The 72,089-nt window shown below is 46.7% G+C and overlaps 1 protein-coding gene across 4 annotated transcripts; it reads right to left on the reverse strand.

Annotated features, from left to right (window-relative positions):
- Positions 1 to 36,279: 36,279 nt before the first annotated feature.
- On the reverse strand, positions 36,280 to 42,667 carry LOC125551799 (P-loop containing nucleoside triphosphate hydrolases superfamily protein). 4 transcript variants are annotated; one of them, XM_048715156.2, is made up of 12 exons: positions 42,167 to 42,667; positions 42,018 to 42,082; positions 41,710 to 41,838; positions 41,523 to 41,606; positions 41,262 to 41,414; positions 41,075 to 41,181; positions 40,805 to 40,995; positions 37,944 to 38,108; positions 37,638 to 37,847; positions 37,504 to 37,541; positions 37,288 to 37,415; positions 36,280 to 37,113 (listed from the first exon to the last, which is right to left on the reverse strand). In XM_048715156.2, exons 3-12 carry the CDS (start codon positions 41,771 to 41,773, stop codon positions 36,493 to 36,495), a joined length of 1,761 nt encoding a protein of 586 aa, XP_048571113.1. In that variant the 5' UTR covers positions 41,774 to 41,838; positions 42,018 to 42,082; positions 42,167 to 42,667; the 3' UTR covers positions 36,280 to 36,492. The 4 variants fall into 4 exon arrangements, with proteins under 4 accessions (XP_048571113.1, XP_048571111.1, XP_087374349.1 ...); XM_048715154.2 differs by having other exon boundaries at positions 42,018 to 42,085; XM_087518223.1 differs by lacking the exon at positions 42,018 to 42,082.
- Positions 42,668 to 72,089: the final 29,422 nt, after the last annotated feature.

The following is a 72,089-nucleotide window of genomic DNA, read 5'->3' on the forward strand; positions in this document are numbered from 1 at the left end:
TCACAAAACTATCTGTTACCGATAATTTCAGTGCTCGCAGAGAATACCTTACTGAAAACTGCTTATCATTTCCTTCTGCTCCTCGTTGGGTTCGACACTCTTACTTATCGAAAAGCTACGATAGATCCCCTCCACTTGCGGGTCATCACCCCTTGCTTCCCACTCCCCCTGTACGCTCAGGTGCCAGACTTGGGAGAAGGTGGCAGCGCTCCACGCCGTGTGATGCACGGCCGCGTGGACCAGGCTGGGGCCGCGCGGTCGGCCGTCCTGCGAACCCACGCCGAAGCCTCCTCGCGTGTGTTCTTTATGTGGGCAGTGATGCCACCACACATGTGGATCTGGTTCCCGCACTTCTTCGCCGAAGAGATGCCGCCGAGGGGGCCGCTCGAGTAGTGGCTGCAGCATGCTGGGTGTTGCAGTCTAGCCACGAGGGCAGAGGTTGAGGTCGTCTCCCCCGGCAAGATCTTCATGACTCATGGATGGGGCGAGGCTGCCCGCGTCTGCCGGACGGAGGGGGCCCTCGCCATCCATTTCGAGTATGACGGTGCCTCCAGGCTGTTCTTCAAGGTCTTCGACGAGGAAGGCCGTCGCCTAGAGTGCTGCCCCGGAGGAGACCGCCAGCATGGTGAGGCGACGGGCATAGGGCCTGCCGTTGGTCCTGCCAATAGCTCCTCTAGCAGCAGCGGCGACTCCTGGGAGTCCAGTGACTCTCCTGAGCCTAGCGAGTCTCCGGAGTTGAGCGACGACAGCTACGTGCCTCCGAGCTCTCGTCGCGCTCGGAGTGCCGTGGCGACCTCCGCCCGGCGCCGACGATGATCTGGATGGGGTTAGCGTCGGCCTCACGTGTCCCACTATTGATGATGGTGTCGGCGGCGGCGGCGCCCATAGTCGGGGCTTCTTGGGGCTGTTCTTCTTTTGTTCCCTGCAAGGAATCGAGACGAACCCCGTGGGGGTATGTAAAAAACCTGTAATGGTTTGGCTTCAGCGTTTATTGTTCTTAACATGAGATTGCGTCTGCGTGTCTAACTCAGGCATTACTCCCCCTTTTCGTTCTTGCGTTAGCTTTAGAGCTCTACGTCGTCAGGTCCTAGTCCTAGGCAGGCTTCAGCCATCGCTGGTATGCCAGGTCGGGATGCCATGGTCAAGGCCAGTAGGTGAGCTACCCGAGGTCCGGTAAGAGCTCCCGAGGCGCGATGCTTAGGAGGTCCCCTTTGACGTGCAAGCTGCTCCCTGGAGGCCAAAAAGGAAAGCAGCACTGTCGGAGCGAATTTATGAGAGTGAAGGGCTTCAGACAGATAGATTCACATTATTATGCATAGGTGACTTATCTTTTGGCAAGCCTATGGCAATTCCATGCACAACGCCCGATTCATGCTTCAGCGGTGATGCTACTAGGTAGGGCCACGCCGGTCTCCCCTTTTCCCGCTCATCTGAATGCTCTGGGTCCTCGGGTCCCGACCCTCGAGCGAGGCTCGGCCTCCGCTGGTATGCCAGGTCACGATGCCGTGGTTAAGGCCAGGGGTGAGGGCTAGAGAGTTAGTATGAGCTCCTGAGGCACGATGCTTAGGAGTCCCCCCTTTAACGTGCAAGTGAATCGCGTGGAAAAGGGGCGTCCGGCGAGGCCGTCTGTAGTTGAGCTCCGGAGATTCCTGTGGGTTAGTTCAAGAGGAGAGCGTAACCCATAATCGCGTTCGCTGTCCTGCCTCTGTCCTTTCCTCAAGAAGATGAAGGCACTGAGGATCTGGTGAGGTGACGTGCGCGGAGCGAGCCGTGAGCCAGAGCTCGATCGCACAGGTTTATCAGCATTGTAGGGATGGACCCGAGCACAAGCGTCGTGCCAGCATGTGTAGCCCCCGTTGCAAGATGAGTGAGAGGCCGGTCAGCAACACAGGGAGCCACAAAGGGCGTCAGGCAGGTAGGTGATAACATAAATCATGTTATGGGAGAAGGTAAAGCTAGTCCAGATAGATGCAAGAATGATACATGCCGCATGGATGGATCCTACGCGGCCTGGGGATGTTTGCAGCCCGAGGGGCGCCTCCAACAAGGTAAACTAAAGATGCAAAAGGATACGTGCCACAGGGACAGGCCCATGCGACTTGGGGATAATGCAGCCCGAGGGACGCCCCCAACTAAATAAACTGGAAAATATCACCCGGTGCCGCCCTGAAGAGGTGTTGAAGTAGCTGAAGATGCACCCTGAGGAGGTTGCTCCTCACGAGCCGTCTTGGTCTTGAGCCTCATAAGGCTCTGGAGGCTTGGGAGGTTCGTGACGAACCACTGCCACCTCCGCCAGGACCGCGTGGTACCTGGCCTCCTGAGCAGCCACGATGCTTCGTAAGCGATGCTGGAAGGCGGCAGCTGCCTTCGGCAAGCCAAAAGGCATGCGAACGTAGCTATGAGGTGGGCCCTCACACAGACCAGCACGCGAAGGCCAGAAGCGCTCCTAAGCTGTGGCTCTGTTGAGCCCGGGGATGTTGATGCACACGCGCAGCTCGTTGTCCTCGCTAGAACAAGGGGCCATGCCAGGTGGTCTTGGTCTTATCGCACCAATATGGAAACCTTTGCATGATTCCTCAGGACTCCGCGCCTGCGCTTGCCCCCTTGGCACCAAAGGGGAAACTGGTACACTGCGCCCGCTGGCGCCCGCATGGCCTTGGTCGTCATGGCTCACGTCATGCAAACCTCGTGAGGTGCACCTTGCCTTGATATCTCCGCTCCTCGGGAGCTGGCCTGGCGAGGCTGTCAGAGCACTAGATTTTGATTGCAATTAGTTACATAATCATCCATGCGTCATGTTTAAATTCCATTTAAACTTGAAATGGGGACTGATAAACCCTAGCAGGAAATGAAATTCAACTAGGGTCAAAATTAAATATTTTCAATGAACCCAAAATGCCCTTCACAAAATGTTCATCATTTCTGGATTGGGCTAAAACCCCTGGAAAAAATGGTGAGCATTTTTCTAGGACAATCTGGCTTATTGAATTAATTCATAAGTATTTGAATTTGGACATTTAAATAATATAAATATTTTTACATATCCAAATAATTCTGAAAGTATTTGATGGTTGTTGTAAATAATTTCACAAGTGCGCATAATTACTTTTAGAATTTTATCAAATGGTTTAGTTTTCAAACTAAATCAAAATAGAGGAAAATAAATAGAAAACAGAAATAAGGGAGAGAGAGAGAGAGCGTACCTGGCGCTCACCTGGCAGCCCAGCTGGCCTGGCACTGTTGGCCCAGCCCACCAGGGGCAAGGTTGTCTTCAACCTTGTGCCCACTGGCAGCCAGCGCACGCACCCGACCGCGCCACCTCCTGCTTCGCCGTGTCGCGCTCCCTGTCAACCCAATCCCGCGCCTGGAGACGCCTCGAAGCCCCTCTCTCCTCTCCCTCACTCGCTGCACTGTCTCCCTCCCCACTGTCCCTTCCTCAGCAGCCGCCCGAGAGCCACCGAGCTCGCCGCTGCCACCCGCGTGACCATCGTACCTCCCTCGCCCTCTCACTATGCCAAGAAGCTCCGCCGCTTCATCCTCGACATCCCCACCGACCCACACATTGCCGGACGTCCCGAACGCCCTCACCGTTGTCTTCTTCAACCTCGGGTTGACCGAGATCGTCGTCGCCCGTACGTCACCGTCAGGCCGCCTCCGAGCTTGCTGTCTCCTTGATTTGAACCGCCGTGAGCCCCTGCCTCTTTTCCCCTCTCTCCCGTGCTCTTTTCCTCGCCATAGCCACCGCTTCGCCGATGACCGAATCGTGCCGCCGCCTGAGCCCCTCGTTGCCGTGGCCACAGTCATCATAGTCCCCAACCGAGCACACCCACGTGCTCACCGCACCGCTTAGAGGCCGTAGGTGCTACGCCTGCATCGCCACGCCCACTGCAGCTTCGATCCCAAGCTCGCCCGAGCTCTGGCTACCGCAGCCGAGCTCGCCGGCGACGTTTCTGGCTAACCCAGCTCGTGCCGCTGCTACCCTCCCATGCGCGGAGTCGCGCTGACCTTGAAGAGCCCAAGCAAGCTTTCTCCCGTCGCCGGAAACGGCCGGACGGCCAGCACCACAGTGCTCCGGTCATCGCTGGAGTTGATCCGATGACGTGGGTGGATTATATTAGTCTAATTACCCGATTAGTTTAACCGCAGTCACTGACTGTGGACCCCACATCACTAATTAACCATGGGTTAGCCCCTGTGATAAAGACATGTGGGGCCCACGGGTCAGGTTTGACCTGGACCGGCCCTGTTGACTTGCTGACGTCGCACCAATGTCATGCTGACGCATTAAGCTATTTATGAAATTTAAATAAATCTAAATGATTTATTCATTTTCAGAAATTTGCCTAAACTTCTAAAAATCATAGAAACACAATCGTACTCAGATTGAAATAATTTATATATGAAAAATTATCAGAAAAATTCAATCTATCCATCTGTACCATTTTCATGCATGACAAACGAGCTTATACCTACTGTATAAGTGAAAACATGATAATGGCATTTTAAGTGCTTAATGTGGAGCTTGCATATGAACCTTTGGTTCATATGGACTTCATTTAAATCATTGCTTGCTGCATTGGCTCAAATCACATCATATTGCCATGTCACATTCATGCATCATATTGTTGCATTGCATTGATTGTGTTCCTTCTCTGTTTGCCGATATTTATCCCCTCTCAGTGGATGTAGTTCCGATGACGAGTTCGATGACACCGATAGAGAGCTATACTATCTTCAGAAGTGCTAGGCAAGCAAACCCCCCTTGTTCATTCTGATACAATCCCACTCTCTCGCTCTTTCTCTCTTTTACTGCATTAGGACAACAACATTTCAACTGTTACATGCTGCGGTAGTTGAACCCCTTTCCTCTGCATGACCTGTCATTGCCACAGTAAATAGATGAAACCAACTAGCATGAGTAGGAGTTGTTTGAGCCCTGATGTGCCTACTCATTCATGCTTGTTGTCATGCATGCTACTGCTTATAGTTGAGTCAGGTCTGATTCATCAGGGATGAATTGGAATGTGGTGAACATGTCTTATTGTTGGGAGCTAAGTGTGTGAACACAATTTGGTAAAGGTAGCGGTGAGAGGCCATCACTACTCAAGGATGCTGCTAACGCGACACTACGATCAGAGACCCTTCGAGAAACTATGTGTGATGCCATAATCGCAAACGGTGCTATATGAAAACCGTCAAAAATGTGTAAAACATTTGCGATGACGGATGCATCAAACACGGTTCAGGTTTTAGTTGTGTGTGTGATGAAGGGCATACAGTTCAGTTCAATGATATGTTTACGATGAGGAGGAACAAAAGAAACGGGCACAAGATGGAGGCGTGTGTGATACATTGCATACGGTTCACTCGGATGAACTGTTTGTGATTAGGCAACACAAAAGAAACGGCCAGCCAGATCAAAGGTGTGTGCGATATACTGCATGCAGTTCACTTGGATGAATTGTTTGCGTTGACACAAGAGAACAGAAACGGCTCAACTTAACAAGATGTGTGTGATACGCGGCAAACAGTTTTGTAATCATAAATGTGTCTGAAGACTGATAAGAACACAGACAGTTGCTGCTAATAAGACGTGTGTGTTGTTCGATGGGATTGCATACAGAACAACAACATATATGTATGCACACACTTATAAGGACATGCTTGCATAACCAAATTAAACATCCACTTACATAGGTAGCTACTACAACCATGGCATTTGCACACACCAAAGTAAATTATTACATGCATAATTAAATAGGTGGCTACTACACACATGACATTTCCACACACACCAATAAAGTAAACTATATATTACATGCATGATTAACTAGAATAAACGATCATCTGATCATCATCTACTTGTTGTGACGCTTGCTCTTCTTGTGGCTCGATCCGGGCTCGTCGATTTGGGTAACGAGGCACTTCCTCATGTCAAATATCCGCCTGTGCATCTCGTAGCATGTGTACACGATCTTGGCCGCGAACCTGAGGTGAGGTTCATCCAGTTGCCACATCCAGGCCTTGTGCCAGGATACGGGAGTTGTTCTCTGGGCATCCTGCTTCATCTTTTCATAGTAGGGGTTGATGATGGTTGAGGCGAGTTCGACCACGGAGTCCTGTTTCGTGCTGCCCCAGACCCTGTAGTGGTCACGGTTTTCGACAAGGTTCTTGCAGGCCAAGCCCGTAACACTAAGCGCTTTTACATCGTCTTTGGTATCCACTGTGGCGAACTTGTAGTCAGTGCTGTTGACAAACGTGTTGAAACAGTCGCAAGGCCCTCTGGCCATGCAGTAGTGGTAGATGAGGACATGATGGCGCACGCACAACTGGGCAACGACAACCTTCTGATCTATGCCGGGACGACCGGCGGTGTACTAGAGGTCTATGCCGACCACCTTGTACTTGTCTATAGCAAGCAACTGCTCAACGCTGTTGATGTAGTCTTCCACCACGGCCAGGTCGATGGTGTACACCACCGAGAGATCTATCTCCCTCACGTGGGTCTCCACTCTATGCTCGCCGAACTCCATTGGAGCGCCGTCGGACATCCCCTCTCTATGTGTCGTTGTGGGTGTGCTTGTTGTGTTGTGGGGCGTGATCGAAAGGTTGAAGAGACTAAGGTTATAATGGCCGCGGGAATTAAAGGGGAAGCCAGACGGCCAGGAATATCGGCAGGCCCTGATGGCAGTTCTAATTTGCAGCGCGTAACTCCGTCATGCCGCACGTAACTACATTGTGTGGCAACGCGCGTGGCGTAACCGCATGCATATGGGGCCCCGACGTGATCGTGGGCACACCCAACCGTTGGCAGAGCGCGCGCGGAGGGACGCGAGCAGAGCGCTCCATGGTCGCCTCAAGGAAAAGCTGTCCACAAGACGAGCGCGCCGATGGACGCGAGCACAGCGCGCCAACGGACGCGACCGAGCGCGTCGCGGCACCTAACAGCGAGCAGAGCTTGCCGGGGGACGTGAGCAGAGGACGGCACAGTGATACGTGGCAAATAAGATGAACTGTGCGAGCGATGTCGGAGACATCAAGCATGAATGAGATTCGAGTTGCGTGTACGATACGTGGAAGATAGTTGATCCATCAAAGTTGTTTGTGATGGAATAAGCCGTGTGTGTTGCGGTCAAACGCTTGCTGGTGTATAACCTTAAATTTAACCAAAAAATTGTTAATACATGTTACAAAAATTATATAGCTGGAAACTATTTTCAAATATGACTCCAACGATATAATCGTTGGTGAGCCCGTTCCCACGCAACCTCGTAGGTTCCACGCAAGCTTCCCGCATGACTCCGTGAAATCCCCCAAAATCCCAATGCTTACCGGCCTGCTATAAAAACCCTCACGGCCAGCGAGTCCTATGTCGCATTTTCCCCTCCCTCCCTGTAGCTTATCTCGTCTGCTTCTTCCACAATCGCCAATGGCACCGGTCCGTCGTTGTCGCTCAGCCACTCCGCCATCATCAGAGGACAGCTCCAGCTAGGAGGCTACACCGCGGCGGCAGCGCAGTCCCCGGCTTAGTCTAGTGTGCGTGGTGTCCCTGTTGGATGTGCACGGAACACCCACCACATGCTCCGCCGCCGCTGCCCGTCGGCAGCTGTTGCCGGCCGCCGTTGCCGCCAGACCACCATCGAAAGCCAAGGCCATCTCCCGCTCCACCACTGTGGCCCAAATACGGGAGGTGGCCGTCATGGCCGCCACCCCACTGCCGGCCACCGTGGCCATCACCCGCTCCGCCACTGCCCCATCGTCGGCCGTCGTGGCCGCCATCCCACCTTCGACCGCCGGGATCATCGCCCGCTCTGCCACTGCCGCCCGACGGAGGGGGCGGAGGTGGAGGCCCGCACGTGCGTCAGCGACCTTGCGCGCGACATCGAGGTCCTGCGGGAAGAGGAGGAGCGCCTCGTCAAGCACGCAAAGAACCTTACCGCAGCCGTGGCCGCAGCACATGTTGATGTAGAGGCGAGGAGTCAGGAGATCCACGAATAGTCCGGGCGCTTCGAGAGGGATCGTCTGGTGCGGCAATGGGTGTTCGACATGGCGAGCGTCGTTGAACGTGCAGCAGCAGCAGGCATCGTATTTCATTTGTCCAGCTCGTCAGTAGGCTCCTCCTCCTCCTCCTATGCCTCTTACTAAGTGCGCTCGATAGACGAGAGGCTGCCAGAAGTAGCACAAAGCCCCTCCGTGGTAGTATGTAGTAGTATTTAGGGGCTATTTTGTTCAGTTCATCTGACTATAGATGTGTGGTCGAACTGTACAACGTACTTAAAATTAGCTAGTATAAATAGTTGAACTAGCTATTTCAGTACGTGGTTGGCAACAATTGGGGAATGATTTCTAGCTTAATTACTGAATTTTAGTTGCAAAAATTACATAGTGCTAATGATTTGTAGCTGCATATTTTGACAAATCACAGTGTTACAAGGATTGATAAATGGCAACGTTACTTGATCAACAAATGTAAATCTTTCCAGTTTGACAAATGGCAACATACCCAATATGACAGATGCAAATCTTACCAAATTGTTTGTACGTGGTTGCACACGGGTCATCCAGAACAACCGTTTGCGTTGAAGGGATGCACAAATCCTGCGTTGCTCCCACTTTGCATACGTGTGTTCTATCTAAATCGTTTGTGATCAAGAGCTGCAGAAATCCTGCTCGGCACATTTTCTCTTGGCTTCCTGGGGAAGCTATCAGTTTGCATACGGGTGTTCTAACTAAAACATTTGCGATGAGTGTTTTATATTTAAAAAGCGAATAAACTACGGCTTGGGCGCCATTAATGGAGAGGACGCGAGCAAGGTAGGTGGCCATGGAAATCAAAGGGCTCGCTTCTGATTCGTCTCAAACGTATCTATGATTTTTTATTGATCCATGCTATATTATCTACTGTTTCGGACATTACTGGGCTTTATTATACACTTTTATATTATTTTTAGCACTAACCTATTAACCGGAGGCCCAGCCCAGAAATGCTGTTTTTTTGCCTATTTTAGGGTTTCGAAGAAAAGGAATATCAAACGGAGTCCAAACGGAATGAAACCTTTGGGAACGTGATTTTTGGAAGGAACAAGATCCAGCAGACTTGGACCCTACGTCAAGCAACCAACAGGGAGGCCACGAGGTAGGGGGCGCGCCTACCCCCCAAGCGCACCCTCCACCCTCGTGGGCCCCCTGTTGCTCCACCGACGTACTTCTTCCTCCTATATATACCTACGTACCCCCAAACGATCAGAGACGGAGCCAAAACCCTAATTCCACTGCCATAACTTTATGTATCCATGAGATCCCATCTTGGGGCCTATTCCGGAGCTCCGCCGGAGGGGGCATCGATCACGGAGGGCTTCTACATCAACACCATAGCCTCTCCAATTAATAGTTTACAGTACCTTGAAGTGGTCTTTTGTTTTCTTTCGCTAACGGAGCTCACGAGATTTTCTACTTTAAGTTTTGTGTTGTGAAGTTTTCAAGTTTTGGGTAAAGATTTGATGGATTTTGGAACAAGGAGTGGAAAGAGCCTAAGCTTGGGGATGCCCATGGAGCCCCCAAGATAATCTAAGGATACATAAAATCCAAAGCTTGGGGATGCCCCGGAAGGCATCCCCTCTTTCGTCTACTTCTATCGGTAACTTTACTTAGAGCTATATTTTTATTCACCACATGATATGTGTTTTGCTTGGAGCATCTTGTATGATTTGAGTCTTTGCTTTTTAGTTTACCACAATCATCTTTGCTGTACACACCTTTTGAGAGAAACACACATGATTCCGAAATTATTACAATACTCTATGTGCTTCACTTATATCTTTTGAGTTATATAGTTTTGCTCTAGTACTTCACTTATATCTTTTAGAGCACGGTGGTGGATTTGTTTTATAGAAACTATTGATCTCTCATGCTTCACTTAGATTATTTTGAGAGTATTAAATAGCATGGTAATTGTCTTAAATAATCCTAATATGCTAGGTATACAAGATTAATAATAAAATTCTCTTATGAGTGTGTTGAATACTAAGAGAAGTTTGATGCTTGATGATTGTTTTGAGATACGGAGGTAGTGATATTAAAGTTGTGCTAGTTGAGTAGTTCTGAAATTGAGAAATACTTGTGTTGAAGTTTGTAAGTCCCATAGCATGCACGTATGGTAAACGTTATGTAACAAATTTGAAACATGAGGTGTTCTTTGATTGTCCTCCTTATGAGTGGCGGTCGGGGACGAGCGATGGTCTTTTCCTACCAATCTATCCCCCTAGGAGCATGCGCGTAGTGCTTGGTTTTTGATGACTTGTAGATTTTTGCAATAAGTATGTGAGTTCTTTATGACTAATGTTAAGTCCATGGATTATATGCACTCTCACCCTTCCATCATTGCAAGCCTCTTCGGTACCGTGCATTGCCCTTTCTCACATTGAGAGTTGGTGCAAACTTCGCTGGTGCATCCAAACCCCGTGATATGATACGCTCTTTCACACATAAACCTCCTTATATCTTTCTCAAAACAGCCGCCATACCTACCTATTATGGCATTTCCATAGCCATTCCGAGATATATTGCCATGCAACTTTCCACCATCCCGTTTATCATGACACGTTCATCATTGTCATATTGCTTTGCATGATCATGTAGTTGACATCTTATTTGTGGCAAAGCCACCGTTCATAATGTTTCATACATGTCACACTTGATTCATTGCATATCCCGGCACACCGCCGGAGGCATTCATATAGAGTCATACCTTGTTCTAGTATCGAGTTGTAATCATTGAGTTGTAAATAAATAGAAGTGTGATGATCATCATTTAATAGAGCATTGTCCCAATAAAAAAAGAGAAAGGCCAAAGAAAAAAATGAAGGCCCAAAAAAAGGGACAATGCTACTATCCTTTTTCCACACTTGTGCTTCAAAGTAGCACCATGATCTTCATGATAGAGAGTCTCTTGTTTTGTCACTTTCATATACTAGTGGGAATTTTTCATTATAGAACTTGGCTTGTATATTCCAACAATGGGCCTCCTCAAGTGCCCTAGGTCTTTGTGAGCAAGCAAGTTGGATGCACACCCACTAGTTTCTTTTGTTGAGATTTCATACATTTATAGCTCTAGTGCATCCGTTGCATGGCAATCCCTACTCCTTGCATTAACATCAATCGATGAGCATCTCCATAGCTCATTGATTAGCCTCGTTGATGTGAGATTTTCTCCTTTTTGTCTTCCCCACATAACCCCCATCATTATACTCTACCACCCATAGTGCTACATCCATGGCTCACGCTCATATATTGTGTGAAGGTTTATAAAGTTTGAGATTACTAAAGTATGAAACAATTGCTTGGCTTGTCATCGGGGTTGTGCATGATGAGAGCATTCTTGTGTGACGAAAATGGAGCATGACTAAACTATATGATTTTGTAGGGATGAACTTTCTTTCGCCATGTCATTTTGAGAGGACATAATTGCTTAGTTAGTATGCTTGAAGTATTATTATTTCTATGTCAATATTAAACTATTGTCTTGAATCTTTCGGATCTGAATATTCATGCCACAATTAAGAAGAATTACATTGAAATTATGCCTAGTAGCATTCCACATCAAAAATTCTGTTTTTATCATTTACCTACTCGAGGACGAGCATGAATTAAGCTTGGGGATGCTTGATACGTCTCCAACGTATCTATAATTTTTGATTGCTCCATGCTATATTATCCACTGTTTTGGATATTATTGGGCTTTATTATACACTTTTATATTATTTTTAGGACTAACCTATTAACCGGAGGCCCAACCCAGAATTACAGTTTTTTTTGCCAATTTTAGGGTTTCGAAGAAAAGGATATCAAACGGAGTCCAAACAGAATGAAACCTTCGGGAACGTGATTTTTGGAACGAACAAGATCCAGGAGACTTGGACCCTACGTCAAGCAACCAACAGGGAGGCCACGAGGTAGGGGCGCGCCTACCCCCCTCCCCAGGCGCGCCCTCCACCCTCGAGGGCCGCCTGTTGCTCCACCGACGTACTTCTTCCTCCTATATATACCTACGTTCCCCCAAACGATAAGAGATGGAGCCAAAACCCTAATTCCACCGCCGTAACTTTCTGTATCCACGAGATCCCATCTTGGGGCCTGTTCCGGAGCTCCGCCGGAGGGGGCATCGATCACGGAGGGCTTCTACATCAACACCATAGCCTCTCCGATGAAGTGTGAGTAGTTTACCTCAGACCTACGGTTTCATAGTTATTAGCTAGATGGCTTATTCTCTCTTTTTGGATCTCAATACAAAGTTCTCCCCCTCTCTTATGGAGATCTATTTGATGTAATCTTCTTTTGCGGAGTGTTTGTTGAGACCGATGAATTGTGGGTTTATGATCAAGTTTATCTATGAACAATATTTGAATCTTCTCAGAATTCTTTTATGTATGATTGGTTATCTTTGCAAGTCTCTTCGAATTATTAGTTTGGTTTGGCCTACTAGATTGATCTTTCTTGCAATGGGAGAAGTGCTTAGCTTTGGGTTCAATCTTGCGGTGTCCTTTCCCAGTGACAGAAGGGGCAGCAAGGCACGTATTGTATTGTTGCCATCGAGGATACCAAGATGGTTTTTTTATCATATTGCATGAATTTATCCCTCTACATCATGTCATCTTGCTTAAGGCGTTACTCTATTCTTATGAACTTAATACTCTAGATGCATGCTGGATAGCGGTCGATGTGCGGAGTAATAGTAGTAGATGCAGGCAGGAGTCGGTCTACTTGTCTCGGACGTGATGCCTATATACATGGTCATACCTAGATATTCTCATAACTATGCTCAATTCTGTCAATTGCTCAACAGTAATTTGTTCACCCACCGTAAAATACCTATGCTCTTGAGAGAAGCCACTAGTGAAACCTAAGGCCCCCGGGTCTATCTTCATCATATTTAATCTTCCAATACTTAGTTATTTTCATTTCCTTTTATTTTACTTTGCATCTTTATCATAAAAATACCAAAAGTATTATCTTATCATATCTATCAGATCTCACTCTCGTAAGTGACCGTGTAGGGATTAACTACCCCTTATCGCGTTGGTTGCGAGGATTTATTTGTTTTGTGCAGGTGCGAGGGACTTGCGCGTAGCCTCCTACTGGATTGATACCTTGGTTCTCAAAAACTGAGGGAAATACTTATGCTACTTTGCTGCATCACCCTTTCCTATTCAAGGGAAAACCAACACAGTGCTCAAGAGGTAGCAGCTTCCTAGTGAGCCTATGCAGCGTACAGCTCACACGCTTCCCGGTGAGCCTGCGCACTCAAGGACGGCTTGCACGCCTCTTGGTCAGCCTGCGCACCGGACGGCGCTCGCACGCCTCCTGTTCAGTCAAGGTCAAGCAGCTATCTGCACGGTACCTCCTACAGCCATTAAAACCAAGACACGAGGCGTCACATGAATGGTTAACAGAATTTTGGATTTATTAGAATTTAAAAGCCAAGCATATCAATGTTTTGCGGGCAATCAACGGTGCCCCGGTGTTTGAAATTCATGCCCATTTCTTGCATGGGACCTAAGCATGCACCCAAGGACACATATTTGATTTTTCAACCAATTTATATGCACTGGAGCATGTGCATGTAGTTCAAATTTGAATTATGCACATAAAATGCATTGAAAACTCAGTTAATGCATAAAAATGTCCAAATGAACCTCGAAAAATCACAAAAATTCACACAACACTCGTGTTGTTCTATGTTGACACGAGAAAAAAATTCAAAGCAATGAGAGGCAATGGATATCGTTTCGTCCCCAAAGGTGGGAGTTCCCTACCGAAAACCATCATGCTTGTTGTGAGAAGCTCCGGTTTGTGAGAAGCATATACCCAAACCTGCCCCATATGGGACAAAATTTGTACCACGGCATTTTGATGCCACTCCATGATAGCATGCCAAGTTTCATGAATTTCAGACGATTTTTGGATTTACTAGAATTTAAAAACCATGCATCTCAATGTTTTGCCGGCAATCAACGGTGCCCCGGTGTTTGAAATTCTTGCCCATTTCTTGCATGGAACCTAAGCATGCACCCAAGGACACAGATTTGATTTTTCAACCAATTTATATGCACTAGAGCATGTTCATGTAGTTCAAATTTGAATTATGCACATAAAATGCATTGAAAACTCAGTTAATGCATAAAAATGTCCAAACGAACCCCGAAAAATCACAAAAATTCACACAACACTCCTGTTGTTCTATGTTGACACGGGAAAAAAATTGAAAGCAATGAGAGGCAATGGATATCGTTTCATCCCCAAATGTGGGACGTTCCCTACTAAAAACCATCATGCTTGTTGTGAGAAGCTCCGGTTTGTGAGAAGCATATACCCAAACCTGCCCCATATGGGACAAAATTTGTACCACGACATTTTGATGCCACTCCATGATAGCATGCCAAGTTTCATGAATTTCAGACGAGTTTTGGATTTACTAGAATTTAAAAACCATGCATCTCAATGTTTTGCCGGCAATCAACGGTGCCCCGGTGTTTGAAATTCTTGCCCATTTCTTGCATGGAACCTAAGCATGCACCCAAGGACACAGATTTGATTTTTCAACCAATTTATAAGCACTAGAGTATGTGCATGTAGTTCAAATTTGAATTATGCACATAAAATGCATTGAAAACTTAGTTAATGCATAAAAATGTCCAAACGAACCCAAAAAATCACAAAAATTCCCACAACACTCATGTTGTTCTATGTTGACACGGGAAAAAATTTGAAAGCAATAAGAGGCAGTGGATATCGTTTCGTCCCCAAAGGTGGGACGTTCCCTCCCGAAAACCATGATGCTTGTTGTGAGAACTCCGGTTTGTGAGAAGCATATACCCAAACCTGCCCCATATGGGACAAAATGTGTACCACGGCATGTTGATGCCGCTCCAAGATAGCATTCCAAGTTTCATGAATTTCAGACAAGTTTTGGATTTGCTAGAATTTGAAAACCAGGCATCTCAATGTTTAGCCGGCAATCAACGATGCCCCGGTGTTGGAAATTCATTCCCGTTTCTTGCATGCGACCTAAGCATGCACCCAAGGACACAGATTTGATTTTTCAACCAATTTATATGCACTTGAGCATGCGCATGTAGTTCAAATTTGAATTATGCACATCAAATGCATTGAAAACTCTATTAATGCATAAAAATGTCCAAACGAACCCCGAAAAATGACAAAAATTCACACAACACTCCTGTTGTTCTATGTTGACATGAGAAAAAAATTAAAGCAATAGGAGGCAATGGATATCGTTTCGTCCCCAAAGGTGGGTCGTTCCCTACCGAAAACCATCATGCTTGTTGTGAGAAGCTCCGGTTTGTGAGAAGCATATACCCAAACCTGCCGCATATGGGATAAAATTTGTACCACGGCATGTTGATGTCGCTCCATGATAGCATGCCAAGTTTCATGAATTTCAGACGAGTTTTTGATTTACTATAATTTAAAAAACAAGGCATGTCAATGTTTTACCGGCTATCAACGGTGCCCCGGTGTTTGAAATTCATTCTCATTTCTTGCATGGGACCTAAGCATGCACCCAAGGACACATATTTGATTTTCCAACCAATTTATATGCACTAGAGCATGTGCATGTAGTTCAAATTTGAATTATGCACATAAAATGCATTGAAAACTCTGTTAATGCATACAAATGTCCAAACGAACCCTGAATATTCCCAATTCTTTTATGATCACTGCAGATAAAAGGTCTAACAATTCAAACACCGTCCATGGCCACTGTGACCCCATTATGTAATGAAAATCAAGACCAAAAATCAAGTAGATCCCGCACAGTTTATTATAACCAACCGTGTGAGATGCAGCACAAAATATCTTCGGACCGTGTCTGCATAAGGGACCATGTCTGATGACACTTTGCGCGCCAGTTTCTTGGCTGAAGCGATTCCAAATTTTTGGCTTCCGCGGAAATATCTACCTCCCCACCCCCTCCCACTTACCAAAAGCCACATTTCCCCCCTTTCCGCCTTCTTTTCCAAGTTGAAACCTTCACTCCTTGCTTGCAGCACCGCCGCCTCCTCGCCGGCGACCCTCCTTCATGTTGCTCGGCCTCGCCTATCCGGGCAGGTAATCCACACCCGACCCCCATCCTCCTCCTCCTTCCACATCCCACATGGCCCGACTGCTGGCGTGAGCGCGACAACTTCCACCCAAATGACCGACCCCTCCACCAAATAAGAACCGGCCTAAGCCATGGTGCACGCAGTATAGCCAGGACCTCAAGGAGCATTTGGCAGCGGAGAAGAAAATCACGGCCGCACGCGCGGATGAGGTTGCGACGGCTGCCATTTGTGCCGCCCCCCAGATCTTGAAGAAGCACCTTGCCATTTTCTAGCTACGCCGGTTATGCATGCCTACTTCATCATGATGACCTCAAGCTGAAGTCAGAAGACATCAGCGTTATGGATCGACCTCTTCGAGGAGAGCAACCAAGACCGAGAAGACTCGTTAGAATTTCGTAAACGAATCCCTTCCCCCTTACTCTCCCTCTTAAATCTCGGGACGAGATTTCTTGTACTGGAGGAGAATTGTGACACCCGGATAGTGAGGCTATAGTAATCCCACATTAATGATGCCGCGTCACCACGGTTACGGTTGATAATCTCGTGTTAGTCCAAAACCGATTCAAATCCTAATTTGAATTTAAGTCAAACGATAAAGGATTTCAAATTTTAAAACTAAAATGTTCGGGTTGGGCCAATTATTGCATAAATAATTATGGTGGAGAAACCACATTTTTATAAAGTATTTAATTGCCTGAAGTAAATAAAATAGTAACAAAAACAAATAATTAAATGCCTTTTTCGGTTAATAAAATATTAAGCTAATTTACTTATTAGCCCAAAACTATTGGGGCAGTGGCATATATATATTAAAATTAAATTAGGAACTAGTTTTGTATTTCATTTAAACTATAAAAGGGTGAAACTATGAGAAAATAGAAACAAGAAAATAAATAAAAATAAAACTAACAATAAGAAAGGACAAACCCCCTCCCCTTGGTCCGTTTGGCCCATTTGGCCAACAGCCAGCTGGCCAATTTCCCCTGGTCTATATGGCATGCCCCACCACCTAACCCTAATCCCCTCCCTTACAACCCCCTCGGTCCAGTCTCCTTCCCACTCCCCCCACTCGCGCCCCCACTCCTCCTCTCCCCCGATCCAATCGGGATCGGGCTTGAACGTCGCCGCCGTCGGAGCTCCACGTCGCCGCCTGGAGCCACATCGCCGGAGCCCCGCACCACCCCGACCCCGTCGCCTCGTCCCCGCCGTCGCTCGCCGCCGTCCCTGTCTTCCTCCCCGAGTCCCGCTGCCCTTTCCCCACGACCGCCGATGAGGCCCCAGCCTCTCATCCTCTCCCCCTACCCGCCTCTGTTCCTCGCGCCGTCATGCACACGCGTGCCTGCATGGCCACAGAGGCGCCCGCTCGCCTGTCCCGCATCACCACTACGGCACATGCCCGCTCCGTTCGCTCGTCCTACGCGCGCGCTCGCGTCGTGCTCCTCTTCACCCGACCACTCGTCACCCTTGCTCCCCCCGCGCGCCCGTCGCCTACTCCGGCGCCCACCGCGCCCTCTCCCTTCCTCGGTGACCACCGCGTCCCCTCGTCGACGCCTGCACCCGCAACAGCTCACCGCGCCCAGCGTCGCTGCACGCCGCGCACAGCATCGCGCCCGCGAGCCCCTTAGCCCCGCTCGTTGGCTCATGGCCTCGGGCGCTACTGCCCGCGCTCCTCTCGCGCCCCTGCCGCCACGTCCGCAGGGCCTACAGCCGCCACCCACTGTTGATGTCCATTGCTGCTCCGGCAGCTCCCCCCAGCCCTGCTCAGGTCGCTGCCCGCGCGGCCCCTGGCCGCCGGCGATCGTGCCCGCAAGCCCATGCTCCGCTCCGCAACACCCCCATTGACCCGCGCCCGTAGCGCCCACCCGCTAAGGCCACAGGTGCCTATGACAGCTGGGCCCCGCCCCCATGTGCCAATGACTGGTGGGCCTAGCCCCAAAACATTTTGACAAAAAAGAATTAATAAAAAATATAAGTAAATAATAATTAAAATTAATTAACTTAATTAATCCTGATTAGATTAGCCTAATTAATTAACTAACCTAACTAATTTGTTAATTAAACTCATTAATTTTGTTAATTAGTTAACATGGTATGACATGCTGGACCCACATGTTAGTTTGACCAGTCAACGGTCACAGTTGACTGCTGATGTCATGCTGACATCAGCAAACACTATTCTAGATAATGTTGATTTAAAATAATTAAATAAATCCTAAAAATGATTTAAATCTTTAGAAAATCATAGAAAATAATTCATAACTCGTATGGAAAAACTTTGTACATGGAAGTTGCTTAGAACGACGAGACGAATCCGAATACGCAGTCGGTTCGTCCGCCACACGCCCCTAGCATAGTGAACATGCAACAATCCCCCTCCATTTCATCTGTCCGAAAATGCCAAACACCGGGAACACTTTTCCGGATGTTTCCCCCCTTCGCCGGTAGCACCTAGTACTGTGTTAGGTCACCCCTAGCACCGTGTATTGCCTTGTTATGTTTTGTGATGATGTGTTTGCTCTGCATTTATTGTTTCTTCCCCCTCTTATTTTCTGGTAGACTACGAGACTGACATTGCTGCTGCCCTGATCGACTACGTTGTTGACGACCCCTTCTTGCCAAAGCAACCAGGCAATCCCCCCCTTGATCACCAGATATTGCCTATTCTTCTCTCTACTGCTTGCACTAGAGTAGTGTAGCATGTTACTGCTTTCCGTTAATCCTATTCTGATGCATAGCCTTGCTACTATTGTTGATACCTTACCTACAATCCTAAATGCTTAGTATAGTATGCTAGTTTATCATAAGTGGCCCTACATTCTTGTCCGTCTGCCATGCTATACTATCGGGCCATGATCACTCGGGAGGTGATCACGGGTATATACATACATACATACTATACAGGTGGTGACTAAAGTCAGGTCGGCTCGTAAAGTATCCGCATGTGATTCCATGTGGGGGCTGAAGGGGCAGGTGGTTCCATCCAGGTAGTGGTGGGCCTGGGTTCCCGACGGCCCTCGACTGTTACTTTGTGGCGGAGCGACATGGCAGGTGGAGACCACCTAGGTGAGAGGTGGGCCTGGCCCTGGTCGGCGTCCATGGTTACTTCAAAATAACATGCTTAACGAGATCTGGGTATTTGATCTGAGTCTGGCCACTAGCCTATACACACTAACCAACTACGCGGGAACAGTTATGGGCACTCGACGTTGTGGTATCAGCCGAAGCCTTCTTGACGTCAGCGACTGAGCAGCGCGCGTCGGGTTGGACCGCGTAACGCAACTTCCTTTGTAATGGAGGTTGCTAGGTCTGCTCACCGACTGCGTACGCAACGTGCAGGTGTGCAATGGGCGATGGGACCAGACCCCTGTGCGCATAGGATTTAGACCGGCGTCCTGACCTCTCTGTTGTGCCTAGGTAGCGCTGCGACGTGTTGATCTTCCGAGGCCGGGCATGACCCAGGAAAGTGTGTCCGACCAAAGGGGATCGAGCATGTTGGGAAATGTGGTGCATCCCTGCAGGGAAGTTTGTCTATTCGAGTAGTCGTGTCCCTCGGTAAAAGGACGACTCGGAGTTGTACCTTAACCTTGTGACAACTAGAACTGGATACTTAATAAAACACACCCTTCCAAGTCCCAGATACAACCCGGTGATCGCTCTCTCATAGGGCAACGAGGAGAGGATCGCTGGGTAGGATTATGCTATGCGATGATACTTGGTGAACTTACCATCTACTCACTTCTACATGCTGCAAGATGGAGGCTGCCAGAAGCGTAGTCTTTGACAGGACTAGCTATCCCCCTCCTATTCTGGCATTCTGCAGTTCAATCCACATATACTACCCTTTCATTTGATACCAATGCATACGTAGTGTAGCTCCTTGCTTGCGAGTACTTTGGATGAGTACTCACGGTTGCTTTCCTACTTCTTTTTCCCCTTTTCTCGGTTACTGCAATCATATGATGGAGTCCAGGAGCCAGAGGATCCCGAGGATGATTATACGTGGAGTTCGACTTCGAGGAGTAGTTAGGAGGTCCTAGGCAGGAGGCCTTGCCTTTTCGATCGTTGCTACTTTTGTGCTAGCCTTCTTAAGGCAACTTGTTTAACTTATGTCTGTACTCAGATATTGTTGCTTTCACTAACTCTTGTGTAATCGAGCTATGTATTCGAGCCCTCGAGGCCCCTGGCTTGTAATATAAAGCTTGCATTATTTTAATTTGTGTCTAGAGTTGTGTTGTGATATATTCCTGTGAGTCCTTGATCTTGATCGTACACATTTGCGTGTATGATTAGTGTACGGTCAAATCGGGGGCGTCACATCTGTTGGTACTATGGGACACGTCGGTATTTCAATTTCCATCGTGAAGATGATGTCAGAGAATGTCATGGAGGCTAAGGACAGAGGCCTTATAATGGCGGATCAAGTCTTCGTGGCAATGAGGACTTTGCTTGGTGATTCATAACTCGTAGTAGCGACATCGGCAAGTGGGGGAGGCAACACATGCACAGTACATAGTCTTAGCTTTCAGGATGAAAACCCAAGGCCTGACCTTAATTGGTTGTGACTGGCAATGACCTTGTTTAAGGCATGTTTTGAGAGCGTGGATCTTCTCGAGGGTCAAAACCTAAGATCTTGGATCGAGCGATGATGGTGCACTGTTTCCTTCTTGGAGGCGGAGCTTTTGGAGAGTTTTGGACTTCGGGTGTTGTCTAGGGGGTGGTTCGTATTGCAGCTATAAGAAATTGATCACTATAGCAAGATCTTATTCTTTTTATTTTTTTTTGGCTATGTGCATCCGCATTGTCTCTACGACATTGCATTATTGCTTAAGCCGGGTGTAATTGATATCTTCGCGATATTAACATATCCCTTTATTGAAAAAGCAATTACGGACTAACAACATGCATCATAGCAAATATGGATGTATGCAGCCATTTAACACCTGCACAGGCTAACTAGCCAAGCCCGATAAGATATAGCCCACGATGGCCAGCCAGGAGAGAATGTATACACGATCCAGTCGTCAAGCCAACTCCATCGCGCTACCCCAAACGGACATCCGTTTTGTCCGGATTTTGTCCGTTTGGGTGGGGCAATGGGGTCGTGTCCGGGCGCGCGCGGCCGCATCCGTTTGCCCAATTTTGTCTGCCTCCATTTTAAAAAGAGAGCAACGTTTCAAATGACAAGCCCTAGTTCATCAGGCCAGCGGCCCTAGTTCACGCCGGCGCTTTGTTGACGATGTCCTCCTTCTCGTCGACCGCTGCCTTGCGCCGCGCGGCCTCCATCGCATCGCACTCGGTGGCGAACTTGGCCGCGGCGGCATTGCCCTTGATGACCGCCCTCCGGTTCCTCCTCTTTGCCGATTCCGCGTCCAACTTGGCGATCTCCTCCGGCATGCACTCCGACCGCGGCTTCCTTGGTGCCTTGGCCGTCTTCTTCTTCACCTTTCCGGGCAGGTCGACGGCCAGGCCACCGGAATTCGGCTGGGCGTCGGCCATGGATGGGGGAGGGAGGAAACGGAGGGAGGGACGTGGGAGGGTTTGGGGAAAATGGCGCCAAATGGGGCGGGCGGGGGTTTTTGCTTTGTGCCACCGACAGGCGGACCAGGGAAGGATCGCATAAAGTCCGTTTGGCGGGGGTTACATAGTGGCAAAAACTACTAGTTACAAACTTTGGTAGGGCTTGTATACTACCAAAGAATCGCATAAAGGAAAAGCTAAATCATTGATTTGGAAGTCTAGTTTATATATTTTGTATGTTTGTAGCGCTTCAGGAATGAAGATGAAATAATAAAGTGCCACCCAACTTCAAAAACGAAAATGTAATTGGGCAGATGGAACTAGCCCCAATGTCATTTTAGTTGATATGCAAACTCCAAATACAATATTGTGGCATCAGCAGAGATTCCATTGCCTGCTCAAACCAAAAGGGAATCATATTGTAATATGTCCATGGTTATTATTATACTCGCCCCTCTATGTTTAAATCCTGACTCCGCCCCTACCACCACCAACCCACCTACTTCCACCGCCACCTCCATCATTGGCATACGCTCGCTACACCCGCAGCCGCTTCTACTCCTATGGAGTACATCCCCTGCCACCTGTCCAGGGGGCCGAAGCGCTCATCCTGTATCTTCGCCATCAAACAAAAATGAAAAGCAGATGCTTACCACCTAATCCGCTTTGCGAAACCTTAGCAGCCCGATGTTAGAGCGTGGCTATGTTTGTGTTCGTGGCATCGTCCTCCAACTCTATCCATGGGACCCCAGTCCTACAGGCTACAAGCACCATCTGCAACTTCCACTTCTACTGTCTTTCCATTACCGGCATCAAGTACCATGCTTGGCAATTGGACATCGTCAAGAAGCTCCTTGGTAACACATGCATCGTCGACCGGATCGAATGACAAATTGAGCGTCTCCAAAACGTATTGGCTTTCTTCATCTGCTGTTGACTTTGAAGTCAGACACCATCTCATGGTTGAAAGGATTGGTATGGTCAACTAGAGGGGGGTGAATAGGCGACTAAGAAATTTTTATCCTCTTTTGCAAATTTAGGCTCACCACTAAAGTAGGTTGTCTAGATATGCAATTAGGTGGACAACCTATATGACAAGAAATACAATAACAAGTGCAAGCAAGGGAAAACAAAAGATAGAAGCTTGCACAAAGGAAAGGAACAAAGTAGCCCACAAGTGGAGTCGAAGAAGACAAGGATGTGTTGCCGAAGTTCCCTCCTTTGGGGGAGGTACATCTCCGTTGGAGGGGTGTGGAGGCACAAGGCTCCCCGAGTGTCCCCTAGGACTCACCCTATTCTCCTCATGCCCTCGCACACAAGGTCCCACGAATCCACTAGTGGTGCCCTTGAAGGCAACAATCAGAACCTTTACAAGCAAGGTTGGGGCTCTCTCCACAACTTAATTGGAGGCTCCCAACACCACCACGAAGCTTCACCATAATGAATTGTGGCTCCAAGGTGACCTCTTTCATCTAGGATGCCCAAATACCCAAGAGTAACAAGATCCACAAGTGAAAGTATGGGGGGATCAAATTTCCTTTGGTGGAAGTGTAGATCTAGGTCTCCTCCCTCAATCCCTAACAAACATACAAGTTTGGTTGGCTAGAGAAGGGGATCGGGCAAAAATGAGCTTAGAGCAACAATGGAGGAGAGAGTAAGAGGTAAGAGGTAGGTGGGAGGTGGAAGAACGACCTCCTTATATAGTGATCTCCCAATCCAACCGTTATGTGCAGAAAAACATATGGGCGGTACAACGGCTCAGGTAGCGGTACAACCGCCCGCGGCTAAAGTGTACGGCTGCAGCACCAGGCGCTACAACCGTCCGTCCTACCGGTTATACCTTTCATACAATTATATACTGAGACAACCATTTGTGTACCATTCTTGTACTGCTTAGGACCTGAGATGAATCACCCTACTTGCAGTAGTTCGAGCGGTGCTTGGGCCGGTACAGCCGCCCATAATACATCGTTTGGTGGCCGCTAAGTACGGAGCAGTACAACCACTCAGGACCCCAATTGTACTGCTTATATTCCAATAAACCGGAACAACTGGGCTGCCACTGGTGGAGCACCTCTACCTACCCGAAGGCATGACCCTTCGGGCGGTAGTTGAGTCGGTGCATGGGTTGGTACTACTGCTCCCGGAGGAGGCAGTACAACCACAGGTGCCCACGGTACAACCGCCGAGGCAGTTACTACTTTGTCCACTCCACGAGGGAACGGTAGAACCGTATGTTGGAAATATGCCCTAGAGGCAATAATAAAAGGATTATTATTATATTTCCTTGTTCATGATAATTGTCTTTATTCATGCTATAATTGTGTTATCCGGAAATCGTAATACATGTGTGAATAATAGACACCAACATGTCCCTAGTAAGCCTCTAGTTGACTAGCTCGTTGATCAACAGATAGTCATGGTTTCCTGACTATGGACACTGGATGTCATTGATAACGAGATCACATCATTAGGAGAATGATGTGATGGACAAGACCCAAATCCTAAACATAGCACAAGATCGTATAGTTCGTTTGCTAGAGTTTTTCCAATGTCAAGTATCTTTTCCTTAGACCATGAGATCGTGTAACTCCCGGATACCGTAGGAGTGCTCTGGGTATACCAAACGTCACAACGTAACTGGGTGACTATAAAGGTATACTACGGGTATCTCCGAAAGTGTCTGTTGGGTTGACGCGGATCAAGACTGGGATTTGTCACTCCATATGACGGAGAGGTATCTCTGGGCCCACTCGGTAATGCATCATCATAATGAGATCAAAGTGACCAAGTGTCTGGTCACGGGATCATGCATTACGGTACGAGTAAAGTGACTTGCCGGTAACGAGATTGAACGAGGTATTGGGATACCGACGATCGAATCTCGGGCAAGTAACGTACCGATTGACAAAGGGAATTGTATACGGGGTTGCTTGAATCCTTGACATCATGGTTCATCTGATGAGATCAACGAGGAGCATGTGGGAGCCAACATGGGTATCCAGATCCCGCTGTTGGTTATTGACCGGAGAGCCGTCTCGGTCATGTCTACATGTCTCCCGAACCCGTAGGGTCTACACACTTAAGGTTCGGTGACGCTAGGGTTGTAGAGATATGAATATGCAGTAACCCTAAAGTTGTTCGGAGTCCCGGATGAGATCCTGGAAGTCACGAGGAGTTCTGGAATGGTCCGGAGGTGAAGAATTATATATAGGAAGTGCAGTTTCGGCCATCGGGAGAGTTTCGGGGTCACCGGTATTGTACCGGGACCACCGGAAGGGTCCCGGGGGTCCACCGGGTGGGGCCACCCATCCCGGAGGGCCCCATGGGCCAAAGTGGGGAGGGGAACCATCCCATAGTGGGCTGGTGCGCCCCCCTAGGCCCACCCCATGCGCCTAGGGTTGGAACCCTAGGGGTGGGGGGGCGCCCCACCTTGCCTTGGGGGCTACTCCACCCTTGGCCGCCGCCCCCCTAGGAGATCCCATCTCCTAGGGCCGGCGCCTCCCCCTAGGAGAGCCTATATAAAGGGGGGAGGGAGGGGGCAGCCATACCTTGAGTCTTGGCGCCCCCCTCTCCCCTGCTACACCTCTCTCTCTCGCAGTATACGGCGAAGCCCTGCTACTGTGACGCCCTGCATCCACCACCACGCCGTTGTGCTGCTGGATCTTCATCAACCTCTCCTTCCCCCTTGCTGGATCAAGAAGGAGGAGACATCACGCTGACCGTACATGTGTTGAACACGGAGGTGCCGTCCGTTCGGCGCTAGGATCTCCGGTGATTTGGATCACGTTGAGTACGTCTTCCTCATCCCCGTTCTTTGAACACTTCCGCGCGTGATCTACAAAGGTATGTAGATGCAATCCAATCACTCGTTGCTAGATGAACTCATAGATGGATCTTGGTGAAACCGTAGGAAAAATTTTGTTTTCTGCAACGTTCCCCAACAGTGGCATCATGAGCTAGGTCTATGCGTAGTTCTCTTACACGAGTAGAACACAATTTGTTGTGGGCGTTGATGTTGTCAACTTTCTTGCCGCTACTAGTCTTATCTTGCTTCAACTGTATTGTGGAATGAAGCGACCCGGACCAACCTTACACGTACGCTTACGTGAGACCGGTTCCACCGACTGACATGCACTAGTTGCCTAAGGTGGCTGGCGGGTGTCTGTCTCTCCCACTTTAGTTGGAGCGGATTCGATGAAAAGGGTCCTTATGAAGGGTAAATAGAAGTTGACAAATCACGTTGTGGCTTTCACGTAGGTAAGAAAATGTTCTTGCTAGAACCCTATTGCAGCCACGTAAAACTTGCAACAACAATTAGAGGACGTCTAACTTGTTTTTGCAGCATGTGTTCTGTGATGTGATATGGCCAAAGTTGTGATGAATGATGAATGATATATATGTGATGTATGAGATGTTCATGCTATTGTAATAGGAATCACGACTTGCATGTCGATGAGTATGACAACCGGCAGGAGCCATAGGAGTTGTCTTTATTTTTTGTATGACCTGTGTGTCATTGAGAAACGCCATGTAAATTACTTTACTTTATTGCTAAACGCGTTAGCCGTAGTAGTAGAAGTAATAGTTGGCGAGCAACTTCATGGAGACACGATGATGGAGATCATGATGATGGAGATCATGGTGTCATGTCGGTGACAAGATGATCATGGAGCCCCAAGATGGAGATCAAAGGAGCTATGTGATATTGGCCATATCATGTCACTATTATTATTTGATTGCATGTGATGTTTATCATGTTTCTGCATCTTGTTTACTTAGAACGACGGTAGTAAATAAGATGATCCCTCATAATAATTTCAAGAAAGTGTTTCCCCTAACTGTGCACCGTTGCGACAGTTCGTTGTTTCGAAGCACCACGTGATGATCGGGTGTTAGATTCCAACATTCACATACAACAGGTGTAAGACAGATTTACACATGCAAACACTTAGGTTGACTTGACGAGCCTAGCATGTATAGACATGGCCTCGGAACACAGAAGACCGAAAGGTCAAGCATGAGTCGTATAGAAGATACGATCAACATGAAGATGTTCACCGATGTTGACTAGTCCGTCTCACGTGATGATCGGACACGGCCTAGTTAACTCGGATCATGTTATACTTAGATTACTGGAGGGATGTCTATCTAAGTGGGAGTTCATTGAATAATTTGATTAGATGAACTTAATTATCATGAACTTAGTCTAAAAATTTTACAATATGTCTTGTAGATCAAATGGCCAACGTAGTCCTCAACTTCAACATGTTCCTAGAGAAAACCAAGCTGAAAGACGATGGCAGCAACTACACGGACTGGGTCCGGAACCTGAGGATCATCCTCATAGCTGCCAAGAAAGATTATGTCCTACAAGCACCGCTAGGTGAAGCACCTGTTCTCCCTGCAGAACAAGACGTTATGAACGCTTGGCAGGCACGTACCGATGACTACTCCCTCGTTCAGTGCGGCATGCTTTACAGCTTAGAGCCGGGGCTCCAAAAGCGTTTTGAGAGACACGGAGCATATGAGATGTTCGAAGAGCTGAAAATGGTTTTCCAAGCTCATGCCCGGGTCGAGAGATATCAAGTCTCCAACAAATTCTTCAGCTGTAAGATGGAGGAAAACAATTCTGTCAGTGAGCACATACTCACTATGTCTGGGTTGCATAACCGCTTGACTCAGCTGGGAGTTAATCTCCCGGATGACGCGGTCATTGACAGAATCCTTCAGTCGCTTCCACCGAGCTACAAGAGCTTTGTGATGAACTTCAATATGCAGGGGATGGAAAAGACCATTCCTGAAGTATTTGCAATGCTGAAATCAGCAGAGGTAGAAGTCAAAAAGGAACATCAAGTGTTGATGGTGAATAAAACCACTAAGTTCAAGAAGGGCAAGGGAAAGAAAGCTTTCAAGATGGACGGCAAGGGAGTTGCCGCGCCCGGCAAGCAAGCTGCCGGGAAGAAGCCAAAGAATGGACCCAAGCCCGAGACTGAGTGCTTTTATTGCAAGGGAAGTGGTCACTGGAAGCGGAACTGCCCCAAATACTTAGCGGACAAGAAGGCCGGCATCACGAAAGGTATATGTGATATACATGTAATTGATGTGTACCTTACCAGTACTCGTAGTAGCTCTTGGGTATTTGATACCGGTGCGGTTGCTCACATTTGTAACTCAAAACAGGAGCTGCAGCATAAGCGGAGACTGGCGAAGGACGAGGTGACGATGCGCGTCGGGAATGGTTCCAAGGTCAATGTGATCGCCGTCGGCACACTACCTCTACATTTACCTTCGGGATTAGTTTTAAACCTTAATAATTGTTATTTAGTGCCAGCTTTGAGCATGAACATTGTATCAGGATCTCGTTTAATTCGAGATGGCTACTCATTTAAATCCGAGAATAATGGTTGTTCTATTTATATGAGAGATATGTTTTATGGTCATGCTCCGATGGTGAATGGTTTATTCTTAATGAATCTCGAGCGTAATGCTACACATGTTCATAGTGTGAGTACCAAAAGATGTAAGATTGATAATGATAGTCCCACATACTTGTGGCACTGCCGCCTTGGTCACATAGGTGTCAAACGCATGAAGAAGCTCCATGCTGATGGACTTTTAGAGTCTCTTGCTTACGAATCATTTGACACGTGCGAACCATGCCTCATGGGTAAAATGACCAAGACTCCGTTCTCAGGAACAATGGAGCGAGCAACCAACTTATTGGAAATCATACATACTGATGTGTGCGGTCCAATGAGTGTTGAGGCTCGCGGTGGCTATCGTTATGTTCTCACCCTCACTGATGACTTGAGTAGATATGGGTATGTCTACTTAATGAAACACAAGTCTGAGACCTTTGAAAAGTTCAAGGAATTTCAGAGTGAGGTTGAGAATCAACGTGACAGGAAAATCAAGTTCCTGCAATCAGATCGTGGAGGAGAATACTTGAGTCACGAGTTTGGCACACACTTAAGAAAATGTGGAATAGTTTCACAACTCACGCCGCCTGGAACACCTCAGCGTAATGGTGTGTCCGAACATCGTAATCGCACTCTATTAGATATGGTGCGATCTATGATGTCTCTTACCGATTTACCGCTATCTTTTTGGGGCTATGCTTTAGAGACTGTCGCATTCACTTTAAATAGGGCTCCATCGAAATCCGTTGAGACGACACCATATGAATTATGGTTTGGGAAGAAACCTAAGCTGTCGTTTCTAAAAGTTTGGAGGTGCGATGCTTATGTCAAGAAACTTCAACCTGAAAAGCTCAAACCCAAGTCGGAAAAATGCGTCTTCATAGGATACCCTAAAGAAACTATTGGGTATACCTTCTACCTCAGATCCGAAGGCAAGATCTTTGTTGACAAGAATGGATCCTTTCTAGAGAAAGAGTTTCTCTCGAAAGAAGTAAGTGGGAGGAAAGTAGAACTTGATGAAGTATTACCTCTTGAAAAGGAAAATGGCGCAACTCAAGAAAATGTTCCTGAGGTGCCTGCACCGACTAGAGAGGAAGTTAATGATGAAGATCAAGATACTTCTGGTCAAGCTCCTACTGAAATTCGTAGGTCCACAAGGACACGTTCCGCACCAGAGTGGTACGGCAACCCTGTCTTGGAAATCATGTTGTTAGACAACGGTGAACCTTCGAACTATGAAGAAGCGATGGCGGGCCCGGATTCCGACAAATGGCTAGAAGCCATGAAATCCGAGATAGGGTCCATGTATGAAAACGAAGTATGGACTTTGACTGACTTGCCTATTGAGCGACGAGCCATAGAAAATAAATGGATCTTTAAGAAGAAGACAGACGCGGATGGTAATGTGACCATCTATAAAGCTCGGCTTGTCGCTAAGGGTTATCGACAAGTTCAAGGGGTTGACTACGATGAGACTTTCTCACTGGTAGCGAAGCTAAAGTCCGTCCGAATCATGTTAGCAATTGCCGCATTCTATGATTATGAGATATGGCAAATGGACGTCAAAATGGCATTCCTTAATGGTTTCCTTAAGGAAGAATTGTATATGATGCAGCCGGAAGGTTTTGTCGATCCTAAGTATGCTGACAAGGTGTGCAAGCTCCAACGCTCGATTTATGGGCTGGTGCAAGCATCTCGGAGTTGGAACATTCGCTTTGATGAGATGATCAAAGCGTTTGGGTTTACGCAGACTTATGGAGAAGCCTGTGTTTACAAGAAAGTGAGTGGGAGCTCTGTAGCATTTCTCATATTATATGTAGATGACATACTTTTGATGGGAAATGATATAGAACTTTTGGACAGCATTAAGGCCTACTTGAATAAGAGTTTTTCAATGAAGGACCTTGGAGAAGCTGCTTATATATTAGGCATCAAGATCTATAGAGATAGATCAAGACGCCTCATAGGTCTTTCACAAAGCACATACCTTGATAAGATATTGAAGAAGTTCAATATGGACCAGTCTAAGAAGGGGTTCTTGCCTGTGTTGTAAGGTGTGAAATTGAGCTCAGCTCAATGTCCGACCACGACAGAAGATATAGAAGAGATGAGTGTCATCCCCTATGCCTCAGCCATAGGTTCTATTATGTATGCCATGCTGTGTACCAGACCTGATGTAAACCTTGCCGTAAGTTTGGTAGGTAGGTACCAAAGTAATCCCGGCAAGGAACACTGGACAGCGGTCAATAATATCCTGAAGTACCTGAAAAGGACTAAGGAAATGTTTCTCGTTTATGGAGGTGACGAAGAGCTCGTCGTAAAGGGTTACGTCGATGCTAGCTTCGACACAGATCTGGATGACTCTAAGTCACAAACCAGATACGTTTATATTTTGAATGGTGGGGCGGTAAGCTGGTGCAGTTGCAAGCAGAGCGTCGTGGCGGGATCTACATGTGAAGCGGAGTACATGGCAGCCTCGGAGGCAGCGCATGAAGCAATTTGGGTGAAGGAGTTCATCACCGACCTAGGAGTCATACCCAATGCGTCGGGGCCAATCAAACTCTTCTGTGACAACACTGGAGCTATTGCTCTTGCCAAGGAGCCCAGGTTTCACAAGAAGACAACGCACATCAAGTGTCGCTTCAACTCCATTCGTGAAAATGTTCAAGATGGAGACATAGATATTTGTAAAGTACATACAGACCTGAATGTAGCAGATCCGTTGACTAAACCTCTCCCTAGAGCAAAACATGATCAACACCAGAATTCCATGGGTGTTCGATTCATCACAATGTAACTAGATTATTGACTCTAGAGCAAGTGGGAGACTGTTGGAAATATGCCCTAGAGGCAATAATAAAAGGATTATTATTATATTTCCTTGTTCATGATAATTGTCTTTATTCATGCTATAATTGTGTTATCCGGAAATCGTAATACATGTGTGAATAATAGACACCAACATGTCCCTAGTAAGCCTCTAGTTGACTAGCTCGTTGATCAACAGATAGTCATGGTTTCCTGACTATGGACATTGGATGTCATTGATAACGAGATCACATCATTAGGAGAATGATGTGATGGACAAGACCCAAATCCTAAACATAGCACAAGATCGTATAGTTCGTTTGCTAGAGTTTTTCCAATGTCAAGTATCTTTTCCTTAGACCATGAGATCGTGTAACACCCGGATACCGTAGGAGTGCTCTGGGTATACCAAACGTCACAACGTAACTGGGTGACTATAAAGGTATACTACGGGTATCTCCGAAAGTGTCTGTTGGGTTGACGCGGATCAAGACTGGGATTTGTCACTCCGTATGACGGAGAGGTATCTCTGGGCCCACTCGGTAATGCATCATCATAATGAGATCAAAGTGACCAAGTGTCTGGTCACGGGATCATGCATTACGGTACGAGTAAAGTGACTTGCCGGTAACGAGATTGAACGAGGTATTGGGATACCGACGATCGAATCTCGGGCAAGTAACGTACCGATTGACAAAGGGAATTGTATACGGGGTTGCTTGAATCCTCGACATCATGGTTCATCTGATGAGATCATCGAGGAGCATGTGGGAGCCAACATGGGTATCCAGATCCCGCTGTTGGTTATTGACCGGAGAGCCGTCTCGGTCATGTCTACATGTCTCCCGAACCCGTAGGGTCTACACACTTAAGGTTCGGTGACGCTAGGGTTGTAGAGATATGAATATGCAGTAACCCGAAAGTTGTTCGGAGTCCCGGATGAGATCCTGGACGTCACGAGGAGTTCCGGAATGGTCCGGAGGTGAAGAATTATATATAGGAAGTGCAGTTTCGGCCATCGGGAGAGTTTCGGGGTCACCGGTATTGTACCGGGACCACCGGAAGGGTCCCGGGGGTCCACCGGGTGGGGCCACCCATCCCGGAGGGCCCCATGGGCCAAAGTGGGGAGGGGAACCAGCCCATAGTGGGCTGGTGCGCCCCCCTAGGCCCACCCCATGCGCCTAGGGTTGGAACCCTAGGGGTGGGGGGGGCGCCCCACCTTGCCTTGGGGGCTACTCCACCCTTGGCCGCCGCCCCCCTAGGAGATCCCATCTCCTAGGGCCGGCGCCCCCCCCCCTAGGAGAGCCTATATAAAGGGGGGGAGGGAGGGGGCAGCCATACCTTGAGTCTTGGCGCCTCCCTCTCCCCTGCTACACCTCTCTCTCTCGCAGTATACGGCGAAGCCCTGCTACTGTGACGCCCTGCATCCACCACCACGCCGTCGTGCTGCTGGATCTTCATCAACCTCTCCTTCCCCCTTACTGGATCAAGAAGGAGGAGACGTCACGCTGACCGTACGTGTGTTGAACACGGAGGTGCCGTCCGTTCGGCGCTAGGATCTCCGGTGATTTGGATCACGTTGAGTACGTCTTCCTCATCCCTGTTCTTTGAACGCTTCCGCGCGTGATCTACAAAGGTATGTAGATGCAATCCAATCACTTGTTGCTAGATGAACTCATAGATGGATCTTGGTGAAACCGTAGGAAAAATTTTGTTTTCTGCAACGTTCCCCAACACCGTAGTCACATGCGGTACAACCACTTTGTGCAAATTTTTCTGCATAGGTTATAATATGGGATCTCTCCTCGAAGCGGAAGGCAATACCGTGGGTGCAATATGTATTTGTGTACGTGTTTGATTCCACCCGTACCTTCCGATGCAGACCCCCTCTTAATAGTACGGATTTCCTACGACCAAAGAGACAAACACACGTCAGAAATGCCATCTTCCCTCTTTTCCATCTAGAGGGCTGCACAATCGTCTTGTGCCATATAGAGTATACCTGTGTAGCAGAGGCACACGCACACGGTTAGTCCGCAATTTGCATTGTCATCAACACCAAAACACTTAATGCGGGAAATGCCCTTTCAAAGGCCTCAGACCTCACCATCATTGCCCGCGCTAGCGAATCACCATCACCTGCCCGAGGACACGCCGATTGAGGAGGGGCATCATGGCCCAATGGATGGCGTGATGATTCACCTTGTCCTGGCCAAGGATTACTAGCCAATCATCATCGACTCCTTCCCTGACCAAGATGGCGGTCGTGTGATACATCTTACCCTACGAGCTGCAGCTTTGTGTCATGGATGACCTGTTGCTCCACCTTAGCACCCTCTGGCACGTCGAGTCTGTCCTGGTGGGACGATGAAGGCCAAGACAGGCATTGTTGTTGTCGTCGTCCGGGCAGGTGCTATTCGCTCTGGCAGAGTGTCATTGGCCAAGTCCAATGTCGTGACACTGCTTGCTTCGATCCCGCACAACATCGCGATGAACGTCGCTCTGATCACTCTGTTCAAGCCGTTTTCGGGCGCTCATGCCCCCAACTGCTCTTCTGCTCGTGAAAGCCGCAAGTGCACCTCTCTAAGCCTGCCACCCTTTGTTGCTTCAAGCTGCCTCGTCCACTTTGTTCGCCGCCATTCCTGTTGTCTCACTCTCTCACCGCGCAGGAGGATGCGTCATCGAGTAGTGCAGGGCATCCTACGTCATCGGTGGTGCATATCAATAGTGTAGTAGGTGGGAATCGGAGGCGACGACGACAAATTTAGGAGAGAGAAAGGGGACAGGTTGGGAGAGACAGAACGTGCGCCCCTCTAACATCTGCCCCCAAGTGAAGCAGACATGACAAATGGGGACAACCAATGACGAACACCAACTGACAATCGGGTCCCACATGCCTCCCCAGCCCTAGTCAATCAGAGCGTTTCATTCTGATGGAGCTTAGTAATTTAGTACTCCCTCCATCCTAAAATAAGCGTTGATGATTTAGTACAACTTTGTAAGTTGTACTAAATCATCGACACTTATTTTGGGACGGAGAGAGTAGATGGTTATCAAATGTGTGTACCAATGAAGACCTCACATTTATCAGAAGAAAACAGATTGAAGAACGTACATGCTCCCTACAGTCCAAAATACTTAGGCCTCCTTTGGTTTGTAGGATTTTTATAGGAATTCTATAGGATAGGATTTGCAAAGAAAAAAATTCCTTTGAAGCCCTTTGGTTTGTAGGAATGGATTCCTATTCCTATGTAGGATAGGAATCAATCCTTCACGTTTTGGAGGAAAAAAATATTAGCCTAGACTCAATGGAAAAAAATCTTATCCTATGCACCAAATGACATCTCTTTCTCTATAGGAATTGACATACATGTCATCTCACTTCCTATGATTTTCTTCTTCCTATAAAATTCCTATCCTATGAACCAAAGAAGGCCTTAAGTTCTACTAGTAGATTTAAGTTTGACTAAGTCTATAGAAAAATATATCAACACCTACAATGCCAAATTAGTTCGTTAGATTCATCATAAAATATGTTTTCATACTATATATATTCGGTGTTGTGGATTTACTAATTTGTTCTATAAACTTGATCAAACTTGAATAAGTTTGACTTAGGACAAACCTAGAACTTCAAGTATTTTGAAATTAGCGATGCTTCACATACGTATATATTTTAAGTGTTTTAACGGGAAGACATACGTGGAAGATTAGGATGGGCTTAAGTGGAGGAAGAGGCTCACCTCCCGCCCCCAAAAAAATTAGTGAAAAGGATTACGTAAACTTTTGTAAGTTTATGGAGGTGTAGGATTTTGTTTTGGAACGGAGCAGAGGCCTGGTCAACTATACACTGACAAGACTATATGTAATATATTTGAGATGCTGCAGTACTACACCCAGTTGCATATACTTTTTTTTTAGAAAAGGAGGATGACTCCAGCCCCTATATCTGGGAGATGCGAGCAACCATTTTATTAATTATTTAGAAAGACCTTACAAAATAATACATCAATATGTCTGAAGCCTGTCATCTCGGCAACATCTGTCGCTACTCCTATCCACTGATGAAGGGATGCAGAAAGTGTGAGCTGAATAGCCAAACCTCTCACCTAAGCCTAACATCTAAACCCGGAGACCCCAACCAAGCCACATACCAGGTCTGGGGTACGAACCGGTCCGACGCACTTAGGTCGTCGCCGTTGTCTTCCATTGATCCATGTTCAGAGCAAATACTGACGCATCGACCTTGGTAGGCCTGATGTCAACGCCACCACGGCGCCAAACAACACCTCCTCCCTACACGCGTCCATCATCACACATTCGTCACCGAGGCCCTGCCACGCCACGCCGCCGAGACTCCACGTCATCAATGCGTCACATGGAACGCCGCTCCACCACATATGCCATCCACTGGTCCCTCGAGCCTATGCATACCTCCAAAAATAACACCCCCAGTAGCCTATGCATACCCAGTTGCATATACTTGCCTTGTGTTGGAAGCAAATAAGTTGCTTCACCAAGCTTTTACTCATGTCATATGCTTAACCTGCAATGCACTACTTCTCTTCAAAGTTCAAACTTAACTACACCTCAATTAGCAACTAAGGTATGCAGATTCAGTGAAAGAGTAGTTACATCCAACACTTGTGCGGTAAACTGAGGTGCAGCTAAATTTCAAGATAACTTTCAACTCATGTCATCTTTTTAGAGAATACGATCCTAGGATAATCTTTTGTTATTTAGAGAATGTGACCCTAGAATTTTTTTTTTGTTTTTTTAGATAATATGATCCTAGGATAATCTTTTGTTATTTAGAGAATGTGACCCTAGAATATATTTTTTGTTTTTTTTAGAGAATATGACCCTAGGATAATCTTTTGTTATTTAGAGAATGTGACCCTAGAATATATTTTTTGTTTTTTTAGAGAATATGACCCTAGGACAATCCATGCAACAAACCTGAAACAATCATATCTGTTTTCATAGCCTGAATCAGAACAGTATGTTAAGTGATGATGTACTACATTTTTTCCTTTCCAAATTACAATTCAACAGAGCAATCAAAAGCATTAGTCAAATTCAATTACAGTTACAGCTCCATTTACCATACCTCTCACACTCGCATCCTTGTGCCCTTCCGTTTGAAACCAAAAGGAGCAAAGGAAGGGCGCTCCAGTAGTCTTCCGTTTGAAACCAAAAGGAGCAAAGGAAAGGCCCTCCATCGACCCACCAGCTCATGCGGAGAACAGAGGCAGAAGGAAGGATTTGGGTGCGTTCTGGACTTATGAAAGGAAACGTCGACTTCGTGCTTGCGGGTTTAGCGAGGTGGATTAGTGGGGAGGAGTAGTCTAATGTGTACTAGGTGGAGTGGTGTTGTACATATGTGTGAGAAATCACCACACTTGTAATTGACTGGTGGATGCTTTCTATGCTTTTCCTTCTTTAATATATGATATACACACTCGTGCATATTCGAGAAAAAAAGGCCCTCCAGTAGTTAGTTACACAAGTTAACACACCCAAACTATCAAACAGCTGCAGACATGTTCCCAAAACATTTCACCACGAAACAACAAGTCAAAATCAGTGCTATGCAATCTGTATGTACTATTTCTGTGAGTTCAGGTTAAGCATGACATCCTTCTCCTGTGCTGATGCAGGGGAGCTCTCTGTACCGGCCTGGAAACAAGACTCTCCCTTGGCCGAGGCCGAGGCGTCGACGCTACCGTCGAATCGGCGCTGTTACTGTTTACGTTGATCTGATCAGATTTGACAGACAAGTATTTCAGCCTAGGCTCACCGGATGAGAATGCCACTGACCTAGCCTTGGATGCGGAGTGGCTGACCGACTGGCTCCCACTTGGCTTAGATGAGTACGTGTTCACTGATTTTGTCAGCCTCGGTTTACTGACGGAATGGCTTGCCGCGCCGTGTCTTTGACGGCTGCACACTGTTGCGGACATGAAGTGAGGGACTGATCCATGATGGACCATCCTGCTCTTGGCCCTCTCGGTTGCCTGAGGGCTGTCTGCGGCATCAATGTGTCCTGCCACCAGAATGCTTCTGGGCGACCCCTTCTCGTCGCTGAGAGCCTGACAGACGGAGGGACAAAGCTTCTTCCTCTCCTCCACAGACCTCTCAGCACTCCTTATTTGTGCATTCAGAACCCCGAGCTCTTGCTCGGCGTCACATATTTCCTTGTCAAGCTCCGCGAGCCGCTTCCGCTTTAACATTTTCAAGTCCTGCACCAATACAAGGGACGCCTTTACATGTAATCTACGTAAATACTACTCCCTTCGTCCCATAATATAAGAGCGTTTTTGACACTTAGTGTTAAAAACGCTCTTATATTATGGGACGAAGGGAATAGTACATAGGAGCTTTGGTTCATCATTCACCCTCTTATCTTATCTTACCTCTGAAAGCTCTCTGCTGGATTCTATCAGCCTGGCTCTTTTCGCAAAGCCCAGCGAACAAATTGTCTCACCCACGTCGTCCTTGGAAGGGCTGATGTGCACTACCATCACAACTTTTGAGCCATCACCTGTTTTTAGCAAATCAACATAATAAACATATATATAGGTTTCCACATTTGATGCTTCAAATTGATCTGAAGTTGGGTTTTCCCGTACCGAGAGAATCACTGAGAATCTGGGTAAGCTTGCTATTTCTACAGAGTTTGACAAACACAAGGTAAGACCTAAGTAAGTACAGTACTACTTTGGAACATGAGAATTAACCTGTCGACATACGAAGGAACTACTACCTGTATGGAACATGGCTTCTCTTTCTCCTTAGTGCAGCGATGACATCTCCAAGGGCTGACAGAGACAGGTTTATGGCCTTACCCTCATCCATTATCAATCCAGATGCACCAGTCTTGAGCAACCGCTCGCTGCCACCAAGATCCACGAGCCACAGCTTGCTGACTTGTTCAGTCACACCTCCACATCTCCTTATGGTAATTCTTGTCAAACTACACACAGACAGAGCTAAGACAAGATAAAATTGGGTACTGTTCAAGTTAATACTACATACTGCACAAGCTGAAACTCTGTCTGGACCAACCCACCAGTGTGATCGGCTTGAAACATTGTTGACGTTTGTCCAGGATGTCGATCGGGATCGCCGTCCTCTGGAGTACCACTGGTTGGCTTTCTTGAGGTCCGGTACTGTGACATCGGTGAGCCCCTCGACTTGGACGGAGCCACTTGTGGTTGCTAGAATGCTGAGGTTACTGAAAAACTCAAAAAAAAAGGCGCATTTGCTGCACTTTGAGAATTGATGGTCTTACTTGATAAGTACTTCTACTAATTTACAAGTGCATTGATGGTGTTAGAATAAATTCGAGGCCATCGTCGATCTACCGAGGACCAAGCAATCACACAAGCACAACACCAAGATTTGTTAATGAGGTTTACCGATATGGCTACATCCCTGGGGTCTGACTATGGGCGCTCCTTCCCATGACACCGCTACAATACTGCACCCAGTCGCCCTGGACACCGGCACATGCCGCCGGCTTCCCCTGCGTTCCGGTGCTATTATGTTGGCATAGTTTACATTGTGCGTCTACCCCCGCTATATATAAGAGGTCTAGGATACACGTGTCCTACTTGGACACGACTCCATATCCTGTCTACACACCGTACGACTCCAAGTCCAACTGTAACCTAACTTGTATAATAATATTCGACACAACTCTAACAAACTCCACCTTGGCGAATATACTCCACCATCCTGGATTTGTCCATGCGTCAAACTTTCATGTACATTGAACTTGAGCTTATCCCATGAGAACCGCTGCTACTCCAAAGACTCCATATGACTTCACCTGCAACTTGTAGTCCCTTCTTTTCTTAACCACAGTGAACACTCGAGCAAAATTAAGTTTCTTGTTACTCTAGTTTGTGCTCTCAACTTCCGGAGTATCATTCCAACGCCATCACACACTGATCACTGGCCTTCGTGAAAGTGAACAACTCACATATTGGGTGTCACACATAAGAGTTACCTGAACTCAACATCACTGCTTCTTTCTTGACCGTTTATCTGAAACTTGAAGGAATTTCACCGTTGCTTGTAGTCGTTCCGAGTCAAATTCGCAGTTGTCTCACCACATGTATGACCACCAGAGCCCTGGCCCGTCTCCATGCCCCGTGCGTATCGCACGCCTCGCCGCTATTACCGCGTCGAGCCTCCGCTGTCCCGGAAGAGTCTCAAGGGTCGCGAATCCACACCACTCAACCCCTACTGCAGAGCACCACCGATCATCACCGACCGATGACGAGTTTCACGCTTTCATCAGACCATTGGGCTCCAGTCCGAATTACACGTCCCTCGCTTTTTTCCAGCTGAATAGGCTTCGACTCTCTATGCACTTACACCGTAGCCCCTCAATCCAGCTCCACCTTCAACATAACTTCATGGTAGATGATTAGTCCACCTCTGCGCCCCGTCGACTTCAACCTCATATGCGTACGCCATCTTGAATCAACCCCGCGCCATAGTCTTGTCGAAGCCACACAAGCCCTCGGGGCCTGCGACACGTGTTTCCACGCCCAGAAGTCGGTCACCATCAGCATCACGCTCCTATGTCGCCGTCGCGGATCCTACCACCGTCTTCTGTTTCAACCGACTCACGTCGATCCGTCAGACTATCTAGTCCGACCCAGCCGAACTTGCCCGGCTGCATGACACGCTCAAGGCTCCCAAATCGTCTTCCAAAAATTTTCATCCATCACATAATAATTCCATCTTAGTTGAATTGACTTCACGCAACACGCCTTCAAGCATCCCTGTTGTGCCAAGAAATTTTTCACCCTTGTCTGCCATAACCCAAGATTTTCAGTTCCGTAAACTTCTCCACCTCAAACCCGGTACCCATTGGCGCCCTGGTTCTTCATGCGGCTGACTTTATGAAAAATTATCTTTAGCTTCAAACTTCACGATGCTAGCAATTGCCTGTTCTGTCAACGTCTCTCGATGGAAGCCCAACATGATGATCTTTTTCCTTCTGCCAATTAGATCTGCAGCCTTGTGCTGTCATAACGAGGACTCGGTCCTCTTTTTGTCCAAAACAAATCTCACGGCTTGGTTCCCATATCACGTGTATCAGCAGCAGCACCTCACACGTATAGACCCCACCAGGCCTTGCCCAAAGCCTCCACCTCGTGGCTACACAATGGCCTAGTCCATCAGGCACGCAACCAGCTTGACACGGCCTAGACTACCAACGAGCCTGCTCGGCTTCGGTTCCCTGCGACCCAGCGCCCGACTTGGTCCGCGCCGCTCCGGTCGAGCCGCTGCCTACACGCCCATCTCGCCAAAACCGGATCGATCTCGTACCTATCCGATCGACGAGAACTCCAACGCACTTGCCCGACGTCGCTTGCCTTCAGATTGCTTTCCACCAAGTCGGATGTATTCCGATCGACTTTTCGCCTCATGCCGCTTCACGACTTCCCGGCGATCACGATCACAACATCAACCTTGTTTCCTCTAGATCAACAACACCCTTCGAACAACCTAACTCTGATACCACTTGTTAGAATAAATCCGAGGCTATCGTCGATCTACCGAGGACCAATCAATCACACAAGCACGACACCGAGATTTGTTAACGAGGTTCACCGATATGGCTACATCCCCGGGGCTTGACTATGGGCGCTCCTCCCCATGACACCGCTACAATACCGCACTCAGTCGCCCTGGACACCGGCACATGCCGCCGGCTTCCCCTGCGTTCCGATACTATTATGTTGGCATATGTTACATCATGTGTCTACCCCCGCTATATATGACAGGCCTAGGATACACGTGTCCTATTTGGACACGACTCCATATCCTGTCTACACACCGTACGACTCCAAGTCTAACTGTAACCTAACTTGTATAATAATATTCGACACAACTCTAACAGATGGGTCTTACCAAGTTGTATTGCCTTCTATGGACCTGAAGAGAGGCTGCTGCCTTGGTGCCAACAAGTCCCTGAGACTTCCCATGTAGACCTCGAGCATGCTTATGGAGAAAGAGTATGTGGATGAAGTATCTTGAGCAGCATGAGAAAACAGTTCCTGAATCGCTCGAGGCACAAGGCCAAGGTTATCGCTAGTTCCTTCCTGCAAGCAGTTAGCAGTTTCAAAGGATATTTCAGATATTGCCTTGAATTCAATCAATTGAGCTCAAGCACCAACTGACCATTGTATAGGTCTTCCCGGTCCCAGTTTGGCCAAAAGCAAGGATGCAGACGTTGTGCCCGTCAAGTGCAGATCGGAGGATTGGCCTCACCTCATGGAACACATCATCTGCATCATCAACAGTTACACTTGAAGAAGATAGATAAGCAGTGAAAATGTAGTGAGGCAAGATCGAATCGAGAAGCTACCTTGCGTTGACTCCTGGTCAAACACCCGATCAACACCGAAATCTTTCTTGATCCCCACTGCTCGAACTGCGATGTTCTCTTGTTCGACAGTAACTGGTGATTTGATCTTGGTTGAGATCGACGGCTGGACTCGGCAGAACACCCTGATACTTCCTGAATTTTATCCAAATTCAGCTTCTTAGAGTCTCAAGGAATACCAACTCTAAATCTATGCTGGGGAGAACACCAACTGCTATTTAGTTCTAGGATCAAAGGCGGTACCTTTCAGGTCTATGAGCTTGTCCAGCGCCTCACGTCTTGTCCGGTTGAGATGCCTCTGCCTCGATCTCAGAGCAGAAATCTCTTCTGAAACACCACGGAGCCGAAAGAATTATTTGGCGGTTTCTGTTTCGGTGAATCGTCACATGAATGGACTTAATAAACAGCAGGAGAGTGTGGTGGTCTGAACCTTGCAGGGTTGAGATTTCCTTGTCATGGCCAAGTACGATTCCGCCGTTGGCCTCGTTCTCCATGCAAAGAAAGCAAGAGCTTCTTCCTTCCTCAGAGAAGCTTCATCTGCTTCGTAGTGAGAGAAGAACTGGAAAAGGAAGGAATATGAAACAACTCCTTACAAGCAAAGAATGACAAGAGCAGAGGGAATATATTCCAAACACCTTTGCAATGATTGGCCCTATGCAGGCAGGAAGACATTAATATGTGTACTTCAAAGGGAATCTGCCCAGCTAAATAACATTAAGTACATAATTTCTCCAATACCTTATGATTGTTGCATCTATAGCTCCTCTTGGACCCAATTAAATATAGGGGCTTTTCCCAGATAGCTTCTTCAGAACAAGATTGAAGAATACGTTGGCACAGAAGTCACCACATGGACAAAAAGAACACAAGAAAGAACACCCTGATACCTTGAGGAGAATCTGCTGCTGCTTGAGCTTGTCCCTGATTCCTTTTCTCCTCGGGAAACAGGGAGTTGTGTTCTTGATCTTTGATCTAGTGCCAGAGTAAGGACAGATAATATGAGGAATAAAGCGTGAGCCAAGCTAGGGGACAATTCCTCACTACAATGCAGCTCGGAATGATTGCAGCTCAAGACTTTTTGGTCCTGATCTTTCTTGGATCTTGATGGCTAAAGCTGGGACTGGGGGTGGCTAGAGCCTAGAAGCAATTACCAAAGCTCAAAGCTGCATGCAGCACATGGCTGTGGAAGAAGGAAGAATCCTACCTATCCCAAGCCACAAGAATGCACGCTCTACCTTTATTCCACTCAAGAACACCACACAAGCAAAGCTAAGCTATACACCAGAAAGTGCTTCACACCACACTGGAAAGGGCTTCTTTCCAAGATCACCCAAGGAGATAGAATGATATATCAGAGGAAGAAACCCATCAATGAACAGTTGTTTTGGAATGAAGAGAGAGGGGGGGGGGGGGCATGTGGGTTGTGTGTTGTGGGAATTGCACAATGTATTGCTATCGTGTCTATGCACGTATATATGATGTACAAAGGTGGGCCACGGACCTCAACTATACATGAAACTAGGAGGTGGGCCCAATACACAATATGCACATAACACATATACTCAACACCACCCCCCCCCCCAGTCGAAGCGGCACCGCGGCTGATGCAAAGACTGGACCGGAACTCCTCAAATGATGCCGTAGGCAGGCCCTTGGTCATGATATCTGCAAATTGTTGGGAAGTGGGGATGTGTAGAACACGAATATGGCCAAGGGCAACCTATTCCCGAATAAAATGAATATCCAACTCAATATGCTTGGTCCGTCGATGATGCACCGGGTTAGCGGAGAGGTAGACCGCCGAGATGTTGTCGCAGTAGACCACCGTGGCACGGTCAACAGGGCAAGAGAGCTACTGAAGCAGCTGCCGAAGCCACGAACACTCGGCAACGGCGTTGGCCACCGCACGATACTCAGCCTCAGCACTGGAACGAGAGACCGTAGGCTGCCGCTTGGACAACCATGAGATGAGTGAGGGGCCAAGGTAGACACAATAGCCCAAAGTGGAGCGACGAGTGTCAGTGCAGCCCGCCCAGTCTGCATCGGAGTAGGCGGTGAGGGCGGTGTCGGTGGAGGCGTGAAGCATGACGTCAAGATCCATAGTGCCACGGATATAGCGAAGAATCCGCTTGATGGCAGCCCAATGAACGTCGCGAGGAGCATGCATATGAAGACACACCTGCCGCACGGCATACTGGATCTTCGGTCGAGTCAGAGTGAGGTACTGGAGAGCACCAACGATAGACCGATAGAAAGCAGCATCCGAAGCAGGAGAACCATCTGTGACAGAGAGCTTGGCCTTCGTATCAACAGGCGTAGCGGCGGGCTTGCAGTTAAGCATGCCGGCGCGCTCGAGGAGCTCATGAGCGTACTTCCGCTGATGAAGGAAGAAGCCATCCGGACGGCGCACCACCTCGACACCGAGGAAGTAGTGCAAATGACCGAAGTCCTTGATGGCGAATTCAGCGCGAAGACGAGCCGTGAGCTGACTAAGGAGACCAGCCGTATGATAACCCACAAGTATAGGGGATCGCAACAGTTTTCGAGGGTAGAGTATTCAACCCAAATTTATTGATTCGACACAAGGGGAGCCAAAGAATATTCTCAAGTATTAGCAGCTGAGTTGTCAATTCAACCACACCTGGAAACTTAATATCTGCAGCAAAGTGTTTAGTAGCAAAGTAATATGATAGTGGTGATAACGGTAGCAAAAGGTAACAGTAGTAAAAGTAATATTTTTGGTATTTTGTAGTGATGATAGCAATAGCAACGAAAAAGTAAATAAGCGAAGAACAATATATGGAAAACTCGTAGGCAATGGATCGGTGATGGAGAATTATGCCGGATGCAGTTCATCATGTAACAGTCATAACCTAGGGTGACACAGAACTAGCTCCAGTTCATTGATATAATGTAGGCATGTATTCCAAACATAGTCATACGTGCTTATGGAAAAGAACTTGCATGACATCTTTTGTCCTACCCTCCCGTGGCAGCGGGGTCCTTACGGAAACTAAGGGATATTAAGGTCCCCTTTTAATAGAGAACCGGAACAAAGCATTAACACATAGTGAATACATGAACTCCTCAAACTACGGTCATCACCGGTAAGTATCCCAATTATTGTCACTTCGGGGTTAACGGATCATAACACATAATAGGTGACTATAGACTTGCAAGATAGGATCAAGAACACTCATATATTGATGAAATCATAATAGGTTCAGATCTGAAATCATGGCACTTGGGCCCTAGTGACAAGCATTAAGCACAGCAAAGTCATAGCAACATCAATCTCAGAACATAGTGGACACTAGGGATCAAACCGTAACAAAACTAACTCGATTACATAATAGATCCCATCCAACCCATCACCGTCCAGCAAGCCTACGATGGAATTACTCACGCACGGCGGTGAGCATCATGAAATTGGTGATGGAGGATGGTTGATTTTGACGGTGGCGACGGATTCCCCTCTCCGGAGCCCCGAACAGACTCCAGATCAGCCCTCCCAAGAGGTTTTAGGGCTTGGCAGCGGCTCCGTATCGTAAAACGCGATGATTTCTTCTCCCTGATTTTTTCTCTCAATGAAACTCAATATATGGAGGTGGAGTTAGAGTCGGAGAGGCAATAGGGGGCCCACGAGGTAGGGGGCACGCCCTAGGGGGGCAGGCGCACCCCCCACCCTCGTGGAGAGACGGTGGGCCCCCTGGCCTTCATCGTTGGCAGGTATTTTTCTTATTTTCTGAAAAGTGTCTCCGTGAAGTTTCAGGTCATTCTGAAAACGTTTGCTCCTGCACATAAATAACACCATGGTAATTCTGCTGAAAACAGCGTTAGTCCGGGTTAGTTCCATTCAAATCGTGCAAGTTAGAGTCCAAAATAAGGGCAAAAGTGTTTGGAAAAGTAGATACGTTGGAGACGTATCAACTCCCCCAAGCTTAAATTTTTGCTTGTCCTCAAGCAATTCAGTTGATAAACTGAAAGTGATAAAGAAAAACTTTTACAAACTCTGTTTGCTCTTGTTGTTGTAAATATGTAAAGCCAGCATTCAAGTTTTCAGCAAAGATTATAACTAACCACATTTGCAATAATGCATAGGTCTCAAGTTTACTCATATCAATAGCATAATCAACTAGCGAGCCATAATAATAAAACTCGGATGACAACACTTTCTCAAAACAATCATAATATGATATAACAGGATGGTATCTGGCTAGCCCTTTCTGAGACCGCAAAACATAAATGCAGAGCACCGAAAAAGTATGAGCACCGACATCTAGCAATAGGTGTGTGAGTATAAATGTAATGTCAGTGAGAAATACGTACTCCACCAAGCTTAGGCTTTTGGCCTAAGTTGGTCTATGGCCATGGCTGGCCTGGCAAATATCCATAATAATAGTTGGGGTCGTACTGCGAAGAAGAGGAGGAAGGCTCCGATTGCCACTGGCTGACAATCATCTCCGGATCCCACTGGTAGTTAGACTGTCGTGAAGGATCAAATTGTGGTTCCGGCTCTGGCTCCTCGGCTGGTGCAGGGTTCCAGTAGGCGTGGATAACCGTCAATGGAACAAGGTACGTGCCTACAGTCAAATCAAACAAAGAAGGAGCAGGCAACGTAATAGTCTCAGGATGATGTTTATTAAAGAACAATTGATATTTAAGCTCTCCTTCCCTATTCTTAACAATAAAATCATGTGCTACCATACTTTTATAATCTAGATAAACACGAGGCAGCACTTTTTCTTCCTTCTCAGCATGCCTAATAGGTATGTTAAAATGTGCAGCTAGGCGTGTAGTATAGATGCCTCCAAAGATGGGGCCCTTGGTACGGTTCAGACTTAACCGTTTGGCAATAATGCCGCCCATACTAAAAGAGTTATCACCGTATAGACCGTGGTGCAAAATAATAATATCAGGGATGCTCAGGTTTCCACAGTTCTCGCGACCAATTAAGCAATGACTAGCAAATAATGCAAAGTAACGTAAAACGAAAGTGTATGCTAGTGATTCGTGCATCGAAAACCTTCCTTGTTTCCCCTACGGTGATAGTGTCAATAAATCCCTCCACATCATCACGATGTGGTTCTTTTGTGTTGCCCTCAAAAGGGACTAAACAAATCCGACAAAAATCATAAAGTGACATCTCCTTATGCTCATCATATAAATGAAACTCCACCGTAGGTGGTGAGTTCCTAGAATGAAAATGAAAGTTTTGCACAAAGCTATTGGTGAGCAAGAGGTACTGATCGCATTGGTCGTGGAGGAAAGCGGTAAGGCCTGCAGTCTGAGCCAACTCATGAAAATCTTCATAAATCCCGGCTGCTCTTAAGAAATCCTCGGAAGGCCATTCACACGCCCGAACCTCCGCAGTGCGAGGCAGATTATACTTAGGCTTTGGTGCCTTTTCCTTCGAGCTTTGGCTCGATGAGCCCCTCAAAAGTCTCATCATTTTTTGAAAAATTCTGAAATTTTTAGTAACTTCAAAATAAAAGTAAACAAACTCAATAATATTGATAGTAATGACTCCTATAAGTGCCTAGGGCCTATATCATGCATCAAAACTACTTGGAACCATATAAATTTGACATGCAAGCTCAAGAACAGGGTCACCTAAGCAGCAAAAATTTGCAATGAATAAAGCACTAGAACAAAAACTAATTGGACCAATGGAGGAGTCACATACCAAGGAACAATCTCCCGAAACAGTTTTGTGAGAGGTGCTTTGAGCAAGGAGATCGAAAATGGCAGCAAAACGAGCTTGGACTCGGGCTTGAGCTGGTTATTCGTGTTTGGGGGAGGAAGAAGGAGTGTATGGGTGAAAGGATAAGTGGAGGAGGGCCACCATGGGCCCACAAGGCAGGGGGGTGCGCCCTCCACCCTCGTGGCAAGGTGGTTGGCCCCCCTGGTGTGTTCTCTGTTCCATAAATCCTCAAATATTCTAGAAAAAAAATAATATTTAAATTTCAGGGCATTTGGAGAACTTTTATTTTCGAGGTATTTTTATATTGCACGGATAATCAGATAACAGACAGAAAAATATTTATTTTTATTTTATTTAATATAAATAATAGAAAGTAAAAGTGGGGTACAGAAGGTTGTGCCTTCTAGTTTCATCCTTCTCATGATCATCAAAAGGAATCCACTAACAAGGTTGATCAAGTCTTGTTAACGAACTCATTCCGAATAACATGGAACCGGAGAAATTTCGAATAACACTATGTTACCTCAACGGGGATATGCACATCCCCAATAATAAGAATATCATATTTCTTCTTGACAGTAGGAAGAGGAAATTCAAAACCTCCAAATATAATCGATGGAATTTTTCCAATAGAGTTGATACTATGAACTTGAGGTTGTTTCTTCGAAAAGTGTACCGTATACTTATTACCATTAACATGAAAAGTGACATTGCCTTTAGTGCAATCAATAATAGCCCCTACAGTATTCAAAAAGGGTCTTCCAAGAATAATAGACATACTATCGTCCTCGGGAATATCAAGAATAACAGAGTCCGTTAAAATAGTAACGTTTGCAACTACAACAGGCACATCCTCACAAATACCGATAGGTATAGCAGTTGATTTATCAGCCATTTGCAAAGATATTTCAGTAGGTGTCAACTTATTCAAATCAAGTCTACGATATAAAGAGAGAGGCATAACACTAACACCGGCTCCAAGATCACATAAAGCAGTTTTAACATAATTTCTTTTAATAGAGCATGGTATAGTGGGTACTCCTGGATCTCCAAGTTTCTTTGGTATTCCACCCTTAAAAGTATAATTAGCAAGCATGGTGGAAATTTCACCTTCCGGTATCTTTCTTTTATTTGTAATAATATCTTTCATGTACTTAGCATAAGGATTAGTTTTGAGCATATCAGTTAATCGGATACGCAAAAAGATAGGTCTAATCATTTCAGCAAAGCGCTCAAAATCCTCATCATCCTTTTTCTTGGATGGTTTGGGAGGAAAAGGCATGGGTTTCTGAACCCAAGGCTTTCTTTCTTTACCATGTTTCCTAGCAACAAAATCTTTCTTATCATAACGTTGATTCTTTGATTGTGGGTTATCAAGATCAACAACAGGTTCAATTTCTATATCATTATCATTACTAGGTTGAGCATCATCATGAACATTATCATTAACATTATCACTGGTTTCAGGTTCATTACCAGGTTGTTTTTCAGCATCAGAAATAGAAATATCATTTGGATTCTCAGGTGTTTCAACAATAGGATCACTAGAAGCATGCAAAGTCCTATCATTTTTCTTTTTCTTCTTTTTAGAAGAACTAGGTGCATCTAAATTATTTCTCTAAGAATCTTGCTCAATTCTCTTAGGGTGGCCTTCAGGATACAAAGGTTCCTGAGTCATTCTACCAGTTCTAGTAGCCACTCTAACAACATTATCATTATCTTTACTATTCAATTAATTAAGAAAATCATTTTGAGATTTAAGTACTTGTTCTACTTGAGTGGTAACCATAGAAGCATGTTTACTAATAAGTTTAAGTTCACTTTTAACATTAGCCATATAATCACCCAAGTGTCCAAGCATATTTGAATTGTATTTTAATTGTCTACCAAAATAAGCATTAAAATCTTCTTAATTAGCCATAAATTTATCAAACTCATCTAAGCATGGGCTAGCAATTTTAGTAAATGGGATTACAACTTTATCATATCTATAGAGAGAATTTACCTTTACTACTTGTGTCGGGTTATCAAGACCATGAGTTTCTTCAATAGGTAAAGGATTTGGATTATATGTTTCTTCAACAGGCGGTAAATTAAGACCATGTATTTCTTCGCTAGGAGGTAAATTCTTAACATCTTCAGCTTTAATACCTTTTTCTTTCATAGATTTCTTTGCCTCTTGCATATCTTCAGGACTGAGAAATAGAATACCCCTCTTCTTCGGAGTTGATTTAGGAATAGGCTCAGGAATTGGCTCCGGAGGTGTCCAATTATTTTCATTTGTCAACATATTATTCAGTAGAATTTCAGCTTCATTTGGTGTTCTTTCCCTGAAAACAGAACCAGCACAACTATCCAGGTAATCTCTGGAGGCATCGGTTAGTCCATTATAAAAGATATCAAGTATTTCATTTTTCTTAAGAGGATGATCAGGCAAAGCATTAAGTAATTGGAGAAGCCTCCCCCAAGCTTGTGGGAGACTCTCTTCTTCAATTTGCACAAAATTATATATATCCCTTAAAGCAGCTTGTTTCTTTTGAGCAGGGAAATATTTAGCAGAGAAGTAATAAATCATATCCTGGGGACTACGCACACAACCAGGATCAAGAGAATTAAACCATATCTTAGCATCACCCTTTAATGAGAACGGAAATATTTTAAGGATATAAAAGTAGCGAGTTCTCTCATCTTTAATGAATAGGGTGGCTATATCATTCAGTTTAGTAAGATGTGCCACAACAGTTTCAGATTCATAACCATGAAAATGATCAGATTCAACCAAAGTAATCATATCAGGATCAACAGAGAATTCATAATCCTTATCAGTACCAAAGATAGGTGAAGTAGCAAAAGCAGGATCAGGTTTCATTCTAGCATTTAGAGATTGCTTACTCCATTTAGCTAATAATTTTTTAAGTTCAGTTCTATTTCTGCAAGCTAAAATAGCTAAAGAAGCATCTTGATCAAAAACATAACCCTTAGGGATGGCAAGTGGTTCTTCATCATCACTTTCATCAGTATCGTCAGATTCAATATTTTCAATTTCTCTAGCCCTAGCAAATTGTTCATCAAGAAAAGCACTAAGTGGCATAGTAGTATCAGGCATAGAGGTAGTTTCATCATAAGTATCATGCATAGTAGAAGTGGCATCATCAATAACATGTGACATATCAGAACGAATAACAGAAGCAGTTTTAGGTGTCTCAAGCTTACTCAAAACAGAAGGTGAATCAAGTGCAGAGCTGGATGGCAGTTCCTTACCTCCCCTCGTAGTTGAGGGATAAATCTTGGTTCTTGGATCTTTCAAGTTCTTCATAATGATAAGCAGATATATATCCCAAGTGACTCAAAGAATAGAGCTATGATCCCCGGCAACGGCGCCAGAAAATAGTCTTGATAACCCACAAGTATAGGGGATCGCAACAGTTTTCGAGGGTAGAGTATTCAACACAAATTTATTGATTCGACACAAGGGGAGCCAAAGAATATTCTCAAGTATTAGCAGCTGAGTTGTCAATTCAACCACACCTGGAAACTTAATATCCGCAGCAAAGTGTTTAGTAGCAAAGTAATATGATAGTGGTGATAACGGTAGCAAAAGGTAATAGTAGTAAAAGTAATATTTTTGGTATTTTGTAGTGATGATAGCAATAGCAACGGAAAAGTAAATAAGCGAAGAACAATATATGGAAAGCTCGTAGGCAATGGATCAGTGATGGAGAATAATGCCGGATGCAGTTCATCATGTAACAGTCATAACCTAGGGTGACACAGAACTAGCTCCAGTTCATTGATATAATGTAGGCATGTATTCCGAACATAGTCATACGTGCTTATGGAAAAGAACTTGCATGACATCTTTTGTCCTACCCTCCCGTGGCAGCGGGGTCCTTACGGAAACTAAGGGATATTAAGGTCTCCTTTTAATAGAGAACTGGAACAAAGCATTAACACATAGTGAATACATGAACTCCTCAAACTATGGTCATCACCGGTAAGTATCCCGATTATTGTCACTTCGGGGTTAACAGATCATAACACATAATAGGTGACTATAGACTTGCAAGATAGGATCAAGAACACTCATATATTGATGAAAACATAATAGGTTCAGATCTGAAATCATGGCACTCGGGCCCTAGTGACAAGCATTAAGCATAGCAAAGTCATAGCAACATCAATCTCAGAACATAGTGGACACTAGGGATCAAACCGTAACAAAACTAACTCGATTACATGATAGATCCCATCCAACCCATCACCGTCCAGCAAGCCTATGATGGAATTACTCACGCACGGCGGTGAGAATCATGACATTGGTGATGGAGGATGGTTGATTTTGACGGTGGCGACGGATTCCCCTCTCCGGAGCCCCGAACGGACTCCAGATCAGCCCTCCCGAGAGGTTTTAGGGCTTGGCGGCGGCTCTGTATCGTAAAACGCGATGATTTCTTCCTCCTGATTTTTTTTCTCATCGAAACTCAATATATGGAGGTGGAGTTGGAGTCGGAGAGGCAACAGGGGGCCCACGAGGTAGGGGGCATGCCCTAGGGGGGCAGGTGCGCCCCCACCCTCGTGGAGAGATGGTGGGCCCCCCTGGCCTTCATCGTTGGCAGGTATTTTTCTTATTTTCTGAAAAGTGTCTCCGTGAAGTTTCAGGTCATTCTGAAAACGTTTGCTCCTGCACATAAATAACACCATGGTAATTCTGCTGAAAACAGCGTCAGTCCGGGTTAGTTCCATTCAAATCGTGCAAGTTAGAGTCCAAAACAAGGGCAAAAGTGTTTGGAAAAGTAGGTACGTTGGATACATATCACCGTACATGCCGTCAGGATGATGAGGTCGACATAGAGCAGCAAGTAGGCCGTGTCAGAGCCCTGATGATGGACAAAGAGCAATGTGTTCGAGCGGGTAGAGCGGAACCCAAGCTGGTGGAGAAACGCCGCGATGCGCTGGTACCAAGCGTGCTGAGCCTGCTTGAGTCCGTACAAGGACTGCGAAAGCAGGCACACGTGGTCGGGAAGCGTCGGGTCAACAAACCCAGTGGGTTGCTGGTAGAAGACCTGCTCCTCGAGGTGACCATGGAGGAAGGCATTGGAGACGACCATCTGGTGCACCGGCCAAGCACGGGAGACCGCAAGGTGGAGAACCGTGTGTATCGTGCCGGCTTGACGACAGGAGCGAAGGTGTCGGTGAAGTCGATGCCAGCACGCTGTCGGAAGCCACTAACGACCAAGCGCGCTTTGTAGCGATCAAGGGTGCCATCAGGACGGAGCTTGTGTTTAAAGACCCACTTCCCGGTAATCACGTTGGCGTGCCGGGGACGGGGAACAAGCTGCCATGTCCGGTTGCGCAACAGGGCGTCAAACTCCTCTTACATCGCAGCCATCCAGAGCGGGTCAGGAAGAGCGTCTCAAAGGGAGGACGGCAACGGTGACGGCTCAGAGGTGGACGTCACATGGACGTAGTTATCCGAGGCATAGCGCGAGCTCGGGCAAAAAATGCTCGTACGGGTGCGGGTGATCGGACCGGCTACAGACGCCGGGGAGGGGGGCGCCGATGGGCCGCGGGCACTGGGGGTGCCGGGGGGGCACCGGGGGGGGGGGGGGGGCAGGCGCCAACGCCGGGGGCACCTCGGGGGCCATGGGCGCCAGCTCTGCGGCTGTAGGAGGCGCCACATGCGGGGGGCGCGCCTCAAAGCCAGGGCGGGCCAAGAGAGGCGCGCGAGCGCCCTAGGAGAGGAACATCCAGGGGTACTTGGTGAAATGGAAACACATGCTCATCAAAGTAAACGTGCCGGGAAGTGAACACACGGTGGGAGACGGGATCGTAGCACCGATATCCCTTGGAGTTGGAGGGGTAGCCTGAAAGTGCGTTATATCGACTAGAGGGGGGGTGAATAGGCGATTTTTATGAAAGTCTTCAAAACATGAGAGTTATGAAGACAAACAATGAAGATTATGCCTATTACTATGCAGCGGAAGTTAGATTACACTAGGGCAGCCATGGTCATGTATTCAATAGAGTGAAATCTCAATGACAAACAGCTTCAGTGTAATAAGGATCAGGTAGGAAGAAGTTATGAAGCCGAACTGATCATACATTCATGTTGTGAAGACAAAAGATAAAGCAAGCATGCAATGGCTTCACAATGAATAACTGTAAATGAAGGGAAGTGAAGATGAAACAAGTGACACGTTGAAGACAATGATTTGTTGGACCAGTTCCAGTTGCTGTGACAACTGTACGTCTGGTTGGAGCGGCTAGGTATTTAAACCGAAGGACACACAGTCCCGGACACCCAGTCAAGGACACTTAGTCCAAGACACCCAGTCCTCACCGTTTTCTCCTTGAGCTAAGGTCACACAGACCTTGCCCAATCACTCTGGTAAGTCTTCAAGGTAGACTCCCAAACCTTCACAGACTTCGTTCACTGGCAATCCACAATTTCTCTTGGATGCTCAGAACGCGACGCCTAACCGTCTGGAGGATGCACAGTCCTCAAGTGTAATAAGTCTTCAAATCACACAGACACGAAGACTTAAGTGATGCCCAATTTACTCTGGCTCTGGGTGGTTAGGGCTTTTCTCCTCACTGGGAATTTTTCTTTCAAAGGCTTCGAGGTGGGTTTCTCTCAAACGACAAAAGCCGTGCGATGAAATCTGAGCAGCCAACCATTTAAGGTTGTGGGGGGTGGACTATTTATAGCCACTTGGCAACCTGACCTGATCTGTCCGAAATGACCCTGGGTCACTAAGGAACTGACACGTGTACCAACGGTCGGATTTCGAACTCACACGGCAACTTTTACTTGGGCTACAAGTAAAGCTGACTTGTCTGACTCTGGACAAGATTTTCTCTCAAAGTCTTCGCTCGAAGACATAGGATTTGAATTTGGCATCACTTCAGTCATTCTGACTGGTTCTCTTCGACCCCACTTAACAGTACGGTGGTTCCTATGACACAACATGAATGAAATAAAACTACGAAGGATCTAGGTCTTCGAGTTCCAAAAGCTTCATAGGGAGTCTTCTCATGTCATTGTCTTCAATATGAATATCTTCATAAACCACCATTGTCTTCAATGTCTTTGTACATTTTTAGGGGTCATCTCTGGTAGTGAAACCGAATCAATGAGGGACTTCTACCTGTGTTTTCCTGCAATTCTCACAAACACATTAGTCCCTCAACTAGGTTTGTCGTCAATACTCCAAAACCAACTAGGGGTGGCACTAGATGCACTTACAATCTCCCCCTTTTTGGTGATTTATGACAAACTAGTTGAAGTTTTCAACGGGAAACATAATTTGCGAAATTGTAAAAGAATTGTCTTCATAAGTTGCAAGGGCTCCCCCTGAAGATGTGCATATAGGTAATTTGCTTCTTGAATGCAAATGCACATGGCAGGTTGTACTTTTGGAGATCCACTTCAACTTATGACAATCCACTATGCATGTGAAAGTATATGAAGATAATGACATGCATAATGGAAAATGGACGTCTGCAGAATGAGATGAGTGCGGAATTTATCGTCGCACATGCGGAATTTATCTTCGCATAACGGAGTGACAAGCAGGTAGCAGACGGCCATCAAGGCTAAGTGTTACAACTCAAGGAAGCAAATGTAGCAAAAATGGGAGTTGTAAGCACGAAGCAAAATGTAGCAAGATATGAAGGCACCCGCCCATAGTGACCCGCTTGAAGACTATTACCATCATATGCTTCTCCCCCTTTTGTCAGTGATGACCAAAAAGGTTTGAAGACATAGAGATTTCTACGCGTTCCCAGGCGCAGCAGGGTCGGTGGAGTTGTTTGGCGGCGGTGCAGACGAGCTTGGTGCAGATTCGACGCGCGTTGAAGCAGGTGGAGATGATGTCGCATCGTCTTCTTCTTCAATAATCCAGGCAGACACGGTGGCAGCAGAAGAAGAGAACTCTGACTCTTCAAGTGATGGTGTGCTGCGCATCACCGCTCTTCTCGGAGGCGTGGAGTCAAATTTGAAGTGCTCTGTGAAGCCATCCTCATGCAGTTCAGCTTCAGGGCACATCATGGTGAGGCCCTTCCAAGTGCGGCGACAGGTCTCGTGTGTGACAAATGCATTCTTTGTTGCCATATTTCTGATGCGATTGACGTCTTGCATGATGCTTCTCATCTGCCTCTTGAGCCAGTCGTGATGCCTATCTTGTTTTTGGTGAAGAGCCACAAGAAGCTCTCTGTCATTGAGTGCACGAGCGCGCTTCTTGGGTCTCTTTGCAGCTGTGCTGTTGTGGCTTCAGTTGATGCAGGGGCACGTGTGGTGCCAGCCATTGGATACACTCGGGAGAGAGCTTCAACACCTTCAATATTTTGAGTGAAGCTCTGGTGTTCTGCATTCTGAAGACTTAGTGGTTACTTGGCCGGCTCGGGATATATTGCTTCAGCAGATGTGTCCACATCTGGTAAAAATATCCTATGATTGCGGGCTGAGGGTTGATAGGAGATTGCAGAGTGAAGCTTGATCAGCCTCATAACCCAAGGAGCATAAAACTTTAATCCAAACAGTTCTGAAGCAGATGCTGCAAATTGACGGATGAAGAGATCCTGTGCATTGAAGCATTTGCCATGAAGAATGCAGAAGATGAGAGTCTTCATTGCACCATCAATCGTTGCATATCGAGAGTGTCCCTTGACTGGCCAGAGAGTCCGCCTTATGATGTGATATATTGTTCTGGGCAGGTACTCTAAGTCTTCAACGAAGAACCTAGTTGGATAGGGTGCATTTGGAGGAAATGGCTTCATCATTGAGAGCATCTGACTCATATCTGGCTCAGGACGCTGAAATATGCTCTCAATTGCTTCAGCATGGAGTTGGCACCCTTCTTCAAAGAATTCGCCAGGAGTGGGAAGGCCAGTAAGCTCAATTAGGTCGAAAGCATTGGCTTCATGATGGATATTGCCTGTCATCCACTCCAGGATCCATGTCTTCGGATCTCTGTTATAGCCTTTGATATGCAAAGTGGCATAGAACTGGAGCAGAAGCTCTTCGTTCCAGTGCTCTTCGTCAGTGATAAATGGCAGCAAACCCACTTGCTTGAAGCAATCCAGTGCTTCTTCCAGACCAGGCAGACCTGCAACAGCTTCAACCTCAAGGCGCTTGTGAGGAAAGATGCGGCCTTGGTTGTATAGGATGCATGAATAATAGCTGCGCTGTTGATGGCTCCAGAACCTATCTGATACAATCCGTTCCCTTGAATAAGGGTTCTTGGAGCGGTCGAAAAACGTGTTATCTGCCCTGAAGCCGTTGATGTTGAAGGAACCAGGAGCTGATGCAGGACCTGGGAACCTTGGTAGTCGTGGGATCGGCTTCTGGACCTGGGGCCTGTGCGCAATATGATAGTTGAATTGTGGTCCGGCAGCAGACTCAGGCACAGAATGTTCAGGAGAAGTAGCTTCGGTGTCTTCTGAAGCTGTTGTTGGGGAGGGCTCCACATTTGCTTCGGCGTTGTTTGTGGCAGCCTCAACATTTTCAGCTTCAGGCACGTTCTCCTTGAGAACTTCTTCTTGTTGGTGCGGGGGAGTTGGAGCTTGTGGTATTTCTGCTTGCTCTTCGGCTGATGCAGCCGGAATGTCTTCAGCAGCCTGAGCCCTTGGCCCTTTGCGAAGCCTATGGAGTGTAGGCGCTAGTGGAGTTGCAGTGGGATGGGGCTCATCTTCCTCATGTGGGCTATCTGCCCATGACGCATTTTGTGTGATTGGCGTCAATGGACGACCAATACTGATCTGTTCGCTTGTCTCAAGCTGAGGAAGGGCTGCATCACCTTGCACATTGTCTTGGGGATCAATGTCTTCAGCAGCATTGGGGTTGGCTGCTGGAATGTCTTCAGCGTGCGGAGCCTCTATGTAAGCAGGCTCATGCACTGTCAACTGACGATCTGCGTCAGGATAGCGGACGCAGAGTGGTTCAACTATCAGGGGCTCTGTGGGAGCAGCCCGAGATTTCTTTGTCTTGCGCTTCTTGATGATGGGTTCAGAAGGAGAGGCTTCAGAATGTTTTCTCTTAGCTTTAGCCTCTGCAGTCCGTGTCTTCTTGTGCTGTGAGGCGGTTGATCGACTCTTTGGCTTCGAGCCAGTCGTTGCAGCGGGGAAGACAATCGGAGCATCAGGTTCTGACCTTGGCGCTTCAGGTTCGGTCACAGCCACCTTCTTTTTCTTCTTCGCGGCCATCCTGGGGTCAATGCCGGGACGTCCAAGCGCCTTGCGCTTTTCTGCCTCATTGTAGGCCTACACGCAGTGATCAGCCAAAGTCTTCATGCGTTCTCGCGAGCCTTGAGCTTCAGCACGCGTCTTCAGGAAGCTCTCTTTCAGCTCATGCAACATAGTTTTGAAGCTTTTCACTTCTTGCACACTGAGCTTGGCCACGTGCTTCTTGAACTGAGCCTTTTCATAATCAATTTTCTGCTTCAGTTCTACAATGCGCTGGGCTATTGCAAGTTCTGAAGCAATTGCACCTTGAAAGGCAACGCTGAGGCCTATGGGTAGCTGCAGATCATTGAAGCTTATGTCTGGTGTGTCAAACCATTCATCGATGAAGTTGTGGATGATGGCGACATCAAACAGAGGCAGATTGTTGAAGATTTCAGCCTCCTCCTTGCTCTTGATGAGCTGCTCAAGAGCATCATCTCCAAGATCTTCATCGCTTGAGAGATCAATGGCTTCGCAGCGCAGAATGTCAGCAGCTGTGAGCTCTTTGCCTGTGTGTGGCTGAGGCTTCTTGGCTTCTTGGGGCTTGGACACTCGTGATAAGTCTTCTGACTGCACACTGGCTTCAGGAGGTGCAGTTGCTAAAGGCTTCACTCTTGCGATCTTGGGAGAAACGGCTGGCTTTGAAGCTTTTGGAGCTTTTGGCTTCTTCTGCTTTGGCTTCGGAGCAGCAGGGGCGTCATCTGACTCAGTATCTGCTGGAGGGTCATTCACAGCAGTCCCTTGGACTAGGATGCGAGTGATGAGGCCTGCAAGATTGGCATACGGCCCGATGATATTGGGATCGGCGTTGCGTGTGCCATCTGCCCTTGGTGAGGAGGGACCAGGGTTGAAGTCAAGCCCAAATTTCTTCTTGTTTATCTTTGCTGACTGTTGTGCAAACTGAAAGTTGCGCTTGAAGAGATTATCATCGCGACACCAGAGAAGTGATGACGGATGTGCATCAGCTGGCTGTGGTCCTCTCACCATGCATGGGTAGAAGCCTTGAGCAATGGCTTCGTCTCTGGACCTAGGTACGAGATTTTTGTATAATACATCTCCCCAAGGTCTCTTGATGGCGCACTTCTCCGCATATTCCTGAGTGACGAAGTGGTAGTGGAACCATTGCTCTGCCCAATATCTTCGAATCCATTGGATTCGTGTCTTGCGCTGACCATAGCTTTCTTCAGGATCAGTTTTGTACATTTCTGCCAATTCATCAGGCAGATCTTTGGACGTTTCACCACGTCGCTGTCTGCCTCCCTTCCTTTCTACTGTTTCTGAAGCCATGAATAACTTGGAAGGCTTCAAGATGTTCAAAGGCTTCAAAGAATTCCTTTTGCAAGAACTGGCTTCAGGCGAGTTGATGTGATGCTGCAAGTACTCTGCAAATGAATGCAGACTATGAGAACCAAAGGATTCTCCCACGGACATGTACCTGTGACAGCATTAAGGTGCGAGGAAAGGGGAAGAGGTCATATGCATTCTCAGAAGATTTTGAAGATAAATCGGTTTAGAAGACATTGACCTTATTATGCGAAGACATTCACTTATAGATAAGAAGTTGGTTCCAGATTTGTACGAACCCATAGATCAGTACAAGTGAGGAATCTAACTACTTTATGAAGCACAAGTGAATATACTAGGCGTGTTATGAGATGCAGCGAGAGATTTAACTGGTGTGAAGAGAAACTTCTTATGGCAGAAAGTGACTGAACTGTAGGATCAAAAGAAGCTGTAAAAGAGGTTTTATTTACCATACTTGGAACTGCTAGACGAAGTGAGAGTTGAGGCCGAGCAGTTCGATCCTCCGTGCCCTAACTTGGCGACGGAAGACACCTACGGCGACGGCGGAGAAAGTGATGTCCGCTGTCGGCGTGAAAACGGCGTCGGAGAGGTTGCGGCAGTGAAGCGCTTCGTCGCCGGCGTCGTCGAGTGCTAGCGGTGGCGCTAGGGTTTGTGCGAGGGTGGAAGAAGGAGATAATGACCGCAGTGAATCGTATATTTATAGGGATAGAGGCGGCACTGCGCTATTACGCAGGTACCCCTGGCGGTTCGCATTTGAGGCACGCGTGGCCAGTTAGATTATCGGGATTTGTTCCACGTCCCACGCACGCCTAAATTATCGGGCGGTCGTTTCTGCTTCTCCGGATCTTATGTGGAGGAATGAGCATTAAAACTGACTTTTATGGTTGTCTCAGTGTCTTCGGCTGACAAGGACACAGTGAAGACATTCGACAGTTTCAACAGAATGCATATGACTTGGAGAGATAGAGTTTGAGATAGAAAGCATAGAGAGGTTAGGGTCCGATCACATTCACTTAGTTCAAAAGATTCAACCAAGAAGACATAGCTATAAGTGAATGCTGTAGAGGACAGAACATCAGTACATATATATCCATATAATCAACGCAGTGAAGATAATCATGAAGACATACAGAGAATGAAGCCAAACCAATTGTGAAGACATTGAGAGGTGACGCCATGAGAGAAACACTTCAAAATGGAACGTTTGGTGGTGGCGTTACCCACCGTATAGGAAGTATTAGACCCAGACACGGCGCACAATTATCGTGGCGCTCCGAAGTCAAATTCCACATTAATGTATTCACACTTAGAATGTATGTCTTCATTGATTGAAGATATACGCTACTTCGTGTGTTGCACATCTAAGTCATCAATATGCATAAGTGTTAGGATGTGTGCCTGATCACAGGACATTTGAGGATTCCAAGATATTTAGCTCACACCGTAACTTGCAAAATCTCTTCTCATCCAAGGGCTTTGTGAAGATATCTGCCAATTGCTCTTCAGTGTTGACGTGTATGATATCAATGTCTTCCTTCACAACATGATCTCTGAGAAAGTGATGACGAATTTCAATGTGCTTTGTCTTCGAGTGCTGAACTGGGTTGTTGGCAATCTTGATGGCGCTTTCGTTGTCGCAGTAAAGTGGCACTTGCTTCAGATGAATGCCATAATCCTTGAGTGTTTGCTTCATCCACAGAAGCTGAGCGCAGCAAGATCCATCAGCAATGTATTCAGATTCAACAGTGGAGAGAGATACACAGTTCTGCTTCTTTGAAGACCAACATACAAGTGATCGTCCCAGAAAATGACATGTGCCTGATGTAGATTTGCGATCAACTTTGTCACCAGCATAATCAGCATCCGAAAATCCAACCAGATCAAACTCTGAGCCCTTTGGATACCATAATCCTAGAGTTGGGGTGTGAGCCAAATATCGAAGAATTCGCTTCACAGCTAAGTGATGCGACTCCTTTGGTGTCGCTTGAAATCGAGCACACATGCAAACACTAAGCATGATATCTGGCCTAGATGCACATAAATAAAGCAAAGACCCAATCATGGAGCGGTATACCTTTTGATCGAACTCTTTACCATTGTCGTCGGGACCCAGATGATGCTGTCTAGTATTTTGTCAATTTGTACTTCATTTGCAACACGAGGGTGTGTGGGGCGAAGACTTTGCTCTTGCTGATCTATGTGGTCATTTGAAGGTATATCTTCAGGCTGAGCATTGTCTTCATGTGGATCAGGTGCTGAGATGATAAGTTCTTCTTCAGGTTGAGCTTCAGAAGGTACAATTTCTCCAGTTCCCATAAGCTTGATTGATTCATTTGATGGAACTTCATCTAGCACATTTGGCAATTGCTCTCTTTGTGATCCATTGGTTTCATCAAATCGCACATCCACTGTTTCAACCACTTTGTAGTGGAAGAGATTGAAGACTCTGTAGGAGTGCGAATCCTTTCCATATCCAAGCATGAAGCCTTCATGTGCCTTTGGAGCAAACTTTGAGGTGTGGTGTGGGTCCTTGATCCAGCATTTTGCGCCAAATACTCTGAAATAACTGACATTTGTCTTCTTGCCAGTTAGGAGTTCATAGGATGTCTTGTTCAGGAGCTTGTGAAGATAAACACGATTGATTGTATGGCATGCAGTATCAATGGCTTCAGTCCAGAATTTTCTTGGAGTTTTGTATTCATCTAGCATTGTTCTGGCCATCTCAATGAGTGTTCTGTTCTTGCGTTCGACGACGCCATTCTGCTGTGGCGTGTATGGAGCTGAGAATTCATGTGTGATGCCCAAGGTGTCCAGATATGTATCAAGGCCAGTATTCTTGAATTCGGTGCCATTGTCACTTCTGATGTGTTTTATCTTGGCGCCAAAATTGTTCATAGCTCGATTTGCGAAGCGTCTGAAGACATCCTGCACTTCAATCTTGTAAAGGATTATGTGCACCCAAGTATATCTAGAATAATCATCAACAATTACGAAGCCATAGAGGCATGCAGAAGTAGTAAAAGTTGAGTAGTGAGTGGGACCGAAAAGATCCATGTGAAGCAGTTCGAAGGGTTGTGTAGTAGTCATGATTGTCTTCGAAGGATGTTTTGCCCTTGTCATCTTCCCTGCTTCACAAGCACCGCATAAGTGATCTTTCTTAAACTTGACGCCCTCGATGCCTATGACGTGCTTTTTCTTCGCAAGGGTGTGGAGGTTCCTCATGCCAGCATGCCCAAGCCTTCGATGCCAAAGCCAGCATTCTGAAGCTTTTGCAAGAAGACATACTGCAAGTTGTGGTCCTGCTGAGAAATCTACCACATACAAATCACCTTTCCTATACCCTTCAAACACTAGAGATTTGTCAGATTCCATTAGCACCAGGCAGCGATATTTGCCAAACATTACAATCATATTCAAATCGCAAAGCATTGAGACAGACATTAAGTTGAAGCCAAGGGATTCAACAAGCATGACTTTATCCATGTGTTGATCCTTTGAGATTGCAACTCTACCTAGACCCAATACCTTACTTTTACCAGTGTCAGCGAATGTAATGTGGCTCTTGTTGGATGGACGTAAAGTTGAGTCCATAAGAAGGCTTCTTCTGCCAGTCATGTGATTTGTACACCCACTGTCAATAATCCATTCTGAAGACTTTGAAGTCGCTGGTATCGTACCCTACAGTGCAGTTAGGGGGATAGGCTTCACGAAGAGTGTTGTGAAGCATAAACATTTGACGAACCAGTGGGTTATGAAAACTTAGATCCAGATTAGGACTAATGGGGAGAGTAGCATGCGATTCAGGAACGAAGTACATAATGATGCCATTTGGGCATTTTATCTTGCGCCCCACAAGATTTTTATGGTCCCCAGCAATAGCATCAGAAGATTTTGTTTTTGTGCTGGAGACCTTTCCCTGCAAAGGAGAGTTAAGCTTTCTTAACCACCCACATCTTCAAGGGTGGCTTAGAAGCTATAAGTCTAAGTGCAGCATCTGAGAATTTTGGCTTTGAAACCTTAGCAAACAGTCTAGCAGGTGGACAATAATACTCATAGGAATAAGCAGAATAATTTTTGGTAATATGAACATGACGGTTCGACGAACCACTCTCATATTCATATGCCTGAGTATGGTTCCCCTGCAAAACATTTGCGTTAGTGCGACTCAGGTGAGTCCCCTGTTTGTATGAAGCATTTGGACCATATGAAGCCTTTGGTCTGAGGTTTGTCTTCTTCAAGTGAGGTGTCATGAAGACATTCACAGGAAGATTTTCCAGACATGTTTTCGGAACCCAGATCTTCTTCATAGGCGGTCCATTCCTGCAGTTAGTACCAATGTACCTGGCAAACACTTTATCATTCTGATTCTTAAACAGTTTATAGTTTGCATCAAAGGATTCATCAATGATAATTGGGTTAGCACAAGTGAAGCCAGACAGATTGGATGGATCTGCTGAGGATTCCTTTGCAGCAACCCATGTGGTTTTGGGGTACTGCTCAGGTTTCCAGTAAGACCCATCTGCATTAATCTTCCTCACGGACCCAACACCCTCTTTCCTAGGGTTTCGGTTCAGAATCTGCTTCTTAAGGACATCACATAATGTCTGATGCCCTTTCAGACTTTTGTACATCCCTGTTTCAAGCAATGTCTTCAACCTAGCATTCTCATCAGCAATAGCAGTGGTATCCTCAGCAGAGGGGTTAGTTACCACGTCAACAGTTGAAGATATTGAAACGGTAGTAGCAGTGGAACATTCAGCAACAGAAGCAGCATTATCACGCTCAATGCATTTAAGACATGGTGGTTCAAATCCTTCCTGAGCGGGACTGATCTGTTCAGCGCGAAGTGACTCATTTTCCTTTTGAAGATCTTCATGAGCCACCCTCAATTTCTCAAGTTCTTGCTTCCTTTGAAGATAATCATAGGAAAGCTTTTCATGAGTTGTTGAGAGAGTATCATAACGATCTTCAAGTTCCTGATACTTAACGTGAAGGTTTTTTATGTCTTCAATTAAGGATTCAGATCGAGTCATTTCAGCACCCAACAGATCATCGCTTCTGTCTAACAATTTTTGAATATGTCCATAGCTTTCTGTTGTTCAGTTGCAATTTTAGCAAGTGTTTTGTAGCTAGGTTTTGAATCACATTCAGAGTCATCGTCACTTGATGTTTCATAGCGAGTAGTGCGTGTGTTTACCTTGGCACCGCGTGCCATGAAGCAGTAGGTAGGAGTGGAGTCGTTCTTGTCATTTGCGTCGGTGTCGGTGATGCAGTCATTGTCTTCAGTATTGAAGATGGACTTGGCGACGTATGCTGTAGCCAGACTCGCAATGCCAGAATCAGACTCCTCCTCAGACTCCACCTCTGCCTCCTCAGATGCGGACTCCTCCTCTGAATCCATCTCCTTTCCAACAAACGCACGTGCCTTGCCAGATGAGCTCTTCTTGTGTGATGAAGACTTTGATGAAGTTTTGGAAGAAGACTTTGAGTATTTCTTCTTCTTCTTGTCGTCAGAATCATATTCCTTGCTCTTCTTCTTCCTTCCGTTCTCATTTTCCCACTGTGGACACTCAGAGATGAAGTGTCCAGTTTTCTTGCACTTGTGACATGTTTTCTTCTTGTAGTCATGAGCAGAAGCTTCATCATTCCTTGAGCTTGATTGTGAGGATTTCCTGAAGCCTTTCTTCTTAGTGAATTTTTGGAACTTCTTCACTAGAATTGCAAGTTCTCTTCCAATGTCTTCAGGATCATCAGAACTGCAGTCAGATTCTTCTTCAGATGAGGAGACAGCTTTTGCCTTCAAGGCACGAGTTCGCCCATAGTTTGGGCCGTAGATATCTCTTTTCTCAGAAAGTTGAAACTCATGTGTGTTGAGCCTCTCAAGTATGTCAGACGGATCGAGTGTCTTGAAATCAGGACGTTCTTGAATCATCAGGGCCAGGATGTCAAACGAACTATCAAGTGATCTCAGCAGCGTCTTGACGATTTCATGTTTGGTGATCTCAGTGGCGCCGAGGGCTTGAAGCTCATTTGTGACGTCAGTGAGCCGGTCAAATGTGTGCTGGACATTCTCATTGTCATTTCGCTTGAAGCGGTTGAAGAGGTTGCGAAGAACACTGATTCTTTGATCTCTCTGGGTTGAGATGCCTTCATTGACCTTTGAGAGCCAGTCCCAGACTAGCTTGGATGTCTTCAAAGCGCTCACACGGCCATACTGTCCTTTGGTCAGATGACCACATATGATATTCTTGGCAGTGGAGTCCAGTTGAGTGAACTTCTTGACATCAGCAGCAGTGACACCTTCTCCAGCCTTGGGAACGCCGTTCTCGACGACATACCATAGGTCGATGTCAATGGCTTCAAGATGCATGCGCATCTTATTCTTCCAGTGGGGATATTCAGTTCCATCGAAGACGGGGCAAGCAACGGAGACTTTGATTATCCCTGCAGTCGACATAACTAAAACTCCAGGTGGTTAAACCGAATCACACAGAACAAGGGAGCACCAGGCTCTGATACCAATTGAAAGTGCGTTATATCGACTAGAGGGGGGGTGAATAGGGGATTTTTATGAAAGTCTTCAAAACGTGAGAGTTATGAAGACAAACAGTGAAGATTATGCCTATTACTATGCAGCGGAAATTAGATTACACTAGGGCAGCCATGGTCATGTATTCAATAGAGTGAAAGCTCAATGACAAACAGCTTCAGTGTAATAAGGATCAGGTAGGAAGAAGTTATGAAGCCGAACTGATCATACATTCATGTTGTGAAGACAAAAGATAAAGCAAGCATGCAATGGCTTCACAATGAATAACTGTAAATGAAGGGAAGTGAAGATGAAACCAGTGACACGTTGAAGACAATGATTTGTTGGACTAGTTCCAGTTGCTGTGACAACTGTACGTCTGGTTGAAGCGGCTAGGTATTTAAACCGAAGGACACACAGTCCCGGACACCCAGTCAAGGACACTTAGTCCAAGACACCCAGTCCTCACCGTTTTCTCCTTGAGCTAAGGTCACACAGACCTCGCCCAATCACTCTGGTAAGTCTTCAAGGTAGACTCCCAAACCTTCACAGACTTCGTTCAGTGGCAATCCACAATTTCTCTTGGATGCTCAGAACGCGATGCCTAACCGTCTGGAGGATGCACAGTCCTCAAGTGTAATAAGTCTTCAAATCACACAGACACGAAGACTTAAGTGATGCCCAATTTACTCTGGCTCTGGGTGGTTAGGGCTTTTCTCCTCACTGGGAATTTTTCTTTCAAAGGCTTCGAGGTGGGTTGCTCTCAAACGACAAAAGTCGTGCGCTGAAATCTGAGCAGACAACCATTTAAGGTTGTGGGGGGTGGACTATTTATAGCCACTTGGCAACCCGACCTGATCTGTCCAAAATGACCCTGGGTCACTAAGGAACTGACACGTGTACCAACGGTCGGATTTCGAACTCACACGGCAACTTTTACTTGGGCTACAAGTAAAGCTGACTTGTCTGACTCTGGACAAGATTTTCTCTCAAAGTCTTCGCTCGAAGACATAGGATTTGAATTTGGCATCACTTCAGTCATTCTGACTGGTTCTCTTCGACCCCACTTAACAGTACGGTGGTTCCTATGACACAACATGAATGAAATAAAACTACGAAGGATCTAGGTCTTCGAGTTCCAAAAGCTTCATAGGGAGTCTTCTCATGTCATTGTCTTCAATATGAATATCTTCATGAACCACCATTGTCTTCAATGTCTTCGTACATTTTTAGGGGTCATCTCTGGTAGTGAAACCGAATCAATGAGGGACTTCTACCTGTGTTTTCCTGCAATTCTCACAAACACATTAGTCCCTCAACTAGGTTTGTCGTCAATACTCCAAAACCAACTAGGGGTGGCACTAGATGCACTTACATAGCCGATAAAGAAGCAAGCGACAGATCGAGGTGCAAGCTTGTGAGAAGCAGTGTCGGCAGTGCTGGGATATCAAAGGCACCCAAAAATACGCAAGCCATCATAAGATAGGGGCGTACCAAAGAGAAGATGGTGAGGTGCGTAGTTCCACCTGTGGGCGGCAGAGTCTAATGTTAAGGAGAAGTGATGCAGTGGCGAGCGCGTCCGGCCAGAAATGAGGCATCACGTTAGCATGGAACAGGAGCGTGCGAACACAGTCGTTTAGAGTGCGAAGGACGCATTTGACTCGACCGTTCTGCTATGAAGTATACGGGCATGTGAGACAAAAAACCGTGCCGTGATGCGATAGAAAAGTGCGGAAAGCAAGGTTGTCGAACTCTTTTCCATTGTTAGTCTGAAGAGCAAGGATGAGACGCCCAAACTGCATGCTGGCATAGGAGTAAAAAGCCGTCAAAGTGGACAGTGCATCCGACTTTCTGCGCAAAGGAAAAGTCCACACATAATGAGAATAATCATCAAGGATAACCAGATAATATAAATAGCCTGAATTACTAGGAACCGGAGAGGTCCACACATCGCTATGAATCAACTGAAAAGGAAAAGAAGCTATGGTGGTGGAGTTATTAAACGGGAGGCGAACATGTTTGCCAACACGACATGCATGACAGGTGTAATCTTCTAACTTATGACAACTGAAACTGAAACTCCGAAGAATATGACGAAGTGTGACGGGGTTGGGATGACCCAAAGGAACGTGCCAGAGATCGATGCCGGCGGAGAGAGCAACCGGTGCGGTGGTGGAGGTGGACGGAGAATGCACCGGATAGAGCTCGTCGAGACTGTCACATCGATGAAGTACCATCCTGGTTCGAGCATCCTTGACACAAAACCCAAGCTCGTCAAATTCAACAGTAATAGGATTTTCACGAGTTAAACGACGAACGAAAACAAGGTTCTTAATAAGATGAGGTGACACAAGTATGTTAGACAAAGTAATAGGCATGAAATTAGAAGGAAAAGAAGTGTGCCCGACATGTGTGATAGGGAGTGTGGAACCGTCGCCGATAATGATGCGGCGGTCGGTGGTGACGGAGGTTTAGGAGGCAAGATTGTCAGGATGAGCAAACATGTGAGCCATAGCCCCGGTGCCCATGTACCAATCATCACCTCCGGTGTAGTCGTTCGGCGTAGGAGCGGCATGCAGTGCGGGAAGAAGCACTGGGTCCCAGGGCGCCGGCGGCAGGGCCGGCGAGGGGGATGCCATGGGGAGGCCGTAGCCACCGCTCGGCAGCAGGGGTGGGTACGCTTCACACGGTATGGGAGGCATCCCTGGCTATGACTGCGATGCCGGGTAGGCCGGATGGCCCACCGAAAAAACCTGCTGGCCGGCTGACGACCCCCACCAGTACGCGGGAGCCCCGTACACGGGCGTGTCAAACACCCCGCGCAACAGCAAGGGGTCGACGGGCAGAGTCGGCGTCGATGGCGGGGCGGCGAAGTACGCCAGCGGGGGCAGTGGAGCCGAGCCATGCGGCAAGTCGAGACGGGCTGGCGGGGCCGCGCAGTAGGGCACCAGCGGCGAGACGAAAGAGGCGGCGGCGAACGGGCCGATGAATGCCATCGCTGTCCGACGGCGGTGGCTGGGCAGCATCGGTCGATGTCGGGCGATCGAGCGAGAGGAAGCGAGGAAGCATCGATGCGGGTAGCTGAAGCGTGCGGCAGCGGCTTGCGATTTTGGCGGGAGGCGCGCGTGATCGCATGCAGCAGGCAGCGCGCGGGTGGGCGGTGTGTAGCGCTGGCAGGCAGGCGATTAGCTCGGGTGGTGACAGCGGGCGAGGCAACCCGGGAGGCGGTCAGCGGCGATCGGCTCGGTGGCAGGTAGTGACAGCAGGCGATCAGGCGATAGGTGAAGGCTAGCAGGGCTCGGGCGCGATCGGGAAAAAAAGCAACACGGGACGGGTCGGTTGGGATCGCGGGCGCGCAGGCGAGAGTTAGCGCTAGCAGGGCTCGGGTGCAATCAGGAAAAGATGCAGCGCAGCGTGTGATGGGGCGGCTAGCGGGGCTGGAAAGGTGAAGCAGCGGCGGCTGATCGTGATAGGTGGGTGTGGGCGGCGGCGGCGGCGCGAGTAGACGTGCGGTGGAGGTGGCGGAGCGGAAGCAAGGAACAAAATCTAAAAAACTGATACCATGTGTGTTGTGAGAATTGCACGATGCATTGCTTTTGTGTCTATGTACGTATGTATGATGTACAAAGATGGACCACAGTCCTCAACTATACAAAAAAATTAGAAGACGAGCTCAATACACAATATGCATATAACACATACTCAACATGGGCACTAATAGAAATACTGCCACTGCAAGTCTGATACTGCTGCATGTCTAGTCCAGGCAAGAGACAGTTAGGTGGCGTGGAGGGGCCTTGATTTAGAAAATCCAGGGGAGGAAATGGTGTGATCAAACATCCCCCGCACCACTCGCTGGAAAACCAATTGTGGAGGAGAGGCGGTGACCGGATCGTCTGTGGTGCCAGCTTTTGAAGGCATTTGCTGTGTTGCCTAATGAACTTTTAAGTGTTGGTAGCTCTGTTTTTTTATGAAGATGTCTTGCTGTTAAATTTTGCTGCTGACAAGAGTCAATGGGTTTGCTGGTACATTTTTGTCTTTGGGTCAATAGGATGGCGCGCGCTCTCTCTCCCCACGTCTTCTTCTCGAGACGCTTCGTGTTGCGATCTGAGTGGTGCTCCTTCCATGCTGTCCTCTGTCAGTCTGCCTCTCTGGCATGTTCGGCCTCCTTGCCGGACACGCCTAACCCCCTTAGGTTTGGACCCATACACTCGTCACATATGAGAGAGGGTGTTGAAGTGTATATGTGATTGCCTAACCGTTTTTATCAGTTCAGACTTTTTATCGCGTTAACTAGTGCATGAAGCTTCACAACTACCACTTGAGCCGACGCTGTCGGAACTATAGCACAAAAGGCTAGGTCGCCACCCATATGTCGTTTGCCGCAAGGGGAGGGGGCCGCAGTACGCCACATTGATTTCCACATTTCGGACTATCGTCGCCCCACACAATGCAACCACCACTACTTGAGAGATCCCCAACCACCTTTTGGTACTGGGGCCGCCTGCAACCACAGTGCAGGCCAGCCGCAGCAACGGAAGGAAGAGCCCCATCGGGGCTAGCTACTTGCGGTGCTAGAGTTGACCACTAGTTTTTGCCTGGGAAGCGCCGCCGGAGTACTCAGGCGAATTGTTTTCTTGGACTACTAGTTCTGTCGATTCCTGGTACTCTTATTCCTGAAAACAAGTTGCAATTTTTCCAAATCTTATATCTGGATGTGCTGGCAGTGTGTTGGTCTTCATATTTCTATTTTGTTATGTTGAGGAGTATTTTTTTTGGAAATAGAGGCATGCCCTCGGCCTCTGCATCATGATGATGTATGCGGCCCTCTTATTAACAATCCAGAAAGTATCGTCATAAAAGTCTTACAGCTCGCAAACGAAGCAAAACAAAGTAAAATAAGGAAAATTACATGCGGACAATGAAAACCGATACGGTAATAAGAAGGATAAGCTCCCTAGACTCCTAACTTGTTATGCGAGCGCCATCCGAACCGGTTGAGGATAACCCGAGTTACCATCTACCATTGGTTGCACCTAGTAACCAACGGCTCCCTGGAGTCCATAGGAGTGAGTAAGGACCACGTACGGATTCAAGCTGTAGCTCTGAAGATAACCTGTAAAAAATTTAAAGTGTGTTGTCTGTTAAAAATCATATCATTCCTGCGGTTTCATATATCCCATAATAGCGCACATATTTCAATCCGAATACAAGCCGCAGTAATCTGTTCAACCCCAGCTAACCACGTCCCAAACAAGGACGCAATATCTACTGAAGGATTAATATTAAAAGCTATACGAATCATTCTCCAAAGTAACTTGGCAAGTGGACATTCAAGAAATAAATGTTGTATTGTTTCATCATGATCACAAAAACAACACCGTGAACTGCCTACCCATCGCCTCTTGATTAAGTTGTCTTTTGTGAGTATCACTTGCTTGTGGACAAACCACATGAAGATTTTAATACGCAAAGGAATCTTAACCTTCCAAATGTGCAGCGACCTTGAGAGGGGGCCAGAATTAATCAGATCCATATAGAAAGATTTCACCGTAAACATCCCATTCTTAGTTAACTTTCATTGTGTTGAATCCGGCTGGTCGGAGAGTTGAACTTCTATCAATCTCCGAACCAAGTGCATCCAGGAGGTCCATCTCGCACCAACTAACACACGTCTAAACTGGATGTTCAAGGGAATAGTTTGAAGGACGGTGCCTACGTAATCCTCCTTACATTGCATAATATTATAAAGGATAGGATATTGGACGGCCAGGGGCGTCTCTCCTAACCACGTATCCTCCCAAAATTTTGTTGACATCCCATTGCCAACCAAGAATTTGACCCTACGAAAGAATAGGTCCTCCGTTCGCAAAAGTCCCTTCCAGAACGACGAGTCAGTCGGTCTCATGGTAACCTGGGCTAGTGTTTTTGAGTGCAAATATTTATTGCGCAGAATTTGAGACCACATGCCCTCCGGTTCTGTCTCTAATCTGTATAACCATTTGGTCATAAGACATTTATTCTTAATTTCTAAGTTCTCAATACCGAGACCCCCTTGGTCTTTAGGTCGGCAAAGGATATCCCATCGCGCGAGACGGTATTTCCTCTTGGCCTCACCAGACTGCTAAAAGAAACAAGATCTAAAGAAATCAAGTCGCTTTCGGACCCCTTTCGGAATTTCGAAGAACGAAAGTAGAAACATCGGCATGCTACAGTATTGAGTTAATTAGAACTAGCCGAACTCCATATGACATAAGCTTGCCCTTCCAGCAGCTAAGGTTTTTTTCAATTTGTTCTTCAATACATTTCCATTCTTTATTGGATAGTTTACGGTGATGGATCGGTATACCCAAGTAACTGAATGGTAAATCACCTAATTCACATCCGAACAATTGTTTGTAAGTGTGTTCCTCCTCTTTGGCCTTCCCAAAACAAAACACCTCGCTCTTATGAAAATTAATTTTTAAGCCAGACAATTGTTCAAAGAGACACAAGATAAGTTTCATATTACGTGCCTTAGCTATGTTATGTTCCATGAATAAAATAGTGTCATCAGCATACTGTAGAATGGATACCCCTCCATCGACTAGACGAGGAACTAGACCCTCTACATGGCCATGCTGCTTGGCCCTGCCAATAATGACGGCCAGCATATCTGCCACAATATTGAACAGAAGAGGTGACATGAAATCCCCTTGTCGCAACCCCTTATGTGTCTGGAAATAGTGACTGATGTCATCGTTCACCTGGATTCTAACACTACCTTTCTAACACTACCCCTTATGTTGAGGAGTATTGGACACGAAGAAATCTGAACTTTGTAATTGGCAAAACAATTCTAACTTTGTTTCTATGAAAAGTTATACGCTCATGAGCTTTTTTTCCAAAAAGGATGTTAGTGCCCCAGCCTCTGCATCATTTGCGATGCACACAACCATCTTTATTAAAGTTGATGCAATGCGACGAGACAAAGACATCAACGAATAGAATAGAGGGACAGTTGTGGGCAAACGCAGGGCGTGGTGGGACTCAGGGCAATGACACAGAAAAT

Source organism: Triticum urartu, chromosome 4A, assembly GCF_056163025.1.
Source record: "Triticum urartu cultivar PI428250 chromosome 4A, HENAU_Tu73, whole genome shotgun sequence".
NCBI lineage: Eukaryota > Viridiplantae > Streptophyta > Magnoliopsida > Poales > Poaceae > Triticum > Triticum urartu.

Coding starts and splice junctions, on each gene's coding strand:
- LOC125551799 (XM_087518223.1), bottom strand. CDS start 41,773: ATGGAGAACGAGGCCAACGGCGGAATCGTACTTGGCCATGACAAGGAA. Junction 41,415..41,522: donor CAAGCTCATAGACCTGAAAG/GTACCGCCTTTG, acceptor GATAAAATTCAG/GAAGTATCAGGGTGTTCTGC. Junction 41,182..41,261: donor TGACCAGGAGTCAACGCAAG/GTAGCTTCTCGA, acceptor TTGATGATGCAG/ATGATGTGTTCCATGAGGTG.